Source organism: Lactuca virosa, chromosome 3 (genome assembly GCF_052849685.1).
Source record: "Lactuca virosa cultivar CGN04683 chromosome 3, Lactuca_virosa_CGN04683_v6, whole genome shotgun sequence".
NCBI classification, from domain to species: Eukaryota; Viridiplantae; Streptophyta; class Magnoliopsida; order Asterales; family Asteraceae; genus Lactuca; species Lactuca virosa.
In genome coordinates this window covers 427,980,856-428,052,944 of record NC_136428.1, presented here as the reverse complement: position 1 = coordinate 428,052,944, position 72,089 = coordinate 427,980,856, and the positions used below count along the sequence as shown (strand labels likewise).

The 72,089-nt window shown below is 39.4% G+C and overlaps 2 protein-coding genes and 1 non-coding gene across 3 annotated transcripts; all 3 read left to right on the top strand.

The window, feature by feature from the left end:
* The first annotated feature begins 6,185 nt into the window (after positions 1–6,185).
* Positions 6,186–6,292, top strand: LOC145168186 (small nucleolar RNA R71). The gene has a single exon (XR_013741758.1). It is a non-coding gene; the product is annotated as a small nucleolar RNA R71 (small nucleolar RNA).
* A 39,657-nt stretch (positions 6,293–45,949) lies between these two features.
* Positions 45,950–46,696, top strand: LOC145165068 (uncharacterized). The gene has a single exon (XM_079083702.1). The coding sequence runs from the start codon at positions 45,950–45,952 to the stop codon at positions 46,694–46,696; it is 747 nt and encodes a 248-aa protein (XP_078939828.1).
* A 17-nt stretch (positions 46,697–46,713) lies between these two features.
* LOC145165067 (uncharacterized) lies at positions 46,714–48,000 on the top strand. Its single transcript, XM_079083701.1, has 4 exons — positions 46,714–46,792; positions 46,879–47,071; positions 47,218–47,353; positions 47,491–48,000. Exons 1-4 carry the CDS (start codon positions 46,714–46,716, stop codon positions 47,998–48,000), a joined length of 918 nt encoding a protein of 305 aa, XP_078939827.1.
* Positions 48,001–72,089: the final 24,089 nt, after the last annotated feature.

The following is a 72,089-nucleotide window of genomic DNA, read 5'->3' as shown; positions in this document are numbered from 1 at the left end:
ATGCTTATCTTCTAACTGTTTCCACCCACGTCGTGACCCATCAACTGTTCACGTCGTGAGTACGTCTTTTTTGGGTGTTTTTCTTATCTTTCAAGCCTTCAACCTCCAAAGTTCCATCCTTTAACGCTTCTAGTCCCTTTTCTTCAAAATGTCTTCTTTTTGGCTGCAAAATATAATTTAACCTTATAAGTACCATTATTCTATGCAAATGACCAAAATATATATAAAAATATACTTAAATATTGCCTAAAAATATGTATAAATATGGCAATATCAAAATACCCCACACTTGTGCTTTGCTTGCTCTCAAGCAAATCTAACTATTTTAAACTTAAACATTTATCACTAACATCACATAGAACAATCCAATTCCAACTCAGCCATTATGCCAAGACCTCAACGCATGCATTTGTGTCTAAAATTTTCCCAAAGCACCCCCATACTCTAAATACTCACAATCTTCATAAACACGCACCCACTTCTTTTGAACAATGCTCATTTTATGCAACCCTCCGAATCCATCCCCAGAAATCTTACTAACCTCAAGGTATTTTTGTAAAGCTACCCAAGCATACATAAACTATAGAATTACAACTTTTTAGAAGATACCACAACTTGGAGCTCTTGAATTCTTCTTTTCTTTGATGTTTGATCTCTGATTTCTTTGAATTCACTTTTTTCATGATTTTTGGCATCTTCAACTTTCAACTTTTAGAATTTTGATCTTTTGATCTTCAAACTTTGATACTTTTATGCTCCATAATTCTTCAATTTCTTTACTTTTCGGTAATTTCTCTCTTTTTTTTAACATGTGTCTCACTTTTCTATATCACTCAAAAACCTACATGCTTAAGCATGGGCGCTTAACTTCAACCTTTATTGGCTAAGACATAGCTTTCCTGGATACATTTCAGGTTTAGGCTGCTAAACATATTGCATCCCTCAAACTAAGCGAGGTTATGTTTTTGTTCCATGATTTCACTAAAATGAGGGAGGCCACAAATGCACTATAACGTGTGTTGGCTCAACTAAACATTTGAACTCTTATCGGATCATCCCAATGCAACACTAGCAACTTAAGTTTAAATTATTATTACTAGAATAAATTATTAGATTATTATTTCAAACCTACGCCTAAAATTTAAAATTTTCAATTTTTCTAGCAATTTACTTTTTCTACCCCCTACCCCACACTTATTTCATACAATGCCCTCATTGTATGCTTAAAATAATATAAAAAATTAAGAGAAGGGAGAAAAAGGAACAGACTCCCCTGGGATAGTGGCGTGATCATCTCCAAAAGTGCGGATGGAATGTGCATCTTGAATACAGACTTTGAGAAATAGAAACTTGGATCTTGAACACGCGAGATAAGTAATGTACCGGCAAAATATGGAATCGAGTCTTCAATTTTCAACAAATGTGGTGCAGAAAAATGTGCAAAATGAACAGAACAATGTGGGAAAGCATACGCCACATTGCATGGTAGAGAAAATGAGCCATGATTATCTTCATAATAATCCCAAAAAGAATGGTGGTGAACCACATAATGAATATGGAAAAATAAGACTCCTTTTGTGAAAATTACAAAGTCACGACGTGAGTTTATGAAGATTCACGACGTGAATTTGATATGAAGTGGGTTCTGGAAAGCCACCATATACTGACTCACGAGGTGAATAACAAAGTAGTCACGACGTGAAAACTGGAATCCCAGAAATATTTTTCTTCCAACCTTTCTTTCAATTCTTATATTCACCCCCATGTCGTAATGGATTAAGACTCTTCTAACCCTATTAATTTCGATTCTTCTCTCTAACTTTCTTCTCGCTTGACTCACCCCACACTTAATTTAAATTATGGGTCTCGACTCTCGAATTTAAACACTCCCGGCTAAACACATATGCACTCATATCTCGACATCCTTTGTATGCGCTCCTAGCAATTTTGAAAAATAACTACCAAGAAGAGAAAAGTAACATAATATCTTAATAGTTTTACAATCCCAAACGAATAAAAATAAAACTAAACCAAACAAAACTAAAAGAAACGATCAATCATCCTCGTCATCCTCGTTCACCCCGCTAGTGCCCGCTCCGTCGCCTCCATGTCCTCTATACTCCGTCCACCTCGGGCAAATTGGGTAGTGATACCCCAAATGAGGCAGCTGCTCCACCCCAAGGTGTCGAACGACGTTCTCCATTGAGCCCCTAATCCAGTTGACACTCAAAGATAACTGGTCAAAATAACCAGCCATATCACCCCCAAAAGGTGCTCCTACCATGGATGCGGGTAGATACATTGGTTGCCCTCTTTCTCCCCTTCCTCTTACGTTCCTGCGCGTCGGCCTCGGTTGTGGTTCAGGTTCGTCGGTCGGCTGCTCATCACCATCATCATTATCCTCAAGAATTCCCCAATGTGTCCCATAATTCTTGACCACCTTCATTGTCTCTAAATACCCCATACTAAACTCGTTCCCCTCCATGCATGTCAAAGAACGAGTGATGACGGAAACAATGAGGCCATAAGATCGGGCCAAGCGCGTAACAAAGTGCCCTCCATAAATGGGGCTCCCGGGACGAGCACTCGTAGCATACTCTGCCAAGTATCGGGCCAAGAAATACGGAATGTTACAGCACACGCCGGGCTATAAAATGCACCACAAAAAGAACAAGTTGACCTTAGTAACCTTATTGCCATGGCGTTTGTGATGAATATAAAATGTGATAAGGCGATGGATAAGGCGATGTATCGGTGATTTGATGCTACTTTCGGGGGATACACCGGAATTGAACACACCGGCCGCGATATTACTCCAAAACCCCGGTCCTGAAACCCCATCCGCATAACCATGTGTGGCGTCCCTCAAAAATAAAATAAACTCATGAGTTATGATCTCATGAGCCTCGTATAACCCCATTCTGCATGAAAACTCCACCAAACTGCACTCCCGATATTCCCCTCCTAGACGAAAAACCAAAGCTTGCGGGAAAGTAGGATCTTGGGCATTCTCATGGAATGTCACCGTTGAAAAGAATTCCACGCAAAGCTATTTATAGACCCGCTCTTGGATGGCAAACAAATTATACCACCCCTTTCACGTGAAGGAAAATCCATCCCCTAAAAATATCTTAGTAAGATATTGGGACATCCGATCCACCAGCCCAACCTCCCACAAACATGCCCACTGAATAGTGGGGGCAATAGCAAACTCCCGGTTGTAAAGCCATCCCAACCGATTGTTCCATCGCGTAGAGATATCCCGGGGTGTAGTTGTTGGAAAGTTGTAAAATGGATGTAAACCCGCTACTCCAGTTGGAATCTCTCTTCTGGGAGCCATTTCTGCAAAAAAAAAAAAAAACAACAACAAACATATCCAAAAGAAACAACCCAACAGATTAGAAATTAACAAAATTGAAATTGTCCAGTCCCAGTATTCACGTCGTGAATCCTTCAGGATTCACGGCGTGAGTTCGTAACTCAGCAACCAAAATCGCTAAAATCAGAAGGCAAATCAGGTCACAATATTAATGGGGTTTACTCCTATACTAATCCCAAGCACAAAGCATCAACATTCCAAGGCTATTACGGGATTTTAAGAAATAAATTCAACATTTCATCTAACTAACAAACCCTAACCCTAAGTTCAACTATAAGAGAAAAATTAAACTTAATAATTAAGAATCATTACCTTAGGTTGAGGTATTAGGTAAGTAAAAATGAAAATTGAGTGTTGTCGGCCAAAATCGGAGCAAGGGGGGACCAGATCTCGTGTTTCACTTCGTGAGGAATAAACAAAAGGGGGTCAAACTGGTTCTTTACCCTTTAATCTGTGGTCCCGTGTTTTTCAAAACTCACGTCGTGAGTCCTTAAGGATTCACGTCGTGAATACTGTATGAATTTTTTTTTAAGTCAAGTTTGTCTATTAACTAAATTCGTAATTATCACCACTTCATTTTTAGGGACCCCACACTCAGTGTTTAATTATGAATAAAGCGAGTTGGATGATATGATCTATGTTTCTAAGACTAAAATGCAAAAACTAAAAAGAGAAGAAAAAAAATGCAAACCAAACTCGGGTTGCCTCCCGAGAAGCGCTTCTTTTTCTTGGAGTCATAAGCCGGACTCCTTGCCTCCTACGTTGAGTCATCCGAAGAATCCACCACTAGGATCTTTTGTTCCTTGAAACGCCTCTTGTAAGCTTGAACTCGTCTTTTGTATGCCTTTTTCGAATTTTCCTTTTTAGCTTTGACCTCGTCTTCATCAAGCTTCCTCTTTGTTCCTTTTGTGCCCAAGTTTTCTTCATTCTTAATCTCCATAGTATCCCTTTCTTCTTTCACCACTGGACTTGTTACTTTTGAAGTAACCTCCTCTTCATCACTTGACATCTCATCATCCTCTTTGCTTACCCAAGAAGTGGGATTTGTGTAAGTAATAACTTCAACTAAAAATGGAACGGATGCTCTCGGTTTTGTTATTTTAACTTGTTGAATTGTTTTGATTTCTTCTTCCATGAGCTTCTCTAATTCTTCAAGTTCATTCTCTTCATCAATGTTGAAAACCTCTTCTTTTGCATCACTCTCTTGGAAACCATCTTCTATCCCAAAAACTTCTGTTTCATCTCCAACTCTCAAGGTGAGCTTGGATTCGCGTATATCAACAAGAGCTCCAGCGGTGTTAAGTAACGGACGACCAAGGATAATTGGAACATTGGGATCTTCTTTCATATCCAATACTACAAAATTTATTGGAAAAACAAATTTCCCAATTTTCACTAGAATATCTTCCACAATGCCCCTGGGTTGTGTCACCGAATAGTCATCTTTGTAGCTTTTAACTTCTGAATATTCAATTTCTGATAAAACGAATAAGGCATCAAATTTATGCTAGCCCCAGAATCGGCTAAAGCATAAACCTTCGTATTGTTCCCAAACTCACATGGAAGAGTGAGGCGTCCAGGATCTCCCATCTTCTTAGGTATGTCTCCCAATACAGCCCTTGAACTTTGCTCACTTAGAATAACTTTAGAATTCTTCTTTAGTTGCTGACAAGTGTCTATCAAGTCTTATAAAAAATTTTCATATTCGGGAATTTTGGATAACGACTAGACAAAGGGAGTATTAATCGGGATACCCATCACGTGCTTAATAAACTCTATATGCTCTCTTTCCAGTGGACTAAGGGCAGCTCGAGAAGGAAACGGCAAAGGTGGTTGAAATGTCGGAATAAATTCAGGATTTTTCTGTTCAGGACGGGCCCACGTCGTGAGCGGATATGGCTCACGTCGTGAATTCGTTAATTCAGCAGCATTATGATCTTCGAGCTTGGGTTCCTTTGGCTTTAGATCGGGCTGTTGTGGCTCTTCTTCCAAGGCTTCCAGGAACTCAGAAATTGCCTCTTCTTCAATATCGATGGCCATTACGTGAGATTGGGTCTTCTTTTCAGGATTTTTCGGGGACATCTTCTCATGAACCAAAGTGGTAAGTTGACCAAGTTGCACTTCAAGATTTTTGATGGAGGCTTGTTGATTTTTTATTAAAGCCTGTTGTTCTACCATCATTGTGTGATGATTCTTCATCAAAGTTCTTTGTTCATCAATAGCAGAATCAATAGCCTCATGTCTCTTTTCTGAAGCTTCCATAAACTTAACTAACATGGTCTCTAGATCGGGTTTTTTCTCAGCTGGTGGGTGCTCCTTTTGGTAGAAGCCTCGGCTTGTTTGCCTATACTTCTCTTCCTTTTGCTTCTTGTATTCTTCATATGGCAGCCATTCTTTCTTCGGTTTCCTCCAGTCTTCATCGTACTTGTCCCCACTCGAGTAGCATACTTGAGCCTTTTTATTCCCATACTCATCCAAATTGCAGTCCTTGGTTAAGTGTGGACCATTACACCGTTCGCAACCAACTCTTATAGCATGAATTGATTGGTCTATTTGCGTTAACCTCCGGTCCATATTATTCAGCATAGCCATCATAGCTGCTATTTCTTCAGTTTGTGCACCTCCACTTCCTTTGATTCCATCTTGCTTAGGGTTGTGGTACTCACGAGAGTGCTTCACGAATTCTTCAATCAGCTCCTTGACCTCCCTTGGATTTTTCTTTGTCAAAGGTCCTTGAGAATCAAGGAGTTGTCTTGTCATAACATTGACCCCATCATAGAAGATTGACATCTCTTGTTGAACATTAAGATCATGTTGAGGGTAATTTCTGATCAAGCCTTTGTAACGCTCCCATGCTTCGTATAATGACTCCCCCGGTTGTTGTTCAAAGTTGGCTATTGCCTTCTTGAGTTTAGCTATCTTGGATGGTGGGCAAAATTGGTCAAGAAACTGCTCACGCATTTGAGCCCAAGTGGTGATCGTACCCGGTGGAAGTGATTTTAACCACTCTTTAGCAGCTCCCTTAAAAGTAATGGGCAACATCCTGAGCAAGACGGTGTTTCTATTGACATTTGGGACATTGAAGTAACCCACAATGTCATTGACTTCATCGAGATGCTTGAAAGCATCCTCATGATCCTTCCCATAAAATGGGATATCCTTCAGTGCATTCAAGATGTGCCCCTTCAGCTCGAATGTGGCAGTGGCAGGTATTGCGGGTTTGACTAAACCGGGACCCACATCCTCTCGGATCCGCTTCTTGTAAGCTCCCATGGACATCTCCTCAATGTTTGCCATTTCGTCCTCTTGCTTGTCTTCGGGCTCACTTGCAAATATTTCAAATTTTGGGTCTGACTCGTATTCTGATTCGTGTGGACTAGAAACTGGATCAAGTTCTTCAACTATGCCTTTATCCTTTGGGGTTGAACTTGACTCTCCTGTCTTCTTTCCCGATTTCCTTGAAAAGGCTGATTTTAATTCTTGCAATGGCGTCTTCTTTGGCGTGTGATCTTCCTTCGCGTTCTTATTCTTATTTTTGTGAAGGGCTGACTCCGGATCTTCAAGTGGTGGCACCAAAGGTGTGTTAGAGCCTCTGGTCATGAACTCCTGCAAACTAAACAGAATAACAACGTAAAAACGAACTAAAATAGAAAAATAAACTAAAAACTAAAGAAAACTAAAAATCACAGTTCTCACGTCGTGAATCTTTAAGATTCACGCCGTGAGTCCTGTAACAGATGAAAAAAAAATTTCAAACCTTGATGGAAAATAAACTTTTTGCAGGTTTTATCCCACAAAAAGTACAGGTTAATCTAAAGCAAATAAATAAGTAATAAACTAAGCTGTTCCCCGGCAACGGCGCCAAAAACTTGATGTGCACGATAGTACCCACTAATTTTATAATTTATAACCTAACTAACTAACTAACTAAAATGCATCTAGGCAGTGTACCTAGTCGAATTATAGAATAGTTTGGTAAGTCGGGTGTCGATCACAGGGAACGGTGTTGAGTAATTAATTTATTTACTACTAAACTAACCTAATTACTAACGAGATAAAAAGGGGTTTTTATCTAATTTTGCAAGTTTAGATGAACTTAATTCTTTAACAAAAACTCAATCAATAAACAAAACACTTCTGTTAGTTCGAATCCGCTTTCACTCGATGGTTATACATTAGCTAGGACTACTACTGTTGGTTACCAAATTAAGAAGTATTAGCAATTTAGTTCTAAATCTACTAATTATTAATCAATTCATGTAAATCTATGTATGGTCATACAATAGTTAACACAGAATCAATTATTAAATAAGATTGGAGCCATGAAAGATTGATTAATCAAAACACAATTACAGTCATAATATGAGTTCTCTAACACAGCTTAATTCAATGATTCAATTACTTATCTAAGATTGGTTTGATCTTAGCTCTAATAACTAGTGTTCACTATATTATTAGGTATTCAAATTCATGCAGATTTGTGTTCACTAACTACACAGAACAAGAATTTAAAGCAATCAAATAATTAATTCAAGCATGCTAGGTAAAATCAATCAACACAAGCGTATCACCAACAAGTAAAGTCAAGTCTAACACATTAAAACCATGAGTTTCAGCTTCATCTAGCTAACAGAAGCAGCTAGATTTAGCTGGACATACTAACAGCTAAATAAACAAAAACTATAATCAAGGACATGTTTAAGTGTACCAATCTATAAACCAAATTATGAACTTCTTCTTCCTTGGTGTTAAAACCAGCTCCCAGAGCTTCTTCTCCTCTGAATTTCGTCTCCAGGAACCCTTCTAAGCCAGCCAAAAAGTCCCCCAATCGTAATGGATAAGGGTATATATATTTTCTCCAAAACCACCGTTCACGTCGTGAGAATGTAAAACTCACGTCGTGAACTCGAGGTAATCGTGATCGTCAAGGATTCCTTCACCCGGATGCTTATCTTCTAACTCTTTCCACTCACGTCGTGAACCATCAACTGTTCACGTCGTGAGTACGTCTTTTTTGGGTGTTTTTCTTGTCTTTCAAGCCTTCAACCTCCAAAGTTCCATCCTTTAACGCTTCTAGTCCCTTTTCTTCAAAATGTCTTCTTTTTGGCTGCAAAATATAATTTAACCTTATAAGTACCATTATTCTATGCAAATGACCAAAATATATATAAAAATGTACTTAAATATTGCCTAAAAATATGTATAAATATGGCAATATCAGTGTCCCTTTCTGTGGCAGTTCAAACACTGCATTTCCCGACATACTCCGGTGTAGTGGTAGTTTCACTTTCCACACTTCATGAGAGTTCCAGCATATCGACTGGCAGGTGTTGTGGCGGCGTATATAGTACTCGTTTGTTGCTCCTACGGGGTTTTGTGTGTTGTTCGCTTCTTCTTCCTCTTGTTCCCCGACTTTCGTTTATAGTCCTCTCCCTTTGATGGCTCGGGAACGTGGACTTCCACGCCATGGCGGACTCCATGGTCAATGAGCCGTTGAGCCAGGCGTTTGGAACTATCGAATGTGGTTGGGTTAGAAGACAGTACATCTCCTTGAATCGGGGCAGATAAACCCCAGATGTATCTTTCTATCTTCTTGCTCTTCGGGGTAACCATCCCGGGGAATAGTGCTGCCAGGTCGCTAAACCTGTCAGTGTAGGCCACTATGTCTGATCTGACCATCGTGTGCTCCTATAGTTCTTGTTCCAGCTTTTGAACTTCGCTCCTCGGGCAGTATTCTTCCAACATCATCTCTTTTAGGTTCTCCCAACCTATTGAGTTAGCCACTGATAGGGTCAGTGACTTAACATGGCTATTCCACCATGTCAGGGCTCTGTCGGAGAAGTTGCAGGCAGCAAACTTCACTTTGCTCCCTTCTGGGCACTTACAGATTGCGAAGACCGAATCTGTTTTCTCAAACCATTGCATTAGATGAATGACTCCACCATTTCCATTAAAGGAATTGGGTTTGCAGTTGATGAAGTCCTTGTACGAACACTCCCTCGGGTGTTCGTGAGTAACTCTGGGGTTGGTTAAGTGGGTACCGCTACAAGATCTGAATGTACCACTTTCGCCGATGTGAGCTAGAGCAATTGCCAATGTGGATGATATTGCTTCTTGAAGAGCAGCAATATCGAACTGTGGAGGAGGTAGTGGCGGTTGAGTTGGAGTTATCGGAGTAGTGCGCATGTTTGATCTGCGAGGAGGCATCTTTGCTAAAAGAATACAAAGACGAGATGGAATAAGTCTATAGCAGTGGATATAAGTCGAAAGCTAAAAGACAATGTTATCCTAGTTCTATGTGTATCTGGTTCTGACTTTCATAGGGTTCTGGATACAATTCATAAATGAGTCTATACAAAATAAACTTTATGAATTAGAAATGGATATCCTCGAATGAATATCTGTGACCTGAATAACTATTAGCAGTTGCATGAAAAGAAAATAATCCTAACACATAGTGTGAGTAGTGTCTCCACTAGCTCATTAAGTTTAAACAAGATTATTATTTATTAGTGTGATACATAAGACGTTTTGGTTACTTCGGCTGATCCTTCTTTGAAAACTTCTCATGAACCTGCTCTTGTTCCTCTTTGACTCTTCTGTTGACTGCTATGAGGAAGTGGTTACATCTATCTGGGTTTGTCGTGCGAGAATGGAAGTGTCTAAAGAGTCTATGAGATTCAAGTGAAACATTATGGGGTGATCCTTACCGAGTCCTCCTATAATTGCATAATGTATACAAGTTGTATATAATTTAAGATTAAATAGACCTTCGAATAAGTGATCCTACTCCAAAACCACAACCAAACAAGGAACAGGTAGTGAAGCATAGATCACAAATTCTAAGTCTTTAAAATCTCAATTATATAAAACCTTGGGAGTATACATTGCAAAATTATAGACCTATCTGTAAGGGTCTTTTAAGTTATCACATAAGTTATTTATATAGTGCCTAAAATACTCCTATAGTATTTTAATGTAATGTACTTGGTATGTTTTAAACTTGTTGTTTGTTATAGTATCATAAAATACTCCTATAGTATCTTAACCTTATGTTCTGATCTAGAATTCCTTTGAATAGAGTTAGGTAAGTTTTAAGACTATTGCAATACCACATCACTCCCAAACACATGTCGGTCACATCTCGAATGAATATAGTTGATCAGGCTATATTGATCCTAGCTATGATTACATAACTGTCCAGGTTTGACCGCAGTGTTCAACCTTTAAATACTTTTGTTCCGTTCTTCTTGTGATACTTGTTCTAGTATGTATATATGTATAAGCATGTATGTATACTTTTATAAGGTATCGTTATATATTTAGAATATATTATTATCCAGAGCACTTCGGCCCCATTGTATTTATAGTTGTATATCTTTTATCGGTTGATATACTTAGTTCACTATAAACAATGCTCTGATACCAATCTGTCACACCCCAAAACCAGAACGGCGGAAACATTAGAGGGCGGAGGACGTCATGTTTAGTATCACAAGTCATGCATCATAGTAATCAAAGTAATAAACAACCATTTTATTAGAAAGAAAGTGTTTACAAAGTATGTGGTTCACATAACATAGACTACATAAATAAATAACAAAACAAGACATGAAACTATTATGCTTCATCTTCTGAATCCCAGTGCGCGTACCTGTCTACTAGTCTCTTGAGATTACAAGTTATTTTGAAAGAGTAGATCAACATTTAAGCTGGTGAGTTCATAAGATTTTAGTGATGTAATGTAAGTTGTAAGTTCTTTTAGAAAACTTTGCCAGTTCCTCCAGAAAATCCTATATTTCCTGCTTTGATGAAAGATAAGTAAAAAGGACTCTACAATCCTTTCTATGAGTACTAAATGGATAAAAGTTATATAAAACCCAGAGTAAACAAACAATCGATTGTGTGTATCTGCCCTAAGCCCACAACCAAACAAGGAACAGGGAATGGGGTGTTTTGAGGTGTGTATGGCCACACCAAGTGTGTACGGGCATACACCCTCCAAGATGGATGTATTTTTGGGTCTTAAATCAAAGGGGTTCAAGGGTTCAAGAGTTTTAATGGTTAACTAGCACCTAGCAAGTGTTTAAAGCCTTATCTTAGGGACTTAACAAGGGTGTACGACCATAGATAGAGTGTACGGCCGTACACTCTTGATGTTATTGAGTTTTGAAGATGTTTCTGTTGGATTAATGTCTAAGTCCATAACTATATTTGGTATGTACTTGACCCGACCCGGCATGGTCCGTTTGGGTTGCACTTCACCGGCACAATTTATATGGATAGTCTTTTGAGAATAGTATATTTATGATTTATATTAATATATTATAAGTTCTAATATATTAATATGGAATCATATTATTTAATTAGTATTGATCAAGAATTAATTTAGAATTAATTAAGTGATCAAAAAGAACTAATTAAATATGGACTCTTATATATATGGAATGGGCCAAGTTCATTTAGGTTGGGCTAAGCTTTCATGGATGGTTCATGGAGCTTTTAACCCATGGATCCTATGTAAATGAAAGGTCATGGGTATTAGGGTTTACATGGATGTAACCCTAATCCTCCATAATATATAAATGGGTCCTTGGCTCACAAAATTGGCACAAGTGTGTGAAAATAAGAGTGGGCCGATTTTAGTGTGCATACATATTCTCTCAAGTTCTTCCAAGGTGTTTTGGTGATTTGTGATTCTATTTGAGGCTTCCACACTATTGGGGCTAAGCTATTAAAGCTTGAAGACATCAAGCTACATCAAAAGGTATGTCATCTAACTAGAACTTTGTAGTATAGGTGCTTCATAATATGCTAGTTAGGATGAAACCTTGGAATAGTTAATATTTTCATGTATAATAGAGAAAACATAGATCCAAGGTTTATAGGGTTGCATGTACACCATAGGAGTGTTAGAATGCTCAAAACCCAACAGTGGTATCAGAGCCATGGGTTGTTTTCTGTTATATTGATGCAAATGTTTTATTTTCAATGTTGGAAAAAAAAGAAAAAAAAACATGACGTTTGTCAAATTTTAAGATAATTACTTGTTTTTGTGAAAAACTAATTATTTGTAAAATTTGAATCATTTGCTATATGAGTTGAATTAGGTCAAATTTAGTAAAAGATAAAATGATATGATTATTTTATTAGTTTTAAAAGTTTGATCTAAAGAGTTTTTTGAAACCTCCATAAGTTATGGATATGAAAAGGTTTTTAAAAAAATTGATTCAAAGTTTTTTATAGAGTTACAAAACTTGGTCTTAATGTTTTAAAGAATTCCATAACTTGTTCTTAAGTTATGGAACATGAAAAGTTTCATCATAAAACAAGTATTTAACTCCATAAGTTATGGAATCCAAAAGTTTTCAAGAGTTACAAAACTTGCCCTCAAGTTTTGGAATTTGGAAAAAGTTTTTTTATGATAAAAAAAAAAGAATTGAATTCTAAAACTCTTGGGTTCATAACTTAAACAATTAATTAAATGGTTTTAATTTTGAATTTAATAATTGGAATTATGATGTTTTATTGAATAATTCAATTAACTCTTATGGACTTTATTAATAGATAATTAAAGTGTTTAATTAAAAGAGAATTAATAATTCCATAATGACATGGTTTAAATTTAATTAAATTAAGAATATAGTTTAATTAATAGATTAAACCACCAAGTATTTTAAATGTCTAAAATACACCCTTATACTATTATAATATTAAAATTTTAATATATTATATGTATAAGAGCAAGTCGTCTTACCATTAGTAGGCCTCATTCACGAAGCCGGTCTATAAGGGGGTATAAGGTTACTGCCTATAAAATGGCAGTTTAATGGGTGTCCACTCTTACCCACCGCTTCCTTGACTGGTGGAGGGTCGTTAGCCGAACAGGTAGGACAAGGACTATAATTCTCCCTTCATTAAAAGTATTAATGATAAATACTAAGTAACTAAACTTTTTATAAATTCCCAATCTTAGTTACTTAGGAAAATGTGAATAAGGTGCTAATCCATGAAATTACACTTTGCACTTTGTTTAAGCTGTTAGTGGAGCGTGTGTGGTTAACCGGCATACTAACCTGGACTTAACAAGGTAGGTAAAGGGTAACTTAATGTTTATCATAGTATCGTTAGAGCGTGTGTGGTTAACCGGCACATCGATTGAGGGGTAAATATTAAGGGTACCAAGTATATTTGCATGGTTACTTCACACCTTCTTTTGTGATCCTCGGCATCCCAGTCACAAAACCTGAAGGGCACACTCGAGATTGAAACATGCCATTGAAAAGTTCAATGAATCTCAAAAGAATCTAGGAGTTTCAAAACCAATTAAAACCTAATAATACATTTTGTTTATCTTGGTGGAAATTGGTGAATCGTCATTCACCTACCTTCAAATATTTTATAGCTTGGATTACGGCATCCCTCTTCCATGTTATAAAATAGTTTGTTGGGTCCTAGCCTTAATATATCATATTGGGTGTTATATTAAGGACTTAAATCAACTTTACGTGAATTTCTCCCATTGTTGATGTCTGGTTTAAACAACAATGATCTTCCAAAACCAAGCTTTCCTAATGAATATGACTTCCCGAGTTTGCCTCATGGAAGTCACACTTCTCTTCCTCCACCTCCTCCAATTATTCTCCTTAACCCACAAGTTCAAGGTCACTCAAGCCCTAATGGCAAGCAAGGTCTATGTGTGATCACATCTTAGAGATGAAGTCACATATTGACAAGCCGGGAGAGTTGGGTGTCAAAGTCTTGAGAAAGTTGGATGTTCAATCACTTTCTAAGTCACATAGTGAGTTCCTTTGGGACTACTATGAAACAGACTATGACATGAACCTTAATGATCATATCTATTTGCTTGGTGCTGCTGAATCAGCAATGATTTGGAACGATAGTAAAGCAAATTTGATTAGAAGATCAACTTCCCAAAAACTTTATGGACAGTGACACTGGAAATCCAGAAAAAGCATTCTCTTCCCAATGGAAAGGGATTAACCATAGTCAACCCGGTTGACCAAATGGTAAAGAGAAAGGCTAAGTCTGAGATAGTCCCACTACCAAAGGGTCCATATGTTTATTTTGCCAAAGGAAGGGGCGTTGATTGCAAAGCTGCCAAATTTACCTAAGGATGTTAAAGTCAATAAGTTTGACTCTACATCAGGTAGAGCCCATTATCTAACTCTGTTAAGTTCTATTATGAGATCCTCATTACATGATGTGACTGGGTCACATGTTGATGTTTTAAGAATCAAAGAATAGAGAGAAATCTTAAAGGAAGTATATGCTGATTCTGATCGCGAAGGTGGATTTCGATCGCATCAGAATTTTGAGCAGTTGCTTAAGAAGTTATGATATATTGCTAAGGAATAGATAACAACAATTTTCCATGTGGATTGTAAGGATAAGTTTTTCCGCAAAGTTTTAAAATAAAAGAAAATTATTTAATTTTATTTATTTGAAGTATCCTTACAATGGCATTTTTGTAAAATTATTGCTTATATGATTCCACTGACAGCAATATTGGAAAATGGATTTGATTCTTTCATTTGTGGTAGTGTCTGAATTTACCAAATCAGGAAAGTTCCTCATCACCCAAGTTTCAATTGGACCGAAACTTGGAATCATGCAAGTTGAATAGTATGATGAATGAGAACTTTCAAGCATTGGAAAATCAAGACTAATTACTTGTTCACATGGATGTGTGAGTCAAGTGAAGGACTAAAGGGATCGAGTACACATTCTTGTGCACTGGTCATGTCCACCACAAAGCTCGTTAAGACTATTTGATTTACTAAAGTTTAGTAAATATGGTTATACCTACAAGTTTAAGTATAATTCTGAAACATTGTAAAAGTCTCAATGTATGGCAGAACGAATGGGAAGAATCAAATTAGGCAGAAAGATAAAAGTTTCTCAAATCTGAAAAGATGGGAGAGTACTTTAGTATCATGTTTGTAATCATCTTAATGATTTAGAAATCATATCACAATTAGTCCTCTAAAGGTCATCTTAGTGCATTCTTATGACTAAGAAGAGGAGTCATGAATTGTTGAAATGGTTAGATCAGGAAAATGAGTCATACTTCGTTCCAAAACAATTCTTAGAGTCATACTCCAAGATTGTAACTTGAGTGACATATCTTAAAGAAAGGTTTAAAACACTTGTCAAATGTAAGAATAAAAGTGTCCTACTCTTGTACATTTGAAATTGGTAAGTTGTGATGTTTTGGATAAAACAAAGACCAACTAAGGCCAATTGTGTGAAGTGTTTGTCTTGATAAAGAATCCGCACTATCTCTTGAATATTTGGCAAGATAGTCTTATATGTCAAGAGGATAGTGGGAGTCTTAAAGATCCTAAAAAGAATTTCAAGAACTAATCAAGAATAAAACATGAGGTTCTTCACTAGCACACGACTTGAGGTTTATAACCTATCGTGTTGACATATTCTGTGCCCATTCCAGTTAAAGTTGGCTTTGCATAGGAGTTCTGAAAGTTCTCAATTGGTTGCATAACAACTTGGAAGCAATGGCAGGCCCTGTACTGCCAGGTGGCATGAAGTTAAGATTGCATAAGTTCAGTCCATATGAGTTTGGATTTGTCATTATCCTTGTCTTGTGACTATGGTTTTGACGATTCACATGGATAAGAACACATACACCATAAAATCTAAGGGTCATAAGGTTTCTCTCCGATTCATGAAAATGATGGTGAGGAAACACTTCCACCAAGTAGATTTGAAGCAGATGGCAAAAGGTCTAAACAATTGAGACTATGATTACGGCATCCCTTTTCATAGTTCTGAAATTGTTTAGACACACATGCATGCTATCTAAGGAAAGGTGTATGATTTTGATAAAGTTTTATCAAAGCATCTCGTATCAGAAATCTGAACTTTGGTAAGAAAGTCAATAAAGTATTGATTTCTAGAAGTCCAGCTGATTTCTGAGTACATGTCAAAGCTAGTGGGAGCATAAGTGTTATGCTAATAATCATCATGTTAGTGGGAGCATGATAATTCTTGTTAGTGTTGCAAGTTAGCAATGTTAATTATAGAAAACAAAAGTTTCAATTCGTGAGGCTGCAGGGATTGAAAAAGTTGTTTTGCTATAATCAAGGGAGAGGATATACTTCATTTCAATTCTAAAGGCTTAGATTGAGACCTTAATCATCTTTAGTCAAGAATATATATATGAATTTCATGTTGGATTGGTTCAACTTAAGGAAATTCTATATATTGCGTTCTCAAAATTCGATTGTGATTACGGCATCCCTCTTCATAGTCAAATTTTGAAAACATGGCAAATAAAAATATTGTAGCAAAAGACTGGTCTAGAATCATGTCTTTATGTGAGACATCATGAATCGTGTACCATTTGCTTTGGGTATAGGATCGATTGCATGTGCTATAATATTTGTCATTTCTAAATTTTTCCAAATGCCCAGAGGCATTAAGATGGGAAAAGGTCTAGAATTCGATATGACTAAAATAATTAAGCAATTGTCGAGGACAATCTGAGGTTTACCAAAGATTGGTTGCTCAGGGACAGTTGGAAGTATAGTGCTAATTTTGGAAGGACCATATTGACATATTCTGAAAAGAGGCATCTCTTATTCAGAAGTGATAGTCAAAATGAGAATATGGAGTTGTCTCCATAGGTCGAAGTTATCTGTGTAAGATTAGAAAACTTAATGCAAGAAGCATGTCCAAAGCAATGTACTTTGAATATGAGACTTAGTTTCCATGGAGTTGATCTCCATTGGAATACCTTATAATGACTGTTGACACGTCTTTGTGACTTTGTACATATTCATTACAGGAGGGTCAGTGCATATAAGTTTAAAATCTAAACAGATTTCGATAAATGATAGGAATTTGAAATTCTCACATTTTTCGATAAGGATTTGGGAGTGTGAAATTAGAATCATTGAAATTATGTTCAATTGGTTTATTTCACAAAGTAAGGATCATAGACAAACATAGAGTGCATACTTGGTGTATGGCAAAGCTATTGTTTAAGAAAAACATAGTGTACATGCTTGGAGCATGGGACAACTAGTGTTTTTAATTCAAGTATAAAGTTGATAAAATCGAAACAATGAATAATGAGTAATCAATATGGTGATAAATAAAAGTGTTTATTTATATTCATAGGGTTTGATACCATATTTGATTCATTTATTCTTGTGTTTCATTTTGCATGTTTTGATTTCTAGAATAACTAAGCCGCTATTCCTGAATGATTAAGTTATTCAAACCATCCACAGTCGGTCATATGTTGGAAGTAGATATGAATCAAGACTGTCATGGGTTGGTTTGTAGAGGTCCAAGTTGGTGGACAAAGTGGTGCTACAACACTCATGAGTGCTCATAAGTTCTGAGTATTGGATTCAACCCACGCTCATTTGAATCACTTCATGGATTTTATCACGAGTGATCATGAGACGATAATATCTTATATTCTTAAAACCTAGAGATATGAGTTGTTACTATGAGTTGGTTATACATTGATTGCACAAAAATGCATTGGTAACTCGATGTTATAAAACGTGCCTTTGTGTATCATTCAACAAGTAGTAGAACAAGCCATATGAGTCGAAGTTTATCCATTCCTTTTACCTTCGGGATAAAAGCGATATCTGTGGGCCCCTCGATGATTTAACGATGACACATGTGAGTGCTTGGCCAAGCCAGGACTGATTTGATTTGTTCAATCAGTCAGTCATCGTAAATCGAAAATCGGGAAACAACAAATGGACAGAGAGAATGATTATAATCCATGTCTCAGTCCATATGATATCTAGAATGGAGGAATATATGATCCCTTATCTAATGGACAAGTCATTGACAAGGTCAGAATTCGACAGCGGTTTTAAGAGCTACGATTGCCAGTTAGGTTTTGAAGTCATACTCAATAATAGTTTTAGACTTATCCAAGTGGGAGACTGTTGGATTAATGTCTAAGTCCATAACTATATTTGGTATGTACTTGACCCGACCCGGCATGGTCCATTTGGGTTGCACTTCACCGGCACAATTTATATGGATAGTCTTTTGAGAATAGTATATTTATGATTTATATTAATATATTATAAGTTCTAATATATTAATATGGAATCATATTATTTAATTAGTATTGATCAAGAATTAATTTAGAATTAATTAAGTGATCGAAAAGAACTAATTAAATATGGACTCTTATATATATGGAATGGGCCAACTTCATTTAGGTTGGGCTAAGCTTTCATGGATGGTCCATGGAGCTTTTAACCCATGGATCCTATGTAAATGAAAGGTCATGGGTATTAGGGTTTACATGGATGTAACCCTAATCCTCCATAATATATAAATGGGTCCTTGGCTCACAAAATTGGCACAAGTGTGTGAAAATAAGAGTGGGCCGATTTTAGTGTGCATACATATTCTCTCAAGTTCTTCCAAGGTGTTTTGGTGATTTGTGATTCCATTTGAGGCTTCCACACTATTGGGGCTAAGCTCTTAAAGCTTGAAGACATCAAGCTACATCAAAAGGTATGTCATCTAACTAGAACTTTGTAGTATAGGTGCTTCATAATATGCTAGTTAGGATGAAACCTTGGTATAGTTAATATTTGCATGTATAATAGAGAAAACATAGATCCAAGGTTTATAGGGTTGCATGTACACCATAGGAGTGTTAGAATGCTCAAAACCCAACAGTTTCATGGATGAAATCATGGATCCTTACTAGATAATGAAATGAATCAACTAACAAAGGAAGAATACTCACTTTCCTTGAAGATCTGGGTGAAAAACTTTATGATAGTTGAGAGAGAATCCGATTTCTTGAGTTGGAAGTTGAAGAAATGGATAAAAATGGAGGGAGGACTTATATATAGGGGTGGGTGTACGGTCAACATGGGTGTACAGCTGTACACCCATGCGTACGACCGTACACTCCCTTGGATGGAGTGTTCGGCTCGATTTCAACGCGAAGAACTTTAGCTGACACTTTCCTGAGCCCATAGCTTGATTGTAATGAGTTTCGAACCCTTAAACAGACTCTAAACAATGCTAAAAGCTAGCAGAAACAGGTCTGACACTCGGTTGAATTGAATGGCTGGACTTACAAGGCAAAAAAATTTCGGGTCGTCACATGCGATCCTGAGAAGAACCTGAAACACATATCACATAACACGGTAAGCACGAAGCTTAGTGAGTTCCCCAAAATACCACACACGTCTCAGTAGCCTCTCATGACTATACTCAGATAAGACCCTCCAGTCAATGTGTCTCAGTGGGACCCTCTGGTCCCAGAACTCAGGTGGACCCTCTGGTCCTAACTCAATAAGCTTATAATAACAATACTCAGCGTAAATCACAGAGACATAATGCAGAATATCACAAACACACAAATAAGCACATAAGACATCTCAGTCACACAAGGATACCACTCATGCTAAGTATAATGAGAATACTCACCTCGGATGATGAACAACCCCTATAAACGCTGCTGCTACACACAGACCATTAACTCTGTGCCAAACCCACAATTATCCCAATTAGGAACTTAGTCCAAACTCTCACTCATTAGGTCTAAAGGTAGTCCACTAACCAGCCCATCAATGGCCTAAAACCCATTAGGCCAACCAAGGCCCAATAATAAATGGGCTCTCCTAAGGCCCAATTCTCAATCTAAATGGCAAGCCCAACTCAAGGGCCCAAAGCACAATATAATATTTCTCTGCTCAAAGTCACTAATACACAAGTCCAAAGATCCAGGCCCAACCCTTAAGGCCCAATAATAAATTCAGCCCAAAAAGCTTACAGAGAGGTTATGCGGGGCGTACCTCCCTTGGTATGCTCATCGTACACTAGCATGCACGAATCTGATCGGGGACACCAACCCAGTACGTGGCGCGTATTGGAATTACGCTGGGCGTACGCCCAGTTTTGCTTAGTTTATTCTCTTGGTCTTAACCCGTTAAGACCTTAGCTCAATTCTCAGATCTGGACTCCCTAGTAGCTCTTACTCCATAAAGTCAGTGACTTTAAGCCTTTGCTTGGTTGATATGGTCACAAACACACAAAACACCCACTCTCTTATCTCAAAAGCTCATAACTCATGCATGGCTTGATACCAACGTCCAAGACCTCATTTTTATGGATCCTCTCCATTATAAATACTCTAAAGGACAAACATTAGGCTCTGGAGTGCAACAACTCATAAAGCTTCAAGCTTTGGGACCAAAAACCCTAAAATGGACCATAACATGCACAAATCAAAAGGATGGGAAAGCTTTGAGCTTTATCCCTTTAAATGATGCTCCATCCACAGAAAAGCTCAGATCCAAAGCCTGGACTCCAACTCTATTCTCTTCCATGCTCCTTCTCCACTCCAAAATCTCACAAGAACACTTAAAACACTCAAAGGCTCTCAAATGCATTCACAAACTCCATGAACGAAGGTTTAGGGTTTAGGAGGGTTTGAAATCTGAGGGTGGTGGCCAGGAATGAGGCCATATCATTCTTTATATAGGGACACACCCAAAATTAGGATTTTCACTCTGTGCCTAGTACGCCCAGTGTACTAGGTGGCTCCGATTAAAAACCACGCACATGAGTACGATAAGCGTACACACACGTACGCCCAGCGTACTCAGCTCCCACCTTTCTCAAATTAAGGTACTTATCTTGCCAACACTTTAAACTTCCAACGCTTCCTCGTTATGACTCCGTTTCCAAAGAACCTCATACCCACGGAAAGGTGACAAGATGCCTTACACTTCTAGCAACTCGTCGCAACCCCAATACTTCCTCATGTCCGGGTTGCAGCCCATGAACCCTAACCAATGACGACCCGAAACAAGATGTTACATATTGAGTTAGGACCGGAGGGTCCACCCAGGTTGTGGGACCCGAGGGTCTCCACTAAGACACATTGATCGGAGGGTCGTATCGAGTTAGCCTCGAGTGGCTAATGTGATATGTGTGGTATTTTGGGGAACTCACTAAGCTTCGTGCTTACCGTGTTATGTGATATGTGTTTCAGGTTTTTCTCAGGATCGCGGGAAGGCGCCGGCGTGATTGTACATACCAGTGAAAGAGTTATGTTTTGAGGATCCTGGATTATTAATCAAACAATTATGGAGTTGCGATTTTTAAATTAAATAAATGAGATTTTTTTGAAGTGTGTTATGAGAATTATGTGATTTTTAAATGAATTTTTTTTTGAAAATTTACGGTGTTACAAGTTGGTATCAGAGCCTTGGTTTGAGGGATTCGGATGCACCTTTGGGCATATCTGGACTCAAACTGAGGATTTGAGAAAAAAAAATTCAAAAGAAATGATTTTTTTAAAACGAGCAATAGTTTCTAAGAGAAAACGAGAAGGAGCAGTGTGTACAATCAGCCAGAGCCCGAACGGTGATTTCCCAAAATACCCTTACTTATTTGTGTTATGAGTTATTATTGAGATATTAGTGATGCATGCTAGAAGATAGGCTAGGTATTTCATATTTAGGGCTAGAGTTGCCTGATTTGTGATGCCTTAGGCTATGAATTTTGCTATCTGTGATGTGCTTTGAGTATGTCCTAAGTAAGAGTATCCAGAAAGAATATTTTAGAGAGAACTTTGAATAGAGGAGTAATCTAGGAGAGATACCTAAATGAGCATTGGATGAGCCTACTAAGAGAGTAGTTAGATACCCGCGAGGGGGGTAGAGTTGCTTGAGTTCGGTGATACCTTTTGAGTATGAGTAGAGCAAGTGGAGTTGTAACCTAGAGTGGTTGTACGTGTTGGTAGAGATTATTCGACGCCCGAATGTTGCTTGTTTCGTGATTCGTGGAACTCTTGATGATAGGAGTCAGGTACTAAGTGAATATGACGATATTCAGGAGGTAGATGGCTGGTATCATAAGGAGTTTTTCAGCAGCTGATGGCAGAGAAGTGAGAGAACCTAGGAAGAGCCTAGGGAGTGACCTTAGACAGATAAGTACGCTGATAGAGGAGAGTATTCGCTGAGGAGCGACTAGGTATATCGGGATTGGCGATCGAGAAGGTTGAGCAGCTACTTAGGAAATCTGGGATGATCTGTGTGGAAAGTATGGGTAGATGTGGCAGGTAGTATGGGCCCGTACTACTGAAAGCAGAGGACCCATACTCGATACAGGGAGAATTCCAGAGGTTCTAAGTGGCAGATTGAGAGGTGATCACATGGTTCGAGTACCATGATTCGTGGCGGTTAGTGCTTCTGGTTTTACCAGTTGTCCCATTGTGGTTGATTAGACCGAGATCAGATGATAGAGTGTGGGGCCATAGGGCCATGCCGAGCGAGTTTTGATGGATTATACATTGAGAGGGAAATCGAGTTAGTTTCCAAGAGATTTTATTGGTGATATGCCAGTTGGAGTCGCAAGGCTCATGGATGAGTAGAGATGATGCTTATTGGAGGATCACGGTCGGAGTTGAGCAATCGACTGATAGATGAGACGTCACCTTCTGTGGCAAGAGTGCGCTGTCCCCGTTTCCTGGGAGAAGTAAAAGGGATAATGAGTTTTCAATTTCAGAGTTTGGAGGTAAACCTCGTAGGGGTAGCATGTGGTGGTGACCTTTTCACCAGAGTATTTGGGCTGTATGTCTGCTGTGAGGTATTTCTTGTACCATGGAGTCATTAGTGGGAACTGAGATGGAAGAGACCTAGGAAGGTGCCTTTATGAGTGTTGCATGCTTTTAGCAACAATTTTAGGTGGTTAAGAGGAGTATATCGGGGCGGTGACCCTCGTTGTTTATGTTGTGTATCGACTGTGAGAGTGAGGTCTCTTGCTTTTATGATGATTCCCACGTTGGGAGGCTGGTCGAGGAGTCAGAGACGAGGTGCGTGATAGTGTATTATTTCCAGACCGAGGGTCAAGATTAATTCAGAACAGTTGAGGTGTCCGGCGGTATATCGTTATGAGGTTTCGAGATGACTAGAGGCAGACACGTTGGGAGGAATCTGAGATTTATGTCTGAGCTACGGGATGCTTGGAGTCCCTTGGCTTTCATCGGGAAGATCGTTGAGTGATTATGTGGTACGTTCCAAGAGTCAAGTGTGATGTACCTGGTGAAACAGTCTATGGAGTAGATCGTTGGTATGCCGATTGGTGATGGTTCGAACCCTGAGTGGGGAAGAACTGAGTATTCTATTGAGAGGATCAGCGATCCGTTCAAGTGCGGATAGAGAACTGGTTATGGAGCTCCGTGGTGCGGACACATGAGACCTGGGTTATTGGTGGGTGAGGCGAGGTGCAAGGCGGGATGATGTATGAGTATATACGTAAGGAAGGATGAGTAAATCCATGGCAGGTGGCCATTGGTCAGGGAATTTATTATGGCTAGGGATTTTTTGGGTTTGCAAAAGTTGAGTTCGAGGCAGTTGGGTCGTTGAGTTCAGGGTGCAATAGCTGAGATTGGCGGGTATAGGTATAGATTGTGATCTATACTCCAGGAGGGGCAACAGTTGAGTTGTCAACCAATTCCAGAGTCGGTATGAGTAGTCTCCTATGGGCGGTGATCAGTAGAGGATGGAGCTTCATATTTTTGTCAAAGTATATCCAGTCGTTGACAATTCCTCCGTGTTTCAGTCTGGGAGATGGGAGTATTTCGAGGTTTCGAGTTGCGTAAGTGGAAGATCAGTGGTTGAGGCAAGACAACGTGAGATGCTGTGATGGTGTACTGAGATACCCGAACGTGATGTCCTAATTTTTGGTCATGTTGAGACTCGAGTTGTGAGATCATGAGTGGAATACCGAGTGATTTTTGTTCCAGTGGGAACCCATCAGTTAATTGTCGCCGGAGTGGGACTGTCCAAGGGTGTATATGTTGGATTAGGTGTCTAAGCCCATAACTATTATTGGTATGTATTCGACCCGAGAGTAGCATGGTCCATTTGGGTTGCATATCATCAGGACAATTTGTTAGGATGGACTTTTGAGAGAAGAGTATATATATGATTTATTAATATATTATAAGTTCTAATATATTAATATGAAATCATATGTTTTAATTAGTATTGATCAAGAATTAATTTGGAATTAATTTAGTGATCAAAAGAGACTAATTAAAACTATAGGGACTAATTATGGTAATTAGTTATATTTATATGTGTTGGGCTTATGATCCATGTTGGACCAAGTTTATGTATGGATACATAAAGAGTTGGGCCACATGAACCATGGATCATAAAACCCATGGGTATGGGTTTGGGTTATACCCATGACTCTTAGAATTCAACACATATAAATACATATGTTATGACCTAAAAACCGTAACCTACTAGTGTGTGTGCATGTTCTTGGAGTTCATGAAGGTTTTAGAGTGCATGGAGATTCTCTCTCAAGTCCTACCTTTGTCCTTGATGTGTTGTGACTTCATTTGAGGCTTCCACACTATTGGGGCTAAGTTCATAAGGCCAAATACATCAAGACTTCCAGCCACACAAAAGGTATGTTACTCTATCTAGTATTTTATGTAGTTTGTATGATAATTGCATGCTAGCTATAGATTCAATACCTTAGAAACCATTTGCATGTATAATTAGTGAAAACATAGATCCAAGGTACTTAGGGTTGTATGTGTACCATAGGATGTTGTATTATACCAAAACCAAACAGTGGTATCAGAGCCAAGGCTTGTTTTCATGTTATACTTGCTGAAATGGCTGAAAAATCGAAAATTTTGGCTGTCTGGGCACTGGACTCACCGAGTCCACTGATGGACTCGCCGAGTCCATGAATAAATTCATCCAACTCGTCAAGTTGGTTCATGCACTCGACGAGTTGGACCCCCTGACAGCATATTTTCGACTTTTAAGGCTGTAATTGGACTAGTGTCGGATCCTTTTGCAGGTGAAGGGGTAGAGCGTTCCCCGGTCTCTCTTGGCAATAGTTTACATTTCTAATGTTCTGCCTTGATGAGTGGGAGAGGTAGCCGAATTAGGATATCAGAAACATTACCCTAAGCTGTTTTTGAACTGGTAAACCTGTTTTTTATGTAGTAATGTTCATGCTAATCCAATTCAAAAGATAATTGTCAATAGATTCATGTTTTGTATTAGTTTAGTGGTTAGGCTAATTACATGAAAATTGTTTGACTTGAATTATCTTGTTCTTATGAGTTAGTTTAGATTAATAGAAAAGTTATGTGATAATTTTTTTTCAATCCAAATTAATCTTAAAGTTGTTCATAAAATGTGTTTTTGTAACTTGTCCTCAAGTTATATGAAAAGTCACATTTATGATTTTTAAAACTCATAAGATTTCCATAAGTTAGGAAAAATGAAGAGTCTTATTTTCTTAAATGATTTTAAAGTCTTCCATAACTTGTCCTCAAGTTATGGAACTTGAAGAGTTTTCATTAAAACTACTTTAAATTCATAAGTTATGGAATTGAAAAAGTTTTTGAATTGTTCAAAACTTTCCCTCAAGTTTTGGAATTTGTAAAGTTTCCCCCCCATGAATACTTTAATTCCAAGTTAAGCCCTTAGAGTTTTAAAAGTTAAAATTCAACCCTTATACTATTATAATAGTAATAGTTAATAGTTATATATATATATATATATATATATATATATATATATATATATATATATATATATATACACATATATGTATAAGAACAAAGTCAGTCTTACCGTTAGTAGGCCTCATTCACGAAGTTGGTCTATAAGGGGGCTATAAGGTTACTGTCTATAAAATGGCAGTTTAATGGGTGTCCACTCTCACCCACCGCTTCCTTGACTGGTGGAGGGTCGTTAGCCGAACGGGTAGGACAATGACTTTAATTCACATTAAAAGTATAATGATTATTATAAAGTAACTAATTGTTTGATAAATTCCCAATCTTAGTTACTTTAGGAAAATGTGAATTTGGTGCTAACCCATGAAATTTACACTTTGTACCTTACCAAGTCGTTAGTGGAGCGTGTGTGGTTAACCGGCACACTAACATGGACTAGTAAGAGTGGCGAAGGGTAACTTAATGTTTATCATGGATCGGTGGAGCGTGTGTGGTTAACCGGAACATCGATTAGGTGATAATATTAAGTGTACCAAGTGAATTTTCATGGTTATTCACACCTTGTTTTGTGATCCTCGGCATCCCTATAAGTCCCTAATTCTTAAGATCCAAATCAGTGATCAAATGATATTCAACAAATCAGAGTGTAGAATGAGTAGAAGATAGAATCAATCCAAGCATGCACACATTTATATCAGATAAACGTCAAATACACCTTGGAAAACACGCACATACGTCACCTAAGACTGACACAGACACCTACTATTTATAGCACACCCAGCAGCACATGAGTGTACAGCCACACACGTGTGTACGGCCGCACACACGTGTCCGGTCGCACACATCCATACAAAAGATACAAACACCATAACTAACCCCAAGACCCTAACAAGACCTTTACAAGATAGATGCCTAGCCCAAACCACTATATTACGACCTATCAATCTCCCCCTTGGTTTGTGGCTAGCATAAACATGGTCTTCAATCACTTGGTTTCTCGAACAACCTTAGATCAGATTTTCCCATAGATCCCATCCAAAGTTTTTCATTGATGATCGTGGCAACCATTCCGGTGAATTCTTTTGCAGCAACTTCCATGACCTCCCTTCTACATATGATTTGATGACGGGCCAAGGTATGAATGTCTCTCTCTCTGAATCTCAGAAGATCCTTAGCGCTAATGACCCTCAGAACTCCTTCTTTGTTTTTGAACTTTATGGCAGCAGTTGTTATTTCATCATCATAGGTCCAAAATTCCATATCATCAAGATATCCATCACAAAAGTGTTGTGGAATTGGAATCTCCTTCACTTGATTAGTAGCTGGCCATAACATTATCTTCATCGGTTGGTTAGTTTCAGGGTCAAGGATATCTTTGTCTTTTCTAACCAGCACTTTTGCAGTCTTCATCATTGGAAAGTTATCCCTGACCTGTCTATCCAAAAACTACTTGAAGTTGAAAGCACTAGCATCTTGAGAAGGATTGTGGAATGGAGCCCTTGAGAGTTCAGAGAGATCAACCTTCGTCCAGGAGTTAAAGTCATGAATGTTTTTGTAGTATTCTGGATTTCCAGAATTCCTCTTAACCACCCACAACTTAAGCTCATGATCATAGCGCCACATCTTGATCCCTGTACGATCACCATATTGATCACCAAATTTTCTCCTTTTAAGATCAGTCACTGTGAATTGAGGTTCATCTGCTTTACAGTTCTCATTTGAACTTTTTAAGAAAAGCAAGCCTTCCTTCTGCTCAGCAGTGACTGTTCTTTGGCCATGTTTGATTTTGATCCGTGGAATGGCATTTACAGGCTCCTTTTCAAATCGATCGACAATTCTTGTTGTTCTTGGAGGAGGTTGGTCAATAGGAATTTCGTTTTCGGAAGGCCGAATGGGAGCAGTGGGAGGATCATCAATATCATGAGGTTGTTGAAACAAGGATTTGAACTTGTCACCAAAGGCTTCAAACAATTTGTTTTTCAGGCTAAAGTAGAAAGCAGTCACGGATCCGAGATTAGTTTGCAACTCAGAAATCTGTTTTGATATCAATGCATTGTGTGCTTCCAGCTCAGCGATCCTGACATCATGCTTTCCAAGTAAAATGTCCTTCTCAATATTTTGCTATTTTAGAATGCCAATTTCTTCTTTGAGAGAGGACACATCAGAATCATCATCCCCTGAACGACCTTCCTCGATAGATATCCCTTTTCCACGTGAGGAAGGTCCTGGACTATGTTGAGCCAAGTGCCTTGCTAGCCTAATTGATGCTTCCTCTAGCGAAGGCCTTGTGGGAGAGTATTCTGGGATAGCTGAAGATCCTCCAGATTCATACATAGATCTTGGGCGTTGTTGGATAATTACGGGTGGTGCAGTAACTGTTGTAGTGACGATTGTGGATGAAGCTGGAGGTGCTTGATCTTGAATAAGCAGTCCCAGCCTCGGCTCAAGACGCCTTCTTTTCACAGGAGGCAGAGAGGTCTGTGTCTGTGTCGGATCACTAGAAGATGGTACAAATGTAGGAATAGCTGTAACAGAGGGAGGAATCCCTGAAATTGCATCCTTGTGGCTTGAAGATTCTACCATCAATCCTGATGTAGGAGGCATTGTTGTAAGAGCGTCATGAGCAACCTTAGACTCAGTTGCTATTTGAGCAACTTCATTGTCATTGAAAAAGAACCTGTCACGAAAATCTGAACTTGGAACTAGGTCGTCGTGATCAAGATCAAGATTAAGTGGGATTGCTTCATTGTTAAAGCCAGTGAAGTCCATATCTTTGAGAAAATCATCATCATCATCATCATTTTCTCCATCACCACTCTCTACATCAAAGTTACTCTCAACCTCCACATCTCGCAGTTGGTCATGCTCCTCTGCCACGATTACGACAGGGGAAACATGAAATTCCTCGTTTTCATGTTCAGAGGCCGAGATAACAATCTCCTCGGTTTCGGCGGGGCTGGAAAGAGCATCGGATTCAGACTTTTCACTCTCTTCAGCAAATATTCCAAACTTTATCAGTGGAAATTTTCCTTCAAAATTAACCTTTCCAGGTCGATTTTGCTTCATTAGACCAAAGGCACTTGAGCCAATAGACTTGAGATCCACAGTCTCTCCTCCTCTTTCGATTTCAGGGTGTTTGATATTGAAGATAAGTTGAAGGAATCTTGGGTACATGAAGAACTTATCCCTCTTGTTTCCTTCGATGTTCAAAATCATCTCATACAAGATAAATTTTGAAAAATTGAAGTCTGTTCCAGAGGCTAAAGCAGCAATCGCTCCGGTGTTGACCAGAGATATTTCATATGCTCCTGATCTCCGTCCTGAAATACAACTCACAAACACATGAGCCAAATACTTCCAACACGGAGGTAATAGCTTCTTGAGAGTGGGGGGGGGGGGGAAGTTCCTTCATAGCCCATTTGGTTCATAATCTCTTGATCCATGTCTAGATCAATCTCCATTGGGAATTCAGACTTGTCACCGATCTGCAAAGATTTTCGAGTGATCTGCTCGGTGACCAAGACCTTCTTTCCATGCACAGAGGCCTCAAGAAATTTTGTAACCTTATTGTCCTTCTTCACAATTGCGTTGCTCCAGAATTCTTTAACCAGTTGTTGAAAGATGACCGGACTGGAGGTGAGAGCATGGAACAGGCAGCATCTTCTTAATCCATTTACTATGAATTGAAACTCGGAGTGAGCCTTTGGAGGATCAACAAGGAAGATGGCTAAGTTGTGAAATTTAGCGAATTCGGGTCTTGCCATATTGAGCTGAGAAAAACACAGAAAGATTCATCAATAATCATCAAGTGTTTTCCCAAAAATCGATTAGATTAAGTTTTCATAGGTTAAATTTCAAATTTTAGGGAAAATTGGGGTGCACAGCCGTACACAAAGGTCCAGCCGCACACGTGGTGTGTGGCCGCACACGTGATGTACGACCGTACATGGTACGTGCAACCGTACATGGGTGAGCGACCGCACACGGGACGTGCGACAGTACACAGAGTGTGCGGCCGTGGCCGTACACGGTTGTGCGACTGCACACGCTCTAATGCTGCCGAAATTCGATTTTCTTTCAATAAACCGTGGATTCATAGACGATTAAGCTCAAGAACACCATTACAAGGGTCGATTTGATCGTACTTACAGAGATGAGTGGTGCCATCTTGATGCTTAAGTGGAAAATATTATTATAGGAAAATTCTACCAGAGGTAAGTGTTCATCCCATTTACCTTGGAATTCCAGGGTACATGCTCTCAGCATATCTTTAAGTGTTTGTATCGTTCGTTCGCTCTGACCATCAGTCTGTGGATGGTAAGCTGTACTCAAACACAACTTGGTACCCAATTCCTCTTGTAGACTTCTCCAAAACCTTGAGGTGAAACAGCTGTCACGATCCGATACAATCGTTAAGGGAACACCGTGTAGCCTCACAATTTCTTTCACGTAATAATTCGCAAGCTTATCCATAGACCATTTCTCGTTGGCTGCTATGAAATGCGCACTCTTAGTGAAGCGATCAACGACCACCCAAATCATGTCGTGACCGTTCCTCGTTCTGGGCAGTTTAGTCACAAAATCCATGGTGATGTCTTCCCATTTACCCATGGGTACAGGCAAAGGTTCTAAACTCCCATACGGTTTCTGATGTTGTGCCTTAACCCTAACACATGTTACACACTCGGCCACATACTTAGCAACATCGAGCTTCATCGTCGGCCACCAGTAGTAGGGTTTTAGATCCCTATACATTTTTGTACTGCCGGGATGAATCGAGTACATGGTCTTGTGAGCTTCTTCCATCAGAAGTTCTCTTATTCCTCCTGTCTTAGGTACCCAAATCCTATCTTGGAATACCTTCAGTCCTTGACCGTTTGTATCAAACACTAATGTTTTCCCAAACGTTCTGTCTTTCGATCATTTCTCTCTAAAGCTTCCTCTTGAGCTTTCTTTATACTTTCCATAATTGTCGAGACAACTTCAATTCTCAACGCTCTTGGCCTTTTCTTTTCAAGATTTACCTTCCGACTGAGAGCATCAGCAACAACATTTGCTTTACCAGGGTGGTAAAGTATCTCACAGTCGTAGTCCTTGAGTAACTCTAGCCAGCGTCGTTCCCTCATGTTCAATTCTTTATGATTAAAGAGATATTGAAGACTCTTATGATCAGTGAAAAGTTTGCATTTAGTGCCATAAAGATAGTGCCTCCATATCTTTAAGGCGAATACTACCGCTGCCAACTCCAGATCATGAGTGGGGTAGTTCTTTTCATGCTCTTTCAACTGCCTCGATGCATACGCTATCACTTTATCCCTTTGGGTCAGAACACAACCTAACCCAATTCCAGATGCATCACTATAAACTGCGAAGTCATCAACTCCTTCAGGCAAAGAAAGAATCGGTGCTTCACACAATTTCTTCTTTAACTTCTCAAAAGCTTCCTTATGCTTCTCATTCCAAGTATAAGTAGCTCCTTTGTGGGTCAAAGCTGTTAATGGAGTAGCGATCGAAGAAAAGCCTTGGATAAACCTTCGGTAATATCCAGCTAATCCTAGAAAGCTTCGGATCTCTGTAGGACTCTTCGGTTGTTCCCACTTCATCACAGCTTCAATCTTCGCTGGATCAACCATTATGCCTTCTTGGTTGACCACGTGACCCAAGAATTGGACTTCTTGAATCCAAAAATCACATTTGGAGAACTTTGCATATAGCTTCTCCTTCTTTAAGACCTCTAACACTTCTCGCAAGTGTTTGCCATGCTCCTCTTGGCTTTTCCAGCAAATCAGAATGTCATCTATGAACACTATCACAGATTCATCAAGGAATGGTTTACAACCCCTATTCATCAAATCCATGAATACTGCTGGAGCGTTGGTTAGTCCAAATGACATAACCAAAAACTCGTAGTGTCCATATCGTGTTTTGAATGCAGTCTTCTCGATATCCTGCTCTCTCACCTTTAGCTGATGATATCCTGACCTAAGATCGATCTTCGAGAAATAGCTCGAACCTTGCAATTGATCGAACAGGTCATCAATCCTTGGCAACGGTTACTTGTTCTTTATTGTTGCCTTATTCAGCTCTCTGTAATCGATGCACATTCTCATGCTCCCGTCTTTCTTCTTTACGAATAACACCGGAACTCCCTAGGGTGATGAACTAGGTCGAATAAAACCTTTGTCCAATAATTCCTGAAGTTGTGTCATAATCTCTTTCATCTCTGTTGGTGCTAATCGATACGGTGCTTTTGCTATCGGCGTCGTTCCTGTTAACAAGTCGATACGAAATTCTACTTGTCGATCAGGGGGTAATCTAGGAAGATCTTTGGGAAAGACTTCCGGATAGTCGCACACCACCGGAATATTCTGCACCTCCTTCTTTTCCTTCTTAGCATCGATCACGAATGCTAGATATGATGTACATCCCTTGGCCAAACACTTTCTGGCTTTCATTAGGGAAATGATTTCAGAGTTTACTTTGCGTTTGTCTCCATACACCATAAACGACTCCTTCCCTGGCGGGTTTACTTTTACTATCTTCTTCCTACACAATATTTCGGCATCATTGGCGCTAAGCCAATTCATTCCTAAAACTATGTCGAAACCATTTAACTCGATAGGTAATAATTCCTCGTGGAACTTATTCCCATTCAAGTCAATGAAGATGTTTTTCATACGATGGCTAACAGGTATAAACTTGCCACTAGCAACCTCGACTAATAAAGCATTATCTAGTCTATCGAGAGGCAAAGCTAGTTTTCTACCAAATTCATGCGAAATAAAGGAGTAATTGGCTCCAAAATCAAATAAAATTTGGGCAGGCAATTCGTTTACAAGAAAGGTACCTGAAGCGACATCAGCTTCTTCTTTCGAAGCTTCAAGTGTCATCTGAAAGGCTCTTGCCTTCGGCTTTGGTGGAAGATTGGGCTTTGCTGCATCCTTCTTCTTCGGACAGTATTTCAAAACGTGCCCTTCTTCGTTACATCCAAAGCATACCCTCTTGTTGGATGCACACTCATTGGCACAATGCCCAGTCTTTCCACATTTGTAGCAAGTCACCTCCTCACTACATTTCCCAGAGTGCTTTTTGTTGCACTTTTCACACCATTTCACTTCGCCTCCTCCTCTTCCTCCAAACTTCTTAGACTTTGAAAATTTACTTTTCTTGTTGGAACCTGAAGTTCCTTCAAACTTTCTTATTTCGCCAACTTCTGCCCTCTCCAGACCTTTCTCTCTGATCTGGGTCTCAACATTCTTAGCAGCCCAGATGGCGGCTTTCAAAGTGGTTGCTTGCTTGACCATTGGACCAAAGTCCGCTGGTAATCCATGGGCAAACTTGTTGACCTTGGAGAGTTCAGTCGGAACTAGATAAGGAACAAGCTTCATCTTTTCCGTAAAACTAGCAGCGTATTCAGTAACGCTCATCTTTCCCTTCTTCAAATTCTAGAACTCATTGTTGATTTCCAGAAGATCCAGCTCAGAGCAGTATTGCAATTTCAGTTGTACCACAAAGTCTTCCCAAGACATCTTGCTAGCTTCTCCCTTGGGCATCGAATCAGCTAATAACTTCCACCAGCTCAATACACCAGATTTTAACAGAGGAATTTCAAGTGCGTTCTTCTAGTTGTTGCTGCACTCACAACTTTCAAACATTGTCTCCATTTCGGAGATCCAATTCATGACTTCCACCGGTGTCGGGCTTCCAGATAGACACGGTGGTTTGGATGCCATGAAATCTTTTTATTTGCATCCACGTCCATCACCTCCTCCATCCTGGTTGTTTCGTCTAACTATCGGTGGGTTGGCTTGACCAACAACCCTACTGAAGTTTCCTTCATCCGACTGCCCTTCATTCATTTCAGGCTGTTCAACAGGCATCGTAGTTTCTTCCCTATTCTGTTGTAGTAATTGCCTCGACTCCTCCATTTGACAATCCAACATCATCTGGATCATCGCTTGTACCCCAGCCATCGTCATTGGCTTAGGTGCAGCTGCTTCAACAGGTACTTGCTCAGGTACCGGGGGTTGCAGCTGTTGATTCCTGTTTCTGTTTGCGTTTCCAACTCCACTTCGTGTTCTTTCCATTTTTGATAAATACACCGAATAAGGCGAATTTAGATCTTTATCCTCGATAGGTATTTTAAATTCTCCTTATCACTCCAAAACGTTTACATGCTAGTTCTAATATCGTAGTCGTACGCTTAGAATCCTAAACACATAAGGTTTCCAGATCCGGTCGGCAACAGACCATAGATCCAAACAAATAATGGCATATATGGCAAACATATAACATTTAGCACATAAAAGCATTTTAGGCATCTTTCCTAAAATAAACTAGTGCTCGTGTCTAAAATATGGCAGACACTCACCTCACAATCATCACTTAGCATTCTAAGTTTAAGTCTAGAAATCCTACAAATTCCTAGTTCGCTTAAACTAATGCTCTGATACCAACTGTGACATCCCCAAATTCACGGCCAGAAAAGACCGGTTTAATTTATGCTTTTAAAATAATCTCAGAGTAATCCTTTGATTAAAAGAGTTGCGGAATTTGTTCCCAAAACGAAATATGATAAAATAAGATTTACCAAGGCATTTCTTAAAGAAATGTATTTTTATTATATAACAAAACTCGAGATGTCATGTTCCGATACAGACCAAAAGCATAAACGGCACATTATAAGCCTTACAACAGTTATATATACTACATGCCTATAATCAAAATATCTTGATAAGTCGTTCAACTTATGCTCTCGCGCCACTACCTGTAATACAAATAAAACTGAGTGGGTCAGGCTTGGGAGCCTGGTGAGCATATAGGGTTTTCAACCCACAATAAATAAATTTATTAACTTCATCAAACAACAATAACCCGATTATCCATTCCCGTTATCCTCACTTTACGTCCCTAAAACAACTATCACAAGGGACCTAGTCTAAGGATTTTCATCGGGGCGACAACACTGCTTGGGGGGTTTCCCAGCAATTTATGTCAAATAAGGCAACCATGTGGGGGATGGAGTACAGCAAATGAACACCCAAGCTCATTAACACCTACAGGTTGCGAGCCTGCCAACGTTCCACTGGACTGTCTAGAAAAGTTTGTGGTCGTCATCCATACTTTGCTAGATGACTGGATCACAATAACATCGAGGCCTCTCATCATTTTATTTCATCACACATCAACTATCTACCCATGTTTTACCCAATATATTTGTAGATAAAAATACATATACATTGTAATTTATTTAAAAATATGTATAAATCATTCATTCATCATCCATCTCAAATAAATAAACAATATATAATCACATAGCACGTATTTTATATAAAATACTTCATATCTATATGTAAGATGAAAGTGACTATACACTTACTTGATTTAACGATAATCGGGCAGCACTTCGTTTCCTAAAACAATTGTTTCTAATAAAACTAGGAGTTTTATTAGAGAAACCGGGCTCTGCGAGGGTTGGACTTCAAAACCGAAAAGATAAAATTTCTCGGGTCTTCGGGCACTTCGGGGCATGTTTCGGGTGTTGGAAATGATCTTGGGGCTTCGGGGGAAGTCAAAATAGTGAAAATATGAGTTTAGGGGTAAAAAGTGGCAAAAATCCAAACTTACCCGGAAAGTCTCGCAGCCCTCCCTTTTATAGGGTGTGAGCTTCGGATCTGAGGGCTGAGAAGCGAGCATGTGTCAGCAGATGTGAGGGGCTCCAGATGGCTCACATGCGAGGGGGGCAGGTGGCGGGTGCGAGGCTCGGATGACAGGTGGCTCGGTTCGGATGGAGGCACACGTCCGAGTTCGGAGGCTACAGCGCATCAGTGACTAAGCTACTTCGGACACGAGGTGACACGAGGACTGCTTCGGTTGGGCCTCCCTTCGGTCGAATCACAATCCGACACGGGGCATGCATGCGAGAATCCGGGTGACGTGGCCGATCCGGATAAGGCTTATCCATGCGAGATTCCTCGGAATTTGTGCCAAAATCTTATAAAATCCATAACTTTCGCATACGAGATCCGTTTTTGACGTTCTTTATATGCATGCGTAGGGAAAATTATGCTCTACAACTTTCATTTAGACTTCGTCAGCTAATTTTGAATTTATTTTTAATATTATTATTTTTAACAGACCGGGACAGGAAAATTCGTTAAAAATTCATAACTTCTTCATCTGACGTCCGTTTTCGTCTGTCTTTTTACCGTTGTACTACTATTCCCAAGAACTTTGATTCACGTTTAGATTGTGTCGACTAAAAATCACTCGATCTAAAATTCGAGTTTTTAGCTGTCTACTGCTAAGCTGAAAGTTAGAAAAATCATAACTTCCTCATACGAAGTCAGATTTGGGCGTTCTTTTTATACATACTCTCAGTTTAACGAACACTACGACTTTCATTTAGATCACCAAGTTTAAAAAGTAGTTTATCAAAAACTCACTTTTTACGTCATTCGGCGTCGTGCCGGTTTTGTCGCGAAACTTCGACAGGTCATAACTTCTTCGTTATAACTCGGATTTCGGTGAGGTTTTCGCCTAAATGTTTCTAACGAGATTCTTTAAAACTTTATCCTTAGATATAGGCTTTATTTAATATTTCTTTTCGACATTTATTTTTATTCTTAATTCATTAATCATAATAATTAAGCAGATAAGCACATAATATTCACATAATTCCTCTTTATTACTTCAAAATGAGTTACAAAGGTTAACCTAGACTATTACTTCAATATTAATGTCTAGCCTAGAAATACGGGCGTTACATACTCCCCTTCAAAATGGGCTGCAACCCAAATGAACTCAAGTCCAACACCCCAATAGACTTTTAAAAATGATGCATTTCAAGAACTTAAAAATAAAACAAAATAAAATAAAATAAAATCTAAGACTTTTAAACTAAGCTAAATTAAAATTAAAAATTTTAATATTCTGGTTTTCTTAGCAAAATAAAATTAAAAAATAAAATTTAAAATTGAAATGAATCAACACTAATTTCTCATTTACCAAAGCTAATAATATTTTTGTGATATAGGGATCAAAGTTGTTAGACAGCCTTAATCCGCTTATCGGTATTTCTACCTTCATGTCCATGTGTGGTCGATCGCCGGTATTGTGGTCCACTTAAGCACGAAAGATTGTGACAAATAAGTGACAAGACATTTTGATCTTGTGATCCACTTAACCAAGGATATTGTTGTCCACTTAACCAAGGATATTGTTGTCCACCTAAACTGAGCAGCAAGATCTACAGACAGCCTATAAATGTTCAATTTTAGTTGTGCTAGAACGTGTTTCGCGCTTCCTGACATGCCCCAACAATCAAGGACTTCCAGAATACTCCTTACTTCAGATGAGCAGACAATTATTAAGGAAGAAGTCGGATTTAGAATGCATATGTTGCACACTCAGGTCGGATCTCTTCCAATCACGCAGAGAGTGAAACATATGACTAACTAGAGTTTAGAGGGAATTGAGAAGTAGAAGGTTGCATATACTATGTACCAGGTCAGATTATTAATCACGCAAAGGAGACAATATATGACTAACAGGTAGGAAGAATAGCATAGAAGAAGATGCAGAGAGACAGAGTTGCATATGTTGCAGTCCAGGTCGGATCTTTCGTTCACACAAAGGAGGTAACATATGACTGACAGTAAGAAAGAAAGAAAATAACTTTCTACAGACCTAATTTATCGGAATTCCCCAGTTGCCCCGTCAATACCGGAATTAAGGATAAAATCCGCACATCGAGGAAAAGTTTATCCACAGTTATAGATATAGATCATTTAATGTATCCGCAGATTCCCATGTATATCTCTCTGCTCAACCTACCCAAGCGTCGTATTGTCAAGCTAAATGGAACTATCTAGGTCAAGATTTGCCAGGTCTCTAAATTCCTTAAGTTCATCTGATCCTAGTCAGGTCCATTTCAAAACTTTTGTGCATACCAGCGCATCGAACACAGAGCTTAGACAATTCAACTTGGTACCTTACACAGATTCAGATTGCCTGTTATCACATGATTATTTCACTTCCCAACACATCACCTACAAACGGGAACTATTAGCAACATATTTTTGATTTTCTGATTTTCTAATGTTTTTGGATTTTTAAATTTTTAAATTTTGTTTGGTTTTTGTTTATTTCTCCCCCTAAATTTGTGCATGGGTGAGAATGAAATTAAAATGCGCAAATTTAAACTACCCTAAAGCAAAAAATTAGTCTTCAAAAAGTATCATTTTCAAAAAGCTCACAAGCACATCGAATCGAGCTTTGTTAAATGACTTTGTGAACAGATCCACCACATTGTTAGCAGAGGGAACCTGTTCCAGCCGAATGAGCGAATGCTCATAACAATCTTTGATGAAATGAATTTTGATATCAATGTGCTTGGTTTTCGAATGTTGGACTGCATTTTTAGCAATCTGAATTGCAGCCTCATTATCACAAAAAATAGGGGTTTCTAGATAGCTCAAACCGTAATCCAACAACTGATGTTGGATCCATATAACTTGAGAGCAACAAGCATAGGCAGCAACATATTCCGCTTCTGCTGTTGAGGTTGAGACGGTGTGCTGTTTCTTGCACTGCCAAGACACTAGCCGGTCACCAATGAATTGACACCCTCCGGACGTAGATTTCCTGTCAAGCTCACAGCCTCCATAATTACTATCAGCGAATGCATATAAATCAAATTCAGAGTTTTTCGGATACCAAAGACCTAATTTTGGCTGCCTTTGAGGTACCGAAAGATTCTTTTGACAGTAATAAGATGGGAAAGTTTAGGATTAGCCTGATAACGTGTGCATTGACAAACTGCAAACATGATGTCTGGTCGTCTTGCAGTTAGATACATCAACGAACCGATCATTGATTTGTATTCGGTCTGATCTACGGGTTCGCCATCAGTATCCGGAGTCAGCAGGGGTCTTTCGGCCATCGGTGTCAATGCAGGTTTAGCGTCTCGGAACCCGAACTTCTCTATTATATCCTCCACATACTTGGCTTGATGGAGCTGGATTCCGGTTGACTTCTGTTGGACCTGAAGCCCCAAAAACATGGTCATTTCACCCAACGAACTCATCTCAAACCTCATTTTCATAGCACCTTCAAACTCTTTGCAAAGCTGCGGACTTGTAGACCCGAAGATAATGTCGTCAACATAGATCTGAACTAGCATCTGATCATTATCCACATGTTTGATGAATAAGGTTTGATCGATAGTACCACGAGAGTATCCATGCTCGAGCAAGTGCTTTGTGAGAGTTGCATACCACGCTCGAGGAGCTTGATGTAACCCATACAACGCCTTGTCCAACTTGTAGACATGATTGGGAAATTTCGAGTTAACAAACCCAGGGGGTTGATCAACGTAGATTTCTTCCTTCACCTTTCCATACAAGAAATCTGTCTTGACATCCATCTGGTAAACAGTGAAGTTCATGTAGGACGCGTATGCAAGGAAGATACGGATAGCCTAAAAGCGAGCCACCGGAGCATAAACCTCAGTGTAGTTAAGACCCTCGATCTGTCTGAACCCACGAACCACCAATCTCGCCTTATTGAGCACTATGACTCCGGAATCATCCTGCTTATTGCGATATACCCATCGTGTGTCAAGAGACTTTTTGCCCTTAGGTAGTTCAAGCAGCGTCCAAACCCCGAGCTTTTTAAATTGATTTAACTCTTCGTGCATAGCCTCTACCCAGCTGGGCTCATTAAAATCCATTTCAACATTCTTTGGCTGAATTTGAGAGATAAAGCAAGAATAGAGACATGTATTAACATCTCCACTCTAACTTCTTGTTCTAACACCATCACCCAGCTGGCCAATGACATTTTCGATCGGATGATCGCGTTGAGTACGAGAGGGTATCTCCTGGCTGATGTCATTGATTGAAACGGGAAGAGTATGAATGTTGATAACTCCATCATTTGCCGAATGATATTCTTCAGACGAATCTGTCTCGTTGGAAGGATCTGCCACAAACTCATTTGCAATTTGTTCAGGAAAGAGAAGTTCCATAAAAGTTTGAGTAGCAACGGAAGAGTCTTTGGACATGAACTCTCTTTCAATAGGACTAAGTGGTATAGCATCAACATCTGGAGCGTGTTGTGAACTTGGAGATCCTGGATAAGTAACTGAAACAGATGACTCCACCGTAGGAATTGCAGAAGACACTATCGGCGGTCTGTAAACAACTTCTTCGTCTTCGTCCTCAGGTACATTCTTCGAACTAGAAGTGGAACCAGATAAACCATTTGAACACACATTCATGATTTGAACAAAGATGTGTAATCAAACACCCAATTAGGACCCACTCTAGCGTCCGTTTCATTCTCCTCCAGCCAGCGCACATCGAAGGATTCTACGATTTGCTTTGTTCTTTTGTTGTAGACCCTGTACGCAGTGCGAGTAGCATACCCCACAAAATAGCAGTCATCAGCTTTGGCATTGAACTTCGGGTTGGACTCCAGGTGAAGAAGGGTACAAGGGCAGCCAAATACGCGGAAGTGACTGACAGATGGCTTGTGACCGTAAAGAATTTCGTATAGAGTCTTCATCTGAGCTTTGTTGATCAGAACACGATTTTGAACATAACAAGTCGTGTTGATCGCCTCGGCCCAAAAGAAAACTGGCAACTTTGAGTCACACAACATCGTCCTTGCAGCGTCCTTTAATGTTCGATTCCTTCGCTCAACAACACCGTTTTGTGGAGGTGTGTGAACGAAACTATATTGACGCACGATTCCTTTTTCTACGCAAAAGTGATCAAAAACCGCATTCTTAAATTCTGTTCCATTATCAGTTCGAAGCGCCTTCACCCGGTTATTGGTTTGGTTCTCAATCATTACGATGAACTTCTTAATCAGATCAGATACCCCGACTTTGTTGGATAAGAAGAAGACCCACGTGAAATGCGAGAATTCATCGATCACAACTAGACAGTATGAATTGCTGTTGATTCTTAGGACATTGACCGGACCAAACAAGTCCATATGCAATAATTGGAGGACCTGGCTGATTGAATTAACCTGTTTTAGCAGGTGTGGCTTTCTGTGATGCTTTCCTTGGGTACATGACACACACTTTTCAAATGTTATGAAGTCTCTGACAGGTAGGCCACACACCATTTCATTTTTAGCAAGACGATTCAGATTCTTAGTGTTCGCATGACCGAGTCGTCGGTGCCACAGCATAGCATCTTGTTCTAATACTTTTGAAAAGAGATAGATGACGTGTTCGGGAATGTTGCTATTCATGTCTATGATGTAAGCATTTCCATCCCGCTTTAATTTACCAAGAATCCATTCATCCGGGATGACAATGCCTGGCTTTAGAATCAGACATTCCTTACCAGTGAAGTGAGTTGAATAACCCTTGTCACAAATCTGGGAGTCGCTCAACAGGCTATGCCTTAACTCGGGAGCATAGTTGACGTTCTCGAAACGCAGCACTCCATTTGACACAGTTCCTTTCTGAGTGATTTTTCCGTCTTCTCCGCCGACAAAGGAAACGAATCCCCCATTAAAAGTTTGAATGTTGTTCAACTGGGAGATGTCTCCTGTCATGTGTCGGGAACAGCCGTTGTCGACATACCAAGGTCTGACGACATTCCTTCGCAACTGTCCCTACACAATGAGCGGGATTATTTAGATTTGGGGACCCAGGTCATTACAACTCTGGGTTGACCCTTAACATTCACTGATTTATCCTTTGTACCTTTTGATATTGAATCATCATTTAAAACACTTTCAGAGGATGACGATGATTGGTTGGACGTTAATTTGGGCACCCACTGGTATTTAGTTTTTGTAAAATTCATGGGTGATTTTGAAACATTTTTCTTTCCCGTTTGCTTTGAGCATTTGGATTTTCCACCAGAAGTGGTTGAAGATCCAGATTTGCTCTTTGACCAAACCGATCTCGGCTTAGCCTTGTTCGGTTTTGGCAAACTGTTTGTGACTTTATTATTACAAATATGTTTGTTCCATTGAAAAACTGCCCTTTTCTTGTTTTGATTAGCCTTCCAATCATCATCTCGAGGGCGAGATCTCGAGGATTTTCTAGTTAAAGACCTTCCTCGAGACTCGTTCTCTCCTCCTTTAGACGAAAATGCACAAATGCCCTATTAGGACAATTTCTAGCGATGTGACCGGCAATACCACAGTTAAAACAAATTTGCTTATGATTATTGTAACTGCTACTGCCTTTGTCTGATTTACTTTCTTTACTGACACCCTTACTTTTCCCACAAGAACATATGCAAGAATCAGATTGTGTAATTGATGAGGGTGAATCATGTTGTGTGATTGGTGAAGTGGATGTGCTTGAAACAGAAACATCAGTATTGTCAAAAAAAATCATCAAATATATCAAAAAAAAATTAAGTTATGATTTTGTGACACAAAATCATCACAAGATACATTAGAAACAAAAGTGGCATCATTTGAAATAAAAACAGCAGATTTAGAAACATTTTGATTTTCAGAAACACATCCTTCAGCTTCTTGCTTTGATTGACTTAAATATTGATCTACATGAGAAGTAGAAGCATTAGTATTTTCAACATTAATACTACCTCCTGATACAAATCCATATTTAAGAAATGGCTCTATATCTATCTCTTCCTTAGTCAAAGGCTTAAACTGATAATTATGGTTAAAGGGAGGAGGCACTTTATCATATCCTAAACCCTTTGACTGATTATTTTTAAATCTCAAATTATTATCCATCATTGTTGCAACTACTTCACTCGACGCATCGAATTTTCTGAAACTAAAATCCGCATTTTCAAAGTTATGTTTTAATGCGTCAAGTTCAGTAGTTAGCTCTACAAGTTATTCTGTTACATATCTATAGTTTGCACATTTATTACTATATTCATCCTGAAGTTCTCTAAAATCATTGGTTGTTGCTTCTAATTGAGCTTTTAGAGGTTTCTGACCCTTCCTGAGTTGATACCCTTCATATCTTAGGTCCTCGTTCTCTCTACGTAATAATTCTATATGCTCAAGTAAAATTTTGTCATTATCAATGCACGTATGAGAACAAGAAGACCGACTTACCTCTTTCTTCTCAGGCTCTGAGTGGAAGATACCATAAAAGCAAACTGCAACTCCATCATCTCTTCTTCAGGATCAACCTTAGTTTTCTCTTCTGCAACATCATCGATTTGGGCAAGGTGAGCACTCTCAGGTCCTGAAATATTCAGTGCCTGAATTTGGTCCTCCCAGTCAAAGGACTGAGCAACCATTGCCAGATTAGCAGTCTCACTATTGATAGCAGCATTCCACGATTATTTCCCACTGGAACCATTGTTCTGTCATTGCTTAACCTTCTGTCTGGCTTTGGACACTCACGAGCAAAATGACCTGGCTCTTGGCAATTGTAACATCGAAGCTTCCCTTTGTTAAACCCAACCTTTTTGTCTGCATTCATCCCCTAGTTGTTCTTTCCCGTCTTCTTTGCAAATTGCTTTGCCCTGAAAACTGCCATTGCTATCTGCCAAGTAATATCCATTTCTTCCACATCTTCTGGATGAACTTGATCCAGATCCGTAAATGAGAGTTGAGGTGGAAGCTCTCCAGCTACAAAAGCATTGTATCAATTGAGAAGTCCAGTGGCAAGAGCTAAGTTTTCATCGCTTTCTTTGGGATTTGGAGCATGAATTATAATTGGTGCTTTGGAGGAGGAAACAGCTTGTGGAAAAGACTGACTTTGTGGATGTGACATAGATGATGAACCAACAAATGGTGTAGCTGATGGAGCAAGAAAATTTTGATTCTGAGGTTGTTGAACGGCAAAAGCTTGACTTGGAGAGGAGGTGAAATATGAAAAATCATTATTTGAGGAAATCCCAAGATTTGCAGTCGAGTAGGAATTCACATGATTGATCTCTCTTTGCTTATCATCAAGATCACATGCTTTGATGATTGCCATAGTTTCAGCAAGACTTAGACGATTTAGGCCTTTCGTTTTCTTGATGACAGCCACGTTCATATCCCATGCTTTCGGAAGTGAATTCAGTAGCTTTTTGTTTATCTCAGACTTAGTCACATAAATGCCAGCAGCACTCATTTCAATGGTGAGTGTGGTAAAGCACTGCAACTGAAACTCTAAAGTCTCTCCAGGAACATAATTAAACATATTGAATTTCTGTCTTAACATGTCTTGGCGACTCTGTTTCATGTCTTCATTACCCTCATAGACCTCGATTAAGGCTTCCCACAATGCCTTGGCTGAATCATACTCTCTGAATCCTTGAGCAATATCGGGAGATAAAGCCATAGTTAAAGTAGCCAATGCCCTTTCCTGTTCTTCAATCTTTTCGAAGTCTTGATCAGTGTAATCAGCGTACGCTTTGTCAATTACTTGTCCATTCCCAAGATTGGTAGTGATTCTGACTGGTCCTTTGAGAATGCTTCGCCAAACCTTAAAGTCTTTCATCTTGATGTATTTGTCGATCCGGTATTTCCATTTTGGGAACCCTTCTGCAGATAACAGATGTGGAATGCGAGTGGTTGTTCCCATGATTGAATCCAGTGGCGAAGCTACCTTATAATCAAGGGTGTCCATGGACACCCCTAATTTTGAAAAAATAAATTACATAGTATAATATATTTTGAAATGGACACTCTTTATAAAATAGAATGGACACCTATGGTCCAATGAAACAAAGCTAGAAATTTGTAACAATATTAATTTTACATAAATAATGCCACCGATGTATAAGGAGAGAATATAATCAAACGGTTACGAAATGATATTTTCTAAACTTGTAACATATATAATAAAAAATCACATCTAATATGTAAAAATTAAAAAAATGTGAATAACAGAATAAGGAAATAACCCTAAACAAACTTTTCAGTATTTCTGGGTTTAGACTCTCGGCGCATCCTCTCAATCCTTTCTCCGCCACGGCGCCACCGCCAATCCGCCATCATTGTTGTGATAACCTGTCGCCGTCATTCCACAGTCGTTGTTGTGGTAGCCTCCCTTTCTATCTGTTGGCGATTTTTGTTTGTTTTTATTTTTTCCGGTGGCCAATTTCTTCCTCTTAAAAACTCTCCACTGCATTTGTGTTCTTAAAACTGTGAGAGAGATCAGAGATTCGTACGTGAGGTTTGAGGTATGTATTCTCTGGTTCTCTCTCTTACTTTAATACTATAAAATTAAAAAGCAATTAAATATTTAAATGTGGATATGATATGTCAAAGAGTCAAAGTCTATGAAGTATAACTATGTACCATTTCTTTGAATTTGACAACACATGGCATAGGGAGTAGGTTACATAGTTAAAAGTGAAAATATGTTAAATTTGTCCATAAATATATAGGTAAGTCGTTGCTTTTTTATGTTGTTCATATATATTATTAAACAATAAATATGTTTTTTTGTTAATTCATAGAGTTTATATCGTATTTTTTTTGTTAATTCATAGAGTTTATATGGTATTTGGTGTTATTTATTTATAGTTTTTTAATTAGTACATTGATTGATGATTATGGGTTTGCAATAATTATTTTTTGTTTCAGGTACATTATTAAGGTTTTATAAAAAAAAAGATAATACAAGCTCTTTATCTAATGATAATGAAGAAACGCATGAAAACAATAAAGAAGAAACACCTCCCTCGAAGTATATGAGAGTTGACTTAAATACACTTCCCGCAGATCCAGGAGAAAGACCGAGTATGGAAGTTTACCATGTCAATCAACGGGATGAAATTAGAAGAGCCTACTTGGAAAAAGGACCATGTCAACCTCGAGATCATTCTTTCCAACAAAGAGATATTGGAGGTAAACTTCGTAGATTTAATCCTTCTTGGTTTAATGATTACATATATTGGCTAGAGTATAGTATAAAATTGGAAGCCGCATTTTGTTTATGTTGTTATTTATTTAAACCTGAGATAAAAAACCAAGGCGTTTCAAATCATTTTGTAAAAAATGGATTTAGTACTTGGAATAAAAGATTGAGTCTAGAACATCACAATAATGGAGCTCCACATAATATGGCAATCCTGAAGTGTCAAAATTTGATGAACCAAAGACAATCCATAGCTACTGTTTTTGATAAGCAAAGTGACTTGGTTAGGACCAACCAACATATTAGATTAAATGCTTCTATTGATTGCGTTAGATTCTTATTGCGACAAGGCTTACCTTTTCGAGGTCATGATGAAAGTGAAGACTTAATTAATAAAGGTAACTTTCTTGAACTTCTTCAGTTCTATGCTGATCGAAATAATACAGTAGGTCGTGTTGTATTAAAGAATGCTCCAAAGAATTCACAAATGACAAGTAGTTCAATTCAAAAGGATATTGTACATGCTGCGGCAAAGGAAACTACTAAGGTTATTGTGAATGATATCGAAAGTGAGTTCTTTGCAATTTTAGTAGACGAATCACGTGATGTGTCTTGTAAAGAGCAAATGGCATTGGTTTTGCGGATCGTGAATAGTCAAGGGGTAGTTGTGGAGAGATTTATTGGCATAAAACATGTCAGTGACACTTCAGCTTTGTCACTAAAGACAACTATTTATTCATTTCTGACAGAATGTGGATTGAGTCCACATAAGATTCGAGGACAAGGTTATGATGGAGCTAGTAACATGAGTGGTGCATTTAATGGCTTGAAGACTTTGATTTTGAATGAAGTGAAATCTGCACATTTTATTCATTGTTTTGCTCACCAGTTACAATTAACACTTGTGTTTGTTGCAAAGAATCACCCAGACATAATGACTTTTTTGATTTGATTTCTCGTTTGTTAAACATGATTGGTTCTTCTTGTAAACGTCGAGACAAATTAAGAGAGACACAAACAACAAAAGTGGTAGAAGCATTGGCTACAGGTTTCTTTTATTTTGTCTTATTTTTATTTTATATTGATTTGTACTTTTTGTTGCTAATTTATTAAAAAAAAATTTGTTAATTTTAGGCGACATTCAAAGTGGTACGGGTTTGAATCAAGAAGTTGGTATCAAACGACCTTGTGATACTCCTTGGGGTTCTCATTTTGGTTCACTCTTAAATATCAAGAGAGTGTATTCTTCAATTTGTGAAGTACTTGAAGACGTTAAAGTTAATAGTAATTGTCAAGATCATAGAGCAGAAGCACGTCGTCTCCTAAAGTTTTTACAAACTTTTGATTTTATTTTTTGCTTACACTTGATGGTTGATATCTTAGGGATCACAAATGATTTGAACACCACGTTGCAAAAAAAAAGGACCAGGATATTGTAAATGCAATGCATCAAGTGAGATCCTCTAAGGATAGGCTTAATCATATACGGGAGGAAGGATGGGAATCGTTTTTAAAAGATGTTACTTTGTTTTGTGAAAAATGTGATATTGAAATATTGAATATGGAAGATCCATATTATAGTGGAACAAGTCGTCGCAAAGTTTCACAGGTTAGCAACTACAACTTTTTTTTTCAAGTTTCTTAACTAATCATTAACGCATTCTTGTATTTAACTCATAGATTAACTACTTGCACCACTACAAAGTTGATGTATTTATTGCGGTCATAGATATGCAATCCCAATAGCTCAATAATCGATTTAATGAAATAAACACGTCATTACTTGTTTCCATGGCTTCTTTGTGCCCAAGTAAGTCTTTTCAAGCATTTAATGTAGATGAGCTACTCAAGATGGCTACGTTTTATTCTAACGAGTTCCCAGAACATGACCTTGGAGCACTTAGAGCAAGTCTTCAAAATTATATTGTGGATGTACGAGGTGATGAAAGGTTTAAAAACTTTAAGGGAATTGGAAACTTGGAAAAGATGATGGTTGAAACAAACAAGCATACAATATATCGAATGGTATATCTTCTACTAAAATTAGCGTTGACATTGCCAGTTGCAACATCCACCGTGAAACGTGCATTTTCCGGAATGAAGTTGATAAAGAACAATTTGCGTAATAAGATGAGTGATCAGTTTATGAATGATTGTCTAGTATCATATATTGAGAAAGATGTGTTAGATAGTATTAGCAATGACATAATCATAGATTTTTTTAGAAAAATGTCAACTCGTCGTGAACAATTGTAAGACATTTTTGGTGATTTTTTTAAAATCATTTTGATCTTTGGTATTAAAGTTAATAAATAATTAGCCAAAACATTATTATTCACAAACCGACCTGATAACCAAGTTTTTAGACCTGTTTGATTTATCATTTCATTTTAATCGGACACACGTGGGTTTGAATCCTGGATTCGCCACTGATTGAATCCAATTTATAATGCATTGCTTGGTTTTGAGAATCCATTTTTGTTTTTGGATTTTCAAAAATGAATAGATCAAGAATTAATCAAGAAAAATCACTTAAAGTGAGGAAGTTCAATCAACTAAGGAGCTTGCGACCGTACACACCCAACCGCACACTCCAACCGCACACACCCAACCGTACACTTCCAACTGCAAACTCCAACTGCACACACTTGACCGCATACAGTAGCCGCACACACCCGACCGTACACTTCCAACTGCACACTTCAGCCGCACACTTCCAACCGTACACCTTCAACCTTTAACCGCACACCTTCAACGGAGCTCAACCGTACACTCACAAAAATCCAAATTGACATTGATTTGGCTCTGATACCGATTGTAAGTCCCTAATTCTTAATATCCAAATCAGTGATCAAATGATATTCAACAAATCAGAGTGTAGAATGAGTAGAAGATAGAATCAATCCAAGCAAGCACACATTTATATCAGATAAACGTCAAATACACCTTGGAAAACACACACATACATCACCTAAGACTGACACAGACACCTACTATTTATAGCACACCCAGCAGCACATGAGTGTACAGCCACACACGTGTGTGCGGCCGCACACAGCCATACAAAAGATACAAACACCATAACTAACCCCAAGACCCTAACAATACCTTTACAAGATAGATGCCTAGCCCAAACCACTATATTATGACCTATCAATCCTAGTCACAAAATTTGAGAGGGCACAATCGAGATTGAAACATGCCACTGAAAAGTTCAATGAATCTCAAAAGATCTAGGAGTTTCAAAACCAAATAAAACCTAATAAATTATTTTGTTTTTCATGGTGGAAATTGGTGAATCGTCATTCGCCTACCTTCAAATATTTTATAGCTTGGATTACGGCATCCCTCTTCCAAGTTGTAAAATATTGTGTTGGGTCTTAGCCTTAATATTTCATATTGGGTGTTATATTAAGGACTTAAATCAACTAACTTGAATATCTCCCATTTTAGATGTCTAGTTCAGACAACTATGATCTTCCCAAATCTCTTGGAACAAGCTTTATCCATCTCCTCCAATTATTCTCCCTAACCCACAAGTTGTTGAATAGTTCAAGGTCACTCAAGCCCCATTGGCAAGCAAAGTCCATGAATGCTCACATCTTGAAGATGAAGTCACTTATTGACAAGCCGGGAGAGTTGGGTGTCAAGGTCTTAAGGAAGTTGGTTGTTGACTGGGTTCTTCAGTCACTTTCTAAGTCACATAGTGAGTTCCTTTAGGACTACTATGTGACGGACCATGACATGACCCTTAATGATCTTACCTATTTGCTTGATGCTTTTGAATCAGCAATGATTTGGAGCACCGGTAAAGAAAATTTTATTGGAAGATCAACTTCCCAAACTTCCATGGACATTGACAATGGTAACTTTGGAAATCCAGAAAAGCTTTCTCTTCCCAGTGGAAAGGGGTCGGCCATAGTCAACTCGGTTGACCAAATGGTAAAGAGAAAGGCTAAATCTGAGATAGTCCCATGTACCATTCCCAAAGAGTCCATAGGTTTCTATTGCCAAAGGAAGGGGCATTGGTTGCGAAGCTGGCCAAATTTACCTAATAGTCTGTAAGGTTGGTAAAGTCAAAAAAGGTATGACTCTACTTCGGGTAAAGTCCGTTATCTAACTCTATTAAGATACTATTCTGAGATTCTTATTACATGATGTGACTATGACACCATGTTGATGTTTTAAGAATCAAAGAAAATAGGAAGCTTAAAGGAAGAATATGATGATTCTGATCGCGATGATGGATTTCGATCGCATGGTTCGGTGATCAGAATTTTGAGCTGTTGCTTAAGAGTTGTGATAGATTGCTTAAGAATAAATAACAACATGTTTTTCATATGCATTTGCATTGTAAGGATAAGTTTTTCCGCAAGTTTTAAAAAAAAAGAAAAAAAAAGTTTAATTTTATTTATTTTAAATATCCTTACAATGACATTTGTGGAAAAAAATTGTTGTTTATATGATTCCATTGATAGCAATATTGGAAAAATGTATTTGATTCTTTCGTTTGTGGTAGTGTCATAATTTACCAAATAAGGAAAAGATTCTCATCACCCAAGTTTCAGTTGGATAGAAACTTGGAATCATGCAACTTGTATTGTATGATGAATGATAATTTTCATCTTTGGAGAATTAAGACTAATTCCTTGAGCACGTGTACATGTGAGTCAAGTGATGGATTAGGGGATCGGGAACACTTGAGTGTGCTCTGGTCAGGTCCACCACAAAGAACGATAAGACTATTCATCATGATTTACTAAAGTTTAGTAAATATGGTTATGCTTACAAGTTTAAGTGTAATTCTGAAACATTGGAAAAGTTTCAATGTAAGGCGGAACGGATGAGAAGAATCAAATTAGGCAAAAAGATAAAAGTTTCTCCAATCTGAAAATATGGGAGAGTACTTGAGTATCTTGTTCTATGATTATCTTAGTATTATGAAATCATATCACAATTGATTCTCTAAGGACATCTTAGTGCATTCCTATGGCTAAGGAGAGGAATCATGAATTGTTGAAATGGTTAAATCAAGAAGATGAGTCATACTTCGTTCCTAAACAAGTCTTAGAGTCATACTCCAAGATTGTAACTTGAGTGACACATCTTAAAGAAGGTTTATTAACACTAGTCAAATGTAAGAGTAAAAGGTGTCCTACTCTTGTACATTTGAAATTGGTAAGTTGTGATGTTTTGGATAAAAAAAAAGACCAACTAAGGCCAATTGTGCGAAGTGTTTGTCTTGATAAGAACCCGCACTATCCCTTGAATATTTGTTTGTCAAGGAATGGTTCTTGGCAAGAGAGTCTTATATGTCAAGACGACAGTGGCAGTCTAAAAGATCCTGAAAGAGTTTCAAGATCTAATCAAGAATAAAACCTGTAATTTATCACTAGCACACGACTTGAGGTTTATAACCTATCGTGTTGACATATTCCTATTTCTGTGCCCATTCCAGTTAAAGTTGGTTTTGCATTGGTTGCATAACAACTTGGAAGACATGGTAGGCCCTTGTGCTGCCAAGTGGCAAGAAGTTAAGATTACACAAGTTCGGTCCATATGAGTTTGGATTTGTCACTAACCTTGTCTAGTGATTATGGTTTGACAAATTCACATGGATAGGAACACATACACCATAAAATCTAAGTGTCATAAGGTTTCTCTCCGATTCATGAAAATGATGGTGAGGAAATGCTTTCACTAAGTAGATTTTAAGTAGATAGCAATTGTGATATTTGCATTCTCAAAGTCGTTAGTGGAGTGCGTGTGGTTAACCGGCACACTAACATGGACTTGTGAGAAATGGCAAAGGTCTAAACAATTGAGACTATGATTACGGCATCCCTTTTCATAGTTCTGAAATTGTTTAGACACACATGTGTGCTATCTAAGGAAAGGTGTATGATTTTGATAAAGTTTTTTGTATCAGAAGTCTGAACTTTGGTAAGAAAGTCAATAAAGTATTGATTTCTAGAAGTCCAAATGATTTCTGGATACATGTCAAAGCTAGTGGGAGCATGAGTGTTATGCTAACAATCATCATGTTAGTGGGAGCATGATAATTATGATAAGTGTTGCAAGTTAGCAATGATAATTATAGAAAACAAAAGTTTCAATTCGTGAAGTTGCAGGGGTTGAAAAGGTTGTTTTGCTATAATTAAGGGAGAGGAAATTATACTTCATTTCAACTTCTAAATAGCTTTGATTGTGAGATTTTGATCGAATTTAGTCATGATTACATTATTTGCGTTCTAAAATTCGATTATGATTACGGCATCCCTTTTCATAATCTAAATTATGAGAACATGGCAAATAGAAATAGAAATATTATAGCGAAAAGACTGGTCTAGTGTCATGTCTTTACGTGAGACATCATGAATCGTGACCCATATGCTTTGGATATAGGATCGATTGCATGTGATATAATATTCATCCTTTCTAAATTTTCCAAATGCTCAGGGCATTAAGAAGGGAAAAGTCTAGAATTGTATATGACAAATGATTAAGCAATTGTCGAGGACAATCTAAGGTTTACCAAAGATTGGTTGCTCATGGACAGTTGGAAGTATATTGTTAATTTTGGTAGGACCATATTAACATATTCTAAAAAGAGGCAACTCTTGTTCAGAAGTGATAGTCAAAATGGAAATCTGGAAAGGTTTCCATAGGTGGAAGTTGTTCTTCAAATCTGTGTAAGATTAGAAAGTTTAATGCAAGAAGGATGTTCAAAGTAATGTACTTTGAATTTGAGACTTTATTTCCATGGAATTGATCTCCAGTGGAATACTCTGTAATGTATGTTGACAAGTCTTTGTGACTTTGTGCATAATCATTACGAGAGGATCAATGCATATAAGTTTAGAATCTAACAGATTTCGGTAAATGGCAGGAATTTGGAATTCTTACATTTAAAATGAGGATTTGGGATTGTGAAATAAGAATCATTGGAATTATGTTCAATCGATCTATTTCACAAAGTAAAAGATCATAGACAAACTTAGTGTGCATACTTGGTGTATGGCATAACTAATGTTTGAATAAACATAGTGTGCATGCTTGGAGCATGGCATGACTATTGTTTTGATTCAAGTATAAGGTTGATTATTTGAAACATTATGCAATGAATAATGTGTAATCAATATGGTGATAAATAAAAGGTGTTTTATTTATATTCATAAGTTCTGAGACCATATTGGATTCGATTATTCTTGTGTTTCACTTTTCATGTTTTGACTTCCAGAATAGCTAGGTTATTCTTCCCGAATGACTAAGTTATTCAAACCATCCACAGTCGATAATACGTGGGAAGTAGGTATTAAGGCAAGATTGTCATGAATTGGGTTTGTAGATGTCTAAGGTGTTGGACATAGCAAAAGTTGCTGCAACATTCATGAGTGCTCCTGGAATGAGATTCAAGTATTGGATTAAACCCACGCTCACTTGTATCACTTCATTGATTTTATCTCGAGTGATCGTGAGACGATAATATCTTATATTCTTCAAACCTAGAGATATGAGTTTTTAACTATGAGTTGGTTATACATTGATTGTACGAAAACGCATTGGTAAATCAATGTTATAAAACGTGCCTTTGTGTATGATTCAACAAGTAGTAGAACAAGCATATGAGTCGAAGTTTATCCATTCCTTTTACCCTTGGAGGGATAAAAGCGATATCTGTGGGACCCTCGATGATTTAGTGATGACAAACGTAAGTGCTCGGCCGGGCCTGGACTGATTCGATTTGTTCAATTAGTCAGTCGTCATAAATCAGAAATCGGGAAACAACAGATGGACAGAGAGAATGATTATAATCCATGCCTCAGTCCATATGATATCTAGAATGGAGTAATGTATGATCCCTTATCTAATGGACGCGTCATTGATTTGTTCAGAGTTCGACATCGGCTTTAAGAGCTACGATTGCTAGTCGGGTTTTGGAGTCATACGCAATAATAGTTTTAGACTTATCCAAGTGGGAGACTGTTGGATTAGGTGTCTAAGCCCATAACTATTATTGGTATGTATTCGACCCGAGAGTAGCATGGTCCATTTGGGTTGCATATCATCAGGACAATTTGTTAGGATGGACTTTTGAGAGAAGAGTATATATATGATTTATTAATATATTATAAGTTCTAATATATTAATATGAAATCATATGTTTTAATTAGTATTGATCAATAATTAATTTGGAATTAATTTAGTGATCAAAAGAGACTAATTAAAACTATGGGGACTAGTTATGGTAATTAGTTATATTTATATGTTTGGGCTTATGATCCATGTTGGACCAAGTTTATGTATGGATACATAAAGGGTTGGGCCACATGAACCATGGATCATAAAACCCATGGGTATGGGTTTGGGTTATACCTATGACTCTTAGAATTCAACACATATAAATACATATGTTATGACCTAAAAACCGTAACCCACTAGTGTGTGTGCATGTTCTTGGAGTTCATGAAGGTTTTGGAGTGCATGGAGATTCTCTCTCAAGTCCTACCTTTGTCCTCGATGTCTTGTGACTTCATTGGAGGCTTCCACACTATTGGGGTTAAGTTCTTAAGGCCAAATACATCAAGACTTCCAGCCACACAAAAGGTATGTTACTCTATCTAGTATTTTATGTAGTTTGTATGACAATTGCATGCTAGTTATAGATTCAATACCTTGGAAACCATTTGCATGTATAAATAGTGAAAACATAGATCCAAGGTATTTAGGGTTGTATGTACACCATAGGATGTTGTATTATACCAAAACCCAACAGTATATGTGTTGAGAAAAGTGCCTTGCGTACGAGAACTTGCATCAGGAGTGGAGGTGCATAAGCTGAGTGGGTGTAAGCACCTATCTATGTTGAGCTGCGGAGCATGAGTTGGTGAACTCAGTGTAGTGGTGACTTGATGATGAGATTATGGGGTGATAAGAGAGCAAGTGGATTCGAGTGGGAGTAATCGCTTGGGGTTATCAGGAAAACCATGGAGTGAGCCCATGGTGAGTCAGTGAGCGAGAGAATGTTGTAAGACTACGGGGAACCGTAGCACCCATGAGTTAGTGATAGAGTGGAGTGATACTGCGGGGAGCCGTAGTATTCACTAGTTAGTGAGAGAGTGTTGTGATATTGTGGGGAGCCGTAGTACTCACTATTCAGCGAGAGAGTGTCGTGATACTGCGGGGAGTCGTAGTATTCACTGGTTAGCGAGGGAGTGTTGTGATACTGCAGGGAGACGTAGCATTCACGAGTCAGTGAGGAGGTGTCGTAGGCTATGGGGGGAAACCGTAGCACTCAGTAGTCGATGAGAGAGAATATTGTTCAGCGGAGAGTTGTAGTATTCACTAGTCAGAGTATGACACAGAGGAGTTCTTAGGCTTGGGTAGCCTTACCACTTAAGTCTTCAAGAGCCTGGTTGCCGAACCAGGCGTGATACGGGGATCTCCGTGTCGGTCGGGAATCATAGTATATCCCTGGGATGAGGAGGGATTACCGTAATCGGAAGGAATTGGAAAGTTGGTGTGTGCATAAATTCGTGAATCTTGGGTCATGAGTTGAGTACCAGATTGGAAATGAGTGATTCTAATTCTGCTGTTGAATCAAACTCTCAAGATCGAGTCTGGATCCATTCGTGTATTGAGTAGGCGAGATGAGGTTTCAGATTCGTGGATGGGTTTCATTTTGAGGGGTATTAATCTTCCTCTGATGTCTTAGACCGGAGTGGGTCAGTTTCGTTGGTATGGGAAGAACCGCAAGACGCATGGAACTAGTAGGTGGTAGACGACATGGGTCGGAGGGGAGACGACTTCAGAAGGGGTTGTAGTATTCGCTTGGGGGAAAAGCGAACTTTGTGACTTGTGTGTCACAATGAGCCAAGATAGTTGTTGTGAGAAGGAAGTCGGTAAGTCGTTTTTCTGGGTGTGCAGTGGGTAACCTTTGGAGGTTCAACTTTTGGGTCGGAGTTGACCTGGTGCTCAGTGTCGGAAGGGACATTTGAGATAAAATGGAGCTTATTATTAAGGGTGGCAGAGTTTTGACCGCTTTCTTGTGCATGAGGACAGAGTTTTGAGGATCATTTCCTTCAGAAGAGTTCTGATAGCCGTTCAGACGGTGGGTCCTTAGTGAGTAATGACCTTTTCGTCCCTCCTGAGTTCGGCTGGGATCGATTTGAGAATCAAAGTTGGTAAAGTGATCTTAGAGTCTATTATTCGATGAGCGATTAACTTGATGATATTTTGCGAGGGTGGTCTGGCAGGGAGACAGACCACTAGAGTTTTCAAGTTTTGGAGAGTCAAACCGAGTACCGCAGCGGCAGAAGGGTCTATCCTTCTTCGGGGTTGGGAGTTTCCTATTGGGTTCATGTGTCTTTGTAGGAGATTATTGTATGATATGAGGTCCTTTTGGTGGTGCTTCTTGTGTTTTTGGGTTCGATCTTTGTGTTGATAAGGAGCGATTTCGAGGGCAAAATCTAATTCAAGTGGGGGAGAATTATAACATCCTGTTTCGGATCGTCTTTGGCTAGGGTTCATGGGCTGCAACCCGGGCAAGAGGAAGTCTCGGGGTTGCGCCGAGTTGCTAGAAGCGTAGGTATCTCGTCACTTTTCCGTAGATATGAGGTTCATGGCAAACGGAGTTATATCGAGGAAGCAATGGAAGTTTGAAGTTTTGGCAGGATAAGTCCCTTATTTAAGAAAGGAGGTAGCTGAGTACGTTGGGCGTACGTGTGTGTATGCTTAGCGTACTCATGTGCGTGGTTTTTAAGAGGAGCCACCTAGTACGCTGGGCGTACCAGAGGGTACGCTGGGCGTACTAGGTACATAGTGAAAACCCTAATTTTGGGTGTGACCCTATATAAAGGATATGATGGCCTCATTATTGGCCACCATTCTCAGTCATCAACCCTCTTAAACCCTAAACCTTCGTTCATAGAACTTGTGAGTGCATTTGAGAGCCTTTGGGTGATTTTGTATGTTCTTGGAGTGAAGAAGATGCTTTGGAGAAGAAGGAGTGAGAGTCCAGGACCTTGGATCTGAGCATATCGGTGTTGGGAGCTTCATATAGAGGTATAAAACTTCAAGCTTTCTCACACTTTTGATTTGTGCATCATAGTGAAGTATTTTAGGGTTTTTGTCCCAAACGTTGGAGACTTTATGAATTATTGAGCTCCAGAGACTATGATCAACCCCTTTGAGTGTACTTTGTGGTGTTGTGTCATAAAAATCAGGACTTGGACGTTGGGATCAAGCCATGCATGAGATATGAGTATTTTGAGCTAAGAAAGTGAGAGTTTTGTGTGTTTGTGACCTTATCAGCCATGCAAAGGCTTAAAGTCACTAACTTTATGGAGTAAGAGCAGGTCTTAACTGATTAAGACCAAAGGAGTGGAAATAGTGAAGTTGGGTCGTCCGCTGAACGTAATCCCAGTACGCCCCACGTACTGACCAAGTGTCCCCGATAGCCAACCTGGACTCATGACTACGCTGAGCATACCAAGGGAGGTACGCCCCGCGTAACCTCACTGTGGACTTTTGGGCTAAGTCTCATTTTGGGCCTTGAGTGTTGGGCTGGTTGCAATAGAGTTTTGGACCAGAGGAATATATATATATATATATATATATATATATATATATATATATATATATATATATATATATATATATATATATATGTGTGTGTGTGTGTGTGTGTGTGTGTGTGTTTGTATGCTTTGGGCCCTTGAGTTGGGCTTCCCATTTAGATTTGAGAGTTGGGCCTCGGGAGAACCCATTTATTATTGGGCCTTGGAGGGCCCAATGGGTTTTAGATTATTGATGGGCTGGATAGTGGACTACCTTTAGACCTAATGAGTGAAAGTTTGGACTTAGTTCCTAATTGGGTTAATTGTGGGTTTGGCTCAGAGATAGAGGTCGGTGCGCAGCAGCAGCGTTTATAGAGGTTATTCATCATGCGAGGTGAAACTTCTCACTATACTTACCATGAGTGGTATCATTGTGTGACCGTGACGTCTTATGTGCTTACCTGTGTATTGTGATATTCTGCATTATGTCTTTTTGATTTATGCTGAGTATTATTGTTATGAGCTCATTGAGTTAGGACCGGAGGGTCCACCCGAGTTGTGGGACCGGAGGGTCTCCACTGAGACACATTGACCGGAGGGTCGTATCGAGTTAGCCTCGAGTGGCTAATGTGATGTGTGTGGTATTTTGGGGAACTCACTAAGCTTCGTGCTTACCGTGTTATATGATATGTGTTTCAGGTTTTCTCAGGATCGTGGGAAGGCACTGACTTGATTGTACACACCAGTGAAAGAGTTATGTTTTGAGGATCCTGGATTATTAATCAAACAATTATGGAGTTGCGATTTGTAAATTAAATAAATGAGATTTTTGTGAATTGTGTTATAAGAATTATGTGATTTTTAAATGAAAACTTTGTTTGAAAATTTACGGTGTTACACATACTCTGACTAGTGAATACTACAGCCCCCCCCCCCCCCCGCAGAACAGTATTCTCTCTTATCGACTACAGAGTGCTACGGTCCCCCCCCCCCCGCCCGTAGTCTTAAGACGCTCCTTTATTGACTCATGAATGCTATGGCTCCCCGCAGAGTTACGACACCCTCCCACTGACTCGTAAATGCTACGGCTCCCTGCAGTATCACAACACTCTCTCACTAACCAGTGAATACTATGGATCCCCGCAGTACCACAACACTCTATCGCTGACTAGTGAGTACTACGGCTCCCCGCAGTATCACAACACTCTCCCGCTATCCAGTGAATACTACGGCTCCCCGCAGTATCACGACACTCTCTCGCTGACTAGCGAATACTACAGCTCCCCGCAGTACCACGATACCCTCTCCCACTGACTCATGGATGCTACGGCTCCCCGTAGTCTTACAACACTCTCTCGCTCACTGACTCACCATGGACTCATTTCATGGTTTTTCCTGATAATCCCAAGCGACTACTCCTACTCGGATCCACTTGCTCTTTTATCATCCCATAATCTCATCATCAAGTCATCACTACACTGAGTTCACCAACTCATGTTCTGTAGCTCAACATAAATAGGTGCTTACACCCACCTAACTTATGCACCACCACTCCTGATGTAAGTTCTCGTAGGCAAGGCACTTTTATCAGCACTGATACACCCTTAGACAGTCCCACTCCAGCGACAATTAACTGATGGGTTCCCACTGGACCAAAAGTTACTCGGTACTCCACTCGCCATCTCACAACTCGTGTCTCAACCTGACCAAAAATTAGGACATCATACTCGGGTACCTCGGTACACCATCACAGCATCTCACGATGTCTTGCCTCAACCACTGATCTTCCACTCCCGCAACTCGAAACCTCGAAATACTCCCATCTCACAAATTGAAACACGAAGGAATCATCGGTGACTGAAAACACGTTAACGAAAATCCAAAGCTCCATCCTCTACTGATCACCACCCATACGAAACTACTCATACCAACTCGGAATTTGGTCATAATCTATACCTATGCCCGCAAATCTCAGCTATTGCACCTTGAGCTCAGCGACCCAACCGCCTCGAACTCAACACTTGCAAACCCGAAAAATCCCTGGCCACAATAAATTCTCTGACCAACGGCCACATGTCGTGGATTCACTCATCCTTTCTTAAGCACATGCACATACACATACATCATCTCGCCTTGCACCTCACCTCATCCACCAATAACCCAGGTCTCATGTGTCCGCACCGCAGATCTCCATAACCAGTTCTCTAACCACATTTGAACGAATCGTTGATCCTCTCAATAGATTATCCAGTTCTCCCCCACTCAAGGTTCGAACCATCACCAATTGTCATACCAACAATCTACTCCATAGACTGTTTCACCGGGTACATTACACTTGACTCTTGGAACGTACCACGTAATCACTCAATGATCTTCCTGATGGAAACCAAGCAACTCCAAATATCCCGTAACTCAGACAAAAATCTCAGAATCCTCCCAGCGTGACTGCCTCTAGTCATCTCGAAGCCTCATACCGACACACCGCCGGATACCCCAACTGTTCCGAATCAGTCCTGACTCTAAATCTGGAAATAATACACTACCACGAACCTCGTTGCTGATTCCTCGACCAGCCTCCCATCGTGGGAATCATCAAAAAGTAAGAGACCTCACTCTCACAGTCGATACACAACGTAGACAACGAGGGCCACCGCCCCGATATACTCCTATTAATCATCTGGAACTGCTGCCAAAAGTATGTCTCCCTCAATAAGGCACCTCCTTGTTCTCTTCCATCTTAGTCCCACTAATGACTCTCTCATGGTATAAGAAATACCTCGCAGCAAACATATTGCCCAAATACTCTGGTGAAAAGGTTGCAACCCTATGCTACCCCACAGGGTTTACCTCCAAACTCTAAAACTGGAAGCTCATTATCTCTTTTGCTTCTCCCAAGAAACGGGGATAGCGCAACTCTTGTCACAGAAGGTGACGTCTCGTCTATTGGTCAATTGCTCATCTCAGACCGCGATCCTCCAATAAGCATCATCTCTACTCATCCCTAAGTCTTGCGACTCCAACTGGCATCTCACCAAAAATATCTCGGAAACTAACTCGATTTCCCTCTCAAGGTATGCTCCATTGAAACTCGTTCGACATGGCCCTCTGGCCCCACACTCTATCATATTTGTTCTCAGTCTAATCAATCACAACGGGATAACTGGTAAACTCTGAAGCACTAACCGCCACGAATCATGGTACTCGAAGCATGTTATCACCTCTCAATCTGCCACAAATCATGGTACTCGAACCATGTTATCACCTCTCAATCTGCTACTTAGAACCTCTGGAACTCTCCCTGTTTCGAGTACGGGTCTTTTGCTTTCAGTAGTACGGGCCCATACTACCTGCCACATCTACCCATACTTTCCATAAAGATCGTCCCAGATTTCCTAAGTAGCTGCTCAACCTTCTCGATAACCAATCCCGATATACCTGGTCGCTATCCAACGAATACCCTCCTCTATCAACGTACTCTTCTGACTAAAGTCACTCCTTAGGCTCTTCCTAGGTTCTTACACTTCTCTGCCATCAGCTGCTGAAGAACTCCTTATGATGCCAGCCATCTACCTCCTGAATATCATCATATTCACTTAGTAGCTGACTCCCATCATGAAGAGTTCCACAAAGCACAAAGCAAGCAGCATTCGGGCATCGAATAATCTCCACCAACACGTAAAACCACTCTAGGTTACAACTCCACTTGCTCTACTCACACTCAAAAGGTATCACCGAACTCAAGCAACCCTACCTCTCGTGGGTATCTAACTACTCCCTTAGTAGGCTCCTCCAATGCTCATCTATGTATCTCTCCTATATTACTCCTCTACTCAAAGTTCTCTCTAAAAGATTCCTGCTGGATACTCTTACTCCGCACATACTCAAAGCACATCACAGATAGCAACAATTCCTAGGCTAAGGCATCACAAATCAGGCAACTCTAGCCCTAAAATATGAAATACCTAGCCTATCCTCTAGCATGCATCACTAATATCTCAATAATAACTCATAACACAAATAAGTAAGGGTATTTCTGGAAATCACCGTTCGAGCTCTGGTTGATTGTACACACCGCTCCTTCTCGTTTTTCTTTTAGATACTCTTGCTCGTTTTTAGAAAAATCATTTCTTTTGATACTTTTTCTCAAATCCTCAGTTTGAGTCCAGACATACCCGAAGGTGCATCCAAATCCCTCAAACCAAGGCTCTGATACCAACTTGTAACACCGTTAAATTTGTCATTTTAAAATCACATAATTCTCATAACACATTTCACAAAGGACCCCTTTTTTAATTTACAAAACACAACTCCATAATTGTTTGATTAATAATCCATGATTCTCAAAACATAACTCTTTCTCTGGTGTGTACAATCAAGTCGGCGCCTTCCCGCGATCCTAAGAAGAACCTGAAACACATATCACATAACAATGTAAGCATGAAGCTTAGTGAGTTCCCCAAAATACCACACATATGTCATTAGCCTCTCATGGCTATAATCAGATAAGACCCTCCGGTCAATGTGTCTCAGTGGGACCCTCCGGTCCCACAACTCGGGTGGACCCTCCGGTCCTAACTCAGTAAGCTCAGAATAATACACATCATAAATCACAAAGACATAATGCAGGATATCACAATACTCAATATAAGCACATAAGACCCTCCGGTCACACAAAGGTTACCACTCTAGGTAAGTATAGTGAGAAGACTCACCTCGGATGATGAACAACTCCTATAGATGTTGCTGCTGCACCGGCCTCTAACACTGGACCAAAATCCACAATTACCCAACTAAGATCTAAGTCCAAATCCTCACTATTTACGTCTAGAGGTAGCCACTAGCTAGCCCATCAATAACCTAAAACTCATTGGGCCCACCAAGGCCCAATAATGAATGGGCTCTCCCGAGGCCCAACTCTCAAGTCGAAGTGACAAGCCCAACACAAGGGCCCAAGGCATATATATATATATATATATATATATATATATATATATATATATATATAATTTTTCTGCTCAAAATCTCTTGTACACAAGCCCAAAAATCCAGGCCCAACCCTTAAGGCCCATTATAAGATTTAGCCTAAAAATCCCACAGCGAGGTTACGCGGGGCGTACTTCCCTTGGTACGCTCAGCGTACTCAAGCATGCATGAAATCTGATCGGGGACACCAACCCAGTATGTGGGGGCGTACTAGGATTATGCTCGGCGTACGTCCAGTATGGCTTTTCTCACTTTCTTGGTCTTAACCCGTTAAGACCTTAGCTCATATCAAAGATCTGGACTCCCTAGAGGCTCTTACTCCATAAAGTCTGTGACTTTAAGCCTTTGCATGGCTGGTAAAGTCACAAACACCCAAAACTCTCATTTTCTCATCTCAAAATGCACATATGTCATGCATGGGTTGATTCAAATGTCCAAGTATCGATTTTTATAACTCCACACCACTAAAGACACTCAAAGAAGCTGATAATAACCTATGGAGCTCAATATCTCCTAAAGCTTCCAACTTTGGGACCAAAACACTAAAAGGAACTAAAATAATGCACAAATCAAAAGAGTGAGAAAGCTTTGAGCTTTATACCTCAAGATGAAGCTCCAAACTCAGATAAGCTCAGATCCAAAACCTGGAATCCCACTCCTTCTTCTTCAAGGCTCCTTCTTCACTCTAAAGACATTAGATCACTCAATAGCTCACAAATGGACAACACAAGCTCAATAGACGAGTATTTAGGGTTTGAGAGGGTTGATTGTCTGAGGATGGTGGCTAGGAAAGAGGCCATCTTATTCTTTATATAGGGACACCCCCTCACTTAGGGTTTTCACTCTGTGCCTAGTACGCCCAGCGTACCCTCTGGTACGCCCAGCGTACTAGGTGGCTCCGCTTAAAATTCACACACATGAGTACGCTAAGCGTACACACACGTACGCCCAGCGCACTCAGCTGCCACCTTTCTCAAATAAGGGATCAATCTTGTCAAAACTTCAAACTTCCATAGTTTCCTCGATATAACTCTGTTTCCAGTGAACCTCATATCCACGGAAAGGTGATGAGAAGCCTTACACTTCTAGCAACTCGTCGTTGCCCCGAGGCTTCCTCATGCCCGAGTTGCGACCCACGAACCCTAAATCACAGACGATCTGAAACAGGGTGTTACAAGTGTGGCCCTTCTGGCCTCCAACTCTCGAATCAGCGAGTTTAGCTCGCTTAGCCACCAACTGCGATTATACCGGTCTCCTATCTTTCCCATGCTGCTCTCCCTCCTCCCTGGTCTGCAACTCAGCCAGTGTTCGATAAGACAAGTTCACCACAAACTCCCGAATATCTCTCCTCAAGATGCTCAAATACCGACTCACACGTGCCTGCTCTGTGGACACGTGCTCAGGGCAAAACAACTCCCTCTCCTGGAACATCCTTGTAATCTCAGTCACTGACTCTATCTTCTGCTTAAGAGATAGAAACTCCTTTGCCAAACGTTCCCTCTCCACCTGGGGAACATACTCATCTCGGAACAACTTGGTGAACCTTTCCCAAGTCACTACAACATGATCTGCAGGGGTTAAATCAGTCGTCAATTTCCACCAGTCCTTCGCTCCCAAGCGAAGCTGGTTCAGTGCGAACCGGACTCTCAGATGCTCTGGACATGAACATGTATAAAAACACCCCTCAATGTCAAAGATCCATCTCATGGCAGTGATCGGATCCTGCATCCCATCAAACGCTGGTGGCTTCGTGTTGCTGAACTCACGAAACAACAACGAGTCACCTCCCTGTGGCCTAGCTGCGGTTATGGCTGCGGTGGCTGCAGCAGCAGCAGCCTCCGTAACAGCAGCGTATTGCTCATTGAATGTCTCAATAAATGTGGTATTAATAGACCCAAACATCTCCGGTATGACCTCTCGGATAGCTGCGGCAACCTCCTCATGAATGATCCTGCGGATCTCTTCGTCACTAGCACCACTGCCCCTGGGGTTGTTGCAGGTAATCACCATAGTGTCTCTGAAACGCAAACACAAAATCATCAGATACTAGCTCAATACACATACTCACTTGATTACCCACCCCTACATGCTCCTTAGCATCCTAAGATTCTTACTTGGGGTCACATACAGATCAGGTGTTTTCAGTAGTACGGGCCTAATACTACCTTCCATACCAACCTGTAGTCGTCTCAAGTCCTCCTCCCATGATCCTAATTCACATTATTCTATCCCTCATGGATCTCAACTACTCTCTCGGTACATTCCTCAATTCTCATCTAGATATCTCTCATAGATTACTCAAACTCTCTCTAAAGATTCCTGCTATGTTTCTCCCTACTCAGTACACATACATAGCAAATGGCAGATAAAATCAATCAATAGCATACCCTAGGCAAAGGCATCATGAATCAGGCAACTCTAGCCCTAATTTCTGAAGTAGCTAGCCTATTCTCTAGCATGCAGCTCTAATATCTCATAAATATCTCATAATATAAACAAATAATGGTATTTTGGGAAATCACCGTTCGGGCTCTGGCTGATTGTACACACTGCTTCGTCTCGTTTTCTCTTAAAAACTCTTAATCATTTTAGAAAAATCATGTTCATTTATAAAAAATTTCTCAGTTCCTCAGTTTGAGTCCACACATACCCGAGGGTACGTCCGAATCCCTCAAAGCAAGGCTCTGATACCAACTTGTAACACTCTAAAATTTCAACCAAAATTTTTTTTCATTTTTAAATCACATAAAATCAGTATTTCATTTTCTCAAAATCACAATGTATCAAATATCAAAACACAATCCCACAAAACAACTGATAAAAATCCCAGAATCCTCAACATAGTCTCAAATATGTGTGTACAATCAACTACCTGAAACACATAACACACAACACGGTAAGCACGAAGCTTAGTGAGTTCCCCAAAATACCACATACACAAATAATAAGTCTCTCATGGCTATAACTCCGCATGGACCCTCCGGTCTCACGACTCGGTGTGGACCCTTTGGTCACATGTCTCAGTGAGGACCCTCCGGTCTCACAGTTCGGGTTGGACCCTCTAGTCTCACAACTCGGTTTGGACCCTCCGGTCCTATCTCAGTAAAGTACAGAATAATATAGCATATATCACAAAGACAAACTGCATAGCATCACATAACTCAATATAAGGACATAGGACCCTCCGGTCGATAACTCAAATAAGACCCTCCGGTCACTCGGTATTTCAACTCAGGTAAGTATAGTGAGAAGACTCACCTCGGAAGTAAGCAAGTAGATCTAGCACCCCACGAACAGTCTAACGCCGCCTACATAATATAATTATATCTAATAAGCAAATTATAATAACCACTAGATATGCTAAGCTAACTTATCCACTAAATCTCAGAAAGGGTGAAAAGACCATTTACCCCCCATGGTCTCTAAAGTCCACAGTTAACTAAACCCTAAAAGTCAACGAAAGTCAACGCTTTAGTCAACAGTCCATGTTGACTAAACTCGTCGAGTGCATCTATGCGACTCATCGAGTTCCTTCGTTTTATCAGAAATATCGTGAAAGCCCAACTCAAATCGTCGAGTTGTCTCGTCAACTCGTCGAGTTACAACATGTCCAGACTCGTCGGGGAAAACCCTAACCGACTCGTCGAGTCAGCTCACCGACTCGTCGAGTCCCTTTAGACCATTTCCTCATTCAGACTTTTTAGGTAGAAATGACGTCTTATACTCTGGATCTAACCTTCTAAAGCTCACTTATCATGTAAAGCTGCAAGCTTTACGTTCATGCATGGCATCTAGGGCTCAAAATGCCAAAACAAGCTCCATAAAGGGTTTCATGCATGAAGACTTGCCCAAAGCTTGATAAAACTTGTATCTTTGGGCTCATGAGACCTCCTTGTGTCCAGATCTGGAGTCTCAACTCCATGACAAGCTACAGAAACTCAAGAACTACAAGATAAGGGGGGAAAACCCTAAAACTCCCTAAAAGGAGATCTATCAAAAGAAGTGCTCAAGGTGGTAGATTTTTACCTCCAAACTGAAGCTAGCACAGAAAACACTTGATCCAAAAGCCTCTTCTCGTTCCAAGGCTTGATGCTCTTCAATCCTTCTCCAAATATGCACTAGAACACCCAAAGTTACCTCCTCTCTCTCTCACAAGCAAATGCACATGATTAGGGTTTCTCACAAGGTCTTAGGGTGACAAGGGTGGCGAAAATGAGGGCTTAAGGTCCTTTAAATATGACACAAGCCATGAAAATTAGAGTTTTCTCACTCAGCACCTACTCGTTGAGTTGGGGTCCTCCAACTCATCGAGTAGACTCTAGAATCATGCGGCCAATTAACTCCTCTACTCGGCGAGTTGGGGCATCCAACTCGTCGAGTTGCTCTGAAAATGTGTAAATAAATTAATTAAATATTATACCTGGGAGTCGGGATGTTACATGCGAGATGATTGCTTTAATCCATAAATGGATTTCTCAAGCTTACACACTCTATTAGGGTACTTCGCATCTACAAAACCCTCTGGTTGACTCATGTAAACATCCTCAGCCAGCTTCCCATTAAGGAAAGTGGTTTTGACATCCATCTACCATATTTCATAATCATGAAACGCAACTATGGCTAGCATAACCCTTATAGACTTAATACTCGCTACTGGTGAGAAGGTCTTGTTATAATCAACTCCAGGAGTTTGAGTAAAGCCCTTCGTAACCAATCGCGACTTATATGTGTGTGCTTTCCCATCCCTATTGGTCTTCTTCTTGAAGATCCACCTGCACCCGACCGTCTTACGACCTGATACATTTTCAACCAAGTTCCAAACTTGATTGTCATACATGGACTGAATCTCGCTGTCCATTGCCTCTTTCCACTTACCAGACTCAGGGCCCGTCATGGCTTCCTTGTAGTTAGATGGCTCATCCAAATTTAACAGTGTACTATCACCGATAAACATATCACCTTCCGTAGTAATATGGAAACCATAAAACTCTGGTGCCATCCTAACTCGAGAGGAACATCGAAGAGGTAATGACTCGTCAACTGGTTCAACATGAGTCTCATCCTCACGTTTAGCGCTAATGTTAGAGGTTCCTTCATCGCTTAACTCTTGAAGCTCTTCAAGGTCAATTTGCATCCCACTATCATCTTGGCATATGAGTTCTCTTTCACGAAAGACACCCATTCGCGCTACGAAGACCACATTCTCACTAGGTCTATAGAACAAATATCCAAAGGATTTATATGTGTAGTCGATGAAAATACAACGCTCACTACGAGGTTCGAGCTTGTCGTGAGTCTCTCATCTTACAAAAGCTTCGCAACCCCAAACCTTGATATGTGCTAACGAGGGAACCTTCCCTGTCCACATTTCATGAGGTGTTTTGGCAACCTTCTTAGTTGGGATTAGAATAAGGATATGGGCGACAGTCTCTAAGGCATACCCCAAAAACGAGATAGGTAACAAAGCTCGACTCATCATGGAACGAACCATATCCAAAAAGGTTCGATTGTGCCTCTCAGCCATACCATTAAGCTGTGGTGTCCTAGGTGGCTTCAATTGTGAAACAATTCCACATTCTTTAAGATAGTCGTGGAACTCGATACTAAGATACTCACCACCTCGATTGGATCGGAGCATCTTTATCTTCCTGCCCAATTGATTCTCCACTTCTTTCTTAAACTCTTTGATTTTTTCAAAGGTTTTCGACTTGTGTTTGATTAAGTAGACACATCCATATCTACTACAATCGTCGGTAAATGTTACATAGAAGCGGTTAGCATCCCTTGTGGCGTATCGGAAGGGTCCACACACATCGGTGTGTATAAGATCAAACAAACCCTCACCTCTTTCACAAGTACCAGTAAAGGGTGACTTGGTTATCTTTCAAAGCAAACAAGATTCGCACCTGTCATCCGAATTTAAGTCAAATGACTCCAACACTCAATCCTTTTGGAGTTGGGCTATAAACTTCTTGTTGGCATGTCCAAGATGACAATGCCACAAGCATGCCTTGTCCAAACTATTGGACGAATCAACATGCAATACATTATTTCCTAAGTTGTCTACAACCATCATAGTTTCATATATACCATTACATGACAATGCTTCAAAATAAAATTTACCATTATAAAAAGCATTAATAGAACCAATTTCATTGTTAAATGGATATCTAAAGCCTTATTTATACAAACCATGAAAAGAAATAATGTTTCTCGCCATATCTGGTGAATAGCAACAGTTGTTCAAATCTAACCCTAACCCATTACTAAGCAATAAAGAATAAACTTTAATCTTGGTGACAGGCGATGCTTTCCTATTCCCCATGGTCAATTTCATCTTCCCGTGCTCCACATCCCTACTTCTTCTTAGACCCTGCAAATCAGAACAAATGTGACAACCACATCCTGTACCAAGGATCCAAGAACTAGCATGTGATGAGTTATTAGATTGAATAGTGTAAATACCAGCGAATGTGGGCTTTATCTTCCCATCCTCAATTTCCTGCAAGTATTTAGGGTAGCTTCATTTCCAGTGCTCTTTTTCATGACAATGGAAGCACTCTGCTTCCTTTGGATTGGATGAGGGAGCAGCAGAACCACCTTTGGACCCACTAGAAGAGGATCCATCATGAGAATTTCCCTTGTGATTCTTTGAGGAAGTTTTCCTCTTCTTTCCCTTCCAATGTCCAATTTCCAGGACTGGGGCAGCAGTAGGAGTGGATACAACAGACTTTCCTTTTAAACTACTTTAAGCAGTTCTCAGTAGGCCTTGAAGCGTGCTTATAGTGGCTTCCTCCTTGTTCATATGATAAGTCATTCTGAACTGATCATAACAAGGAGGCAAGGAGTGTAGGATAATGTCAATAGCCAACTCTTCGTCGAAATTGACATTCAACTTTAGCAAGCGGTCCACATATCTTTGTATCTTTTGCAAGTGGGCCGTGATGGACTCTTCATCCATCATTTTTGTTGTTATCATGGAGGTAATGATTTCATACCTTTCTTGTCGAGCACTCTGATGGTACCTTTCCATTAAGTCTTGGTGCATCTTGAAAGGCCAGAAGTCCTCGTAGGACTTCTGAAGCTTAGAAGTCATAGTGGCTAGCATAATGCACGACACCTTTGTCGCGTCCTTCTCATGAGCCCTATACTCAGCCAGTTGCTCAGGAGTAGCAGTTTCTTTATCAATCTCCTTTAGCTCTTTGTCGAGTACATATTCCTTTTCCTCGTATCGAATGTCGATGCGAATGTTTCGAATCCAGTCATTGAAATTCGACCCATCGAAAATGACCCTCCCACATAAGTTCATGAGGGAGAAAGAGCCAGAAGCATTTGAGTTTGAAGTAGACATCTGAAAAGAAAGACAAGTTCTATTAGATAGAAATTCCTTAATATAACACCCAAATGAAATATTAAGGCTAGGACCCAAACACAGTATTTCACAATTCGGAAGAGGGATGTCGTAATCCAATTGCAAAATATTTGAATGTAGGTAAATGACGATTTACCAATTTCACCACCCAAAACTAAAACTTTAAAGAATTAAGTTTTATGAAATTCCTAGTTCTTTGAGATTCATTGAACTTTTCAATAGCATGTTTAAATCTCGATTATGCGCATCAAGTTTGTGACTGAGATACCGAGGATCACAAACAAGGTGTGAATAACCATGCAAATTAGCTTGGTACTCTCGAGTCATTTACCACCTAATCAATGTGCCGGTTAACCACATATGCTCCATTGATCTATGATAATTCTCGAGCTACCCTTTGCCACCCTTGTTATTCCATATTAATGTGTCGGTTAACCACACACACTCCACTAACGACTTGGCAAGGTGCAAAGTGCAATTTTCATGGAACAGCACCATTTTCACATTTTTCCTAAAGTAACTAAGATTTGGAATTTAGAAAAACGTTTAGTTACTTTTATAATTATCATTATACTTTTAATGAGAATTAATGTCCAATCCTACCCGCTCGGCTAACGACCCTCCACTAGTCAAGGAAGCGGTGGATGAGAGTGGACTCCCATTCAATCGCCATTTTATAGGCAATTTCCTTATACTCCCCTTATAGAACAACTTTGTGAATGAGGCCTACTAATGGTAAGACTGACTGTCTTATACGTATATATAAGTATAAATCTTTTAATATTATAATAGTATAAGGGTTGAATTTTACACCTTTAAAACTCTAGGGTTTAGAATTTAAATATTTCAAAATTAAAACTTTTTAATCGTTTTTTAAATTCCAAAACTTGAGGGAAAGTTTTGAAACTTTTCAAAACTCTTTGTTCAATTTGATAACAATTAAATTAATCATATAATTAACCATATCACATAATTGACCTAATTTAATTTCATATAGCAAGATGATTCAAATTCTACAAATAATTAGTTTTTCACAAAATCAAGAAATTATCTTAAAATTTTGGCAATCATCATTTAATTGGATGAGGATAATCATTACCTTATCATAGAAAAAAAAACGAATTTGTTTCCAGTCAAAACAGTTTGTGGTAATGATCCCAATCCAATTCTTGGCCAAAAAAACTGAAAATCTGCCAACTGACGAGACACCACATCGTGGTAACTTTGACCACGTCATGGTCATCAGGCAGATTCCAAAAAACAATTTCCTTTTGCTTTGAACAATTAACCAATGCATCAATATAACAGAAAACACCCTAGGCTCTGACACCACTGATGGGTTTTGAGCACTATAACAATCATATGGTTCACATACAACCCTAATGCTTTGGATCTAAGTTTTCTCAAGTTATACATGCAATTTCATTTTATCCAAAGCATATACACTAGCTAGCATGCAATTGGAGATATACAACATAAAAACTAGTTAGATGAATACCTCTTAGTTGTAGCTTGTAGAACCTTGCCTTACAAGAGCTTAGTACCTCAAATGAGTCACAACCACCAAGAACAATGGAGAACAATGAGAGAGAGGTTATGAAGCACCAAAACGGCTAGGGTTTCTTCTTGGAAGTCTTGGGGCTGATTTTGGTGATGCTAGGGGTTACATTTATAGTGTGGAATTATTAGGGTCGCATGCGTGTAAACCCTAATTCACCATGAATCTTCACATTTGATAGGCCCTTTGGACTAAACCTTCATGGACTCTCATATAGGTTTAGTCCATCCTTAATCAACATGGATCATTAGCCCAAACTATAAGTATTAGTGATTTACCTAATCAGTCCCTGCAAATTTAATCAGTCTCTTTTTATCACTAAATTAATTCCAAATTAATTCTTGATCAGTACCAATTAAATAATATGATTTCTCAATTAATATATTATTCATATAACATATTAATAAATCACAAATAATCTCTTTCTCAAATATCCATCCTATCAAATTTCTCCGGTGAAGGCAACCCAAAAGGACCATGCTACTATTGGGTCAAGTACATACCAATTATAGTTATGAGCTTAGACACCTAATCCAACATAATCATCGGTTGCATTCCTCAGATCATTTGTTGGGATATGGGTGTAAGTAAGGAGTGATTTCGAGGACGGAATATAATTTAAGTGGGGAGAGTTATAGCACCCAGTTTTTGAAAGTGTTTCGTTACCCGGGTCTGGGACCCAATTATCATTTGTCATAGGGTTTAGGGCCTCGGGAAAGGAAGCATTTGGCCTAGTTATAAAGTTGGTGTCATGGCATAAGTGATCCAGGTATTTGTTTGTGTCTTCGGAAGCCAAGTGTATGACTGTAATATGATATCTTAGTCTTCTATGGATTTTGGGTTTAATCCGGTAAGGTTTTAAGGATTGGGAGAG

Bases quoted from the DNA above. Each gene is read 5' to 3' on its own strand.
- LOC145165068 (XM_079083702.1), top strand. From the start codon at position 45,950: ATGGCAATCCTGAAGTGTCAAAATTTGATGAACCAAAGACAATCCATA.
- LOC145165067 (XM_079083701.1), top strand. From the start codon at position 46,714: ATGATTGGTTCTTCTTGTAAACGTCGAGACAAATTAAGAGAGACACAA. The intron at 46,793-46,878 runs GTTTCTTTTATT...TGTTAATTTTAG, and splicing joins GGTAGAAGCATTGGCTACAG to GCGACATTCAAAGTGGTACG. The intron at 47,354-47,490 runs GTTAGCAACTAC...CAATCCCAATAG, and splicing joins GTCGTCGCAAAGTTTCACAG to CTCAATAATCGATTTAATGA.